The sequence below is a fragment of the Lygodium microphyllum genome, chromosome 8 (assembly GCF_053477565.2).
Source record: "Lygodium microphyllum isolate KBCC chromosome 8, Lygodium_microphyllum_v1.1.10, whole genome shotgun sequence".
NCBI lineage: Eukaryota > Viridiplantae > Streptophyta > Polypodiopsida > Schizaeales > Lygodiaceae > Lygodium > Lygodium microphyllum.
The window spans coordinates 70,101,212-70,173,300 of NC_141142.1; the positions used below are offsets into that span (position 1 = coordinate 70,101,212).

The window sequence follows — 72,089 nt, forward strand, 5'->3', positions numbered from 1 at the left end:
CCTTCTTCCCTCCCTCCTTCCCCTCCCTTCTCCTTCCGTCCCCTCCCTTCTTCCCTCCCTCCTTCTGCTTCCTCCTTCATCCTCCTTCCTTCCCCCGCCCCGCCTCCTCCCGTTCTCTCCCCCGTCTCCTGCCCGCCTCCTCCCCTTCTCTTCCTCCGCCTCCTCCCCTTCTCTCCCCTGCCTCTGCCTCCGCCTCCTGCAATCCCCCTCCTTCTCCCACGCCTCCGCCTCCTGCAATTCCCCCTCCTTCTCCCACGCCTCTGCCTCCTCCACTCCTACCCTCCCCCTCCTACCCTCCGCAACCGCCGCCGGACGAAGCCGAGCGCCGCCGACTCCGCCTGTATCACCGCCGGTCGCCCGCCGCCGGACGAAGCCGAGCGCCGCCGGCTCCGCCATTTTCGAAGCCGCCGCCGCCCCTCTCCTCCTCCCTCCTCCTCCTAGCTCCCTTCAGGTTAGTTACACTAACCTGCATGCAGTTTATTAACCTTAATTAGTTAAACCTAACCCCCACCCAACTAACCTAACCTAGGTTAGTTAATCCTAACCCCCCTCACCTAACTTAACCTAGGTTAGTCTACCCCCCCCTAAGTCAAACTAACCCACCCTAGGTTAGTCTAACCCAACCTAAGTTGACCTAACCCAACCTCGGTCAACCTAACCCCACTGTAGTTAGTTGAACCCCACCCCCTAGTTACACTAACCATAGCATAGTTAGACTAAACTCAGTTGAGTTAACCCTAACCCTAACCCTAACCCTAACCCTAACCCTACTTAGGTTACCTAACCCCCCTTAGGTTAGTCCCCACCTTACCCTAACTAACCCTAGGTCAGTTAGTCTACCCTAGGTTAGCTAGAATCTGACTTAGTCCCCCTAACTGACTTTGACTAACCCAGACTAACCTAGTTTCCTTTGACTAACCCAGACTAACCTAGTTTCCTTTGACTAACCCAGACTAACCTAGTTTCCTTTCACTAACCTGACTTGAGGTAGTTTGACTTACATGACTTACACAGACTAACATGACTTAGCTGACTTAATTTGACCTTACTTACCAAACTAAGCTGATTTAACTGATTTAATTAATTTATAAATTAATTTCCACTCAATAAAATTTCAGAAAAAATTCTAAAAATTCCCTTCGCTTTTTGCAAATTTTTGGAAATTTGTCAGCTGGAAATTTTCACCCCTCAAAATTTCTGAAAATTCAATATTTCCCAATTTATCCCAAAATTACCAATAAATATCAAAAATTCATTTAAAATTAGTAAACAATTCTAAAAAAAATCTCAAAAATTCTCAAAAATTCCACTCACACCCTTGACCTTTTTCCATTTATTTTTTCCTTTAAAAAATATTTTCATACATGGAACCTCTATTTTTTTTAAAAAACCAACACATAACAATTAACCATAAAAATCCCCATCTTATTTTCATACACTAAATTGTGGATATTTCCTCCATGGCTGAATTTTCATTTTTTCCCTACATCACATATTCATGTGCTATATATCTTGCTTTTATTATTATTATTATTATTAAAAAACAAAAACAAACACAAAACAACAACAAAACCAAACCATAAATAATAACACCTTTAAAAAAAAAACAAAACAAAACCAAAACAAATAAACGAAACCACACTATAAACCCACCACCACCACACCTAAAATGTAACCCCACTCCCATCCACAATAACACCTTAAAATTTCATTTCAAATCAACAATCCCACTAAGGTATTCTCTTTGTTGTTTCTTTAGTGGTCTTTACTTTTCTTTTACTGGATTCACTCCTTTTGGGGGACTCTTCCGTGCGCATTTAGGCCATTACATACACACCCCTTCTAGGTATTTATTTTATGTGCTTTATTTATTTTCATTTCCCCCTTAATCACAAATTAATTGTTAAAATGAACTATTTATTCACCCACAGTTTCCACGCGCATTCGCGCTACACACACATATTTTTTTAATTAAAATAAACCCGTCGTTCACTTAGCGCGCGCTACGAGCGCTACAGAGGCACTTTAATTTTTAATTAAAATGAACCAGCCGTCACAAGAGCACGCGCTGGCAAAAAAGCGCTCCACATCACCTTAATTTGTAATCAATGAACTTGCATTTAGAGACCCAGTCTGGGTATCGAAGTCCAGGATTCGAATTAAAGCACAGTTTTCACCTAATAATTGGTACTTAAATTTATAATACGGAACCGCCGTTTTCTTGCTAAGGTTTATCACTTAATAAAACTTCACCCATTTCTTAATAAACCCTTCATTAAATTACTTCCCCCTCACTGCACTTAATTCCCCTTTTTAACGAACCGTTTCGTGGGATGGGTATGCGCAGTCATTGGAGTTATTTCCATGGTCAAAAACTGGTTTATCAACGATGTAGTCTTGATATGTGTCGGATGTGGTATTGTTTTGGTTTACTGTCTTTAATACGGTTACGGGTACGGTGTGTAGTTTTTTCTTTTATTGCCTGATACGGGGTTCTGGGTGTTTGTCTGATGCATAGCATGAAGCTTTCGGTCGCATATGTCTCAAGGTCATGTCGAATTTTTTCTAGGATGTGGTTTGCTTGGGGTTAGTTGGTCGAGTCACGTTTTATTGTTGTGGTGGTTCTCTTATCCTTGGTTTTTTGTATGTTGCTTTGCAGGCATTCTCCTTGATTGTCTGTGTTTGTGGTGTGTGTCTAACCATCTGAATGGCGCCTTCTCACGCTCCTCCCCCTATCCAGTACGTCCCACTAGTTAGTAGGGATTACTCTTCCCTACTTACTTTTGAGCCTCTCACGAAGGCGGGACTCGCTGCTTTTGTGGCTACTTCCTTTCCATTGCTTCCAGAGGATCCGTTGTTAGGTGATGAGTTTCTGGCCTCTTACAGCAAGAAGACAGGACTAGTCCAGGGAATTTCTATGACTTTGACACCTCGAGGCTTAGGGAAGGCTCTGTCTCTACCCTCCAAAGGTGAACCTTTTGTTACCACTCGTCAGCTTTTCTCTAATGAAGAGATTCTGAAGCTGTTGCAAAAGCAGACACAGGAAATGCTGGATATTAAGAAGGTGATCAACTCTTCAGGAGTTTCCTTTTCCATGATCACTGATCCCGTATGGAAGATGGTCTGTCAGTTTCTCCAGGATAGGTTTATGCCTGCCAAAACGCCATCCCAGTATTTGTCCAAAGAACTTTTCACAGCTTCCAGGATGGTGTTGAAAGGAGTTGCTATTGATTGGAGCACTTACCTCCTCACTAAAATGGATCAACATTTCGTCAAAGTCACCAGGGGTAATGTTACCAATGTCACATATGGATCATATTTGTCTGCCTTCTTGACCTATTCAGGTTTACAGAAGAATGTGCCTCTACCTCCTCCATCAGATCCAGTTCCTCCTCCTCCACCTTCCGATGAGTCAGAACCTATTGACATAGAGGATGATGATTCTCCGCCTCCCTTGGTCATACAGCGCAAACGCTTGAAGCGGGTAGCGGATAAAGCTCCTTCCATACTTCCTTCAGTGCCCATCCCTGCTACCTCTGGCAGTGAACTCCCTGGGTATCTCACTTGTAATAACCTGTTCAGAGCACATCGAGAAGGATCCTTGGACATATCAGCTCCCTCATTGAACAGTCTCGTCTCAGGCGATGCAATTCCTTTCCTCTGTAAAGATATTCAAAGTTCCATTGAGTTGTCAGTGACCGCCTGTGTTCAACAGCTGTACGCGTCTTTTTATGAAGAACTCATGCAGTCTAAGGACTAGTTGCATCAGGCAACATCCGAGTTAGCTTCTGCTAAGGATACCCTAGCAGATTTGTTTAAGCAGATGAAACAACAAACCCAACTGGTTGCCACCCAAAGTGATGAGATCTCTTCTTTGAAGCTCCAGTTACTAGAGGCTCAATCCTAGGTTACTCGCCTTTCAGAGGAAAAGGAGAGGATGTCCAGAGAAGCGCAGGAGTTCCAAACTCTCTTAGATGACAAACTTTCAGCTTTACAGATTGCTAATGACACAATGGCATCCCAAGCCTCCCAAATCAAGCAGTTGCAAGATCAACTAGCAAAGTCACGGTCTGTTCCTCCAAGCCCTAATGTTCCCTTGATTCCTTCTCTTTCACAGCAGGACTTGGCTGCTCTTCAGAGACAGGCTACTTTGTGTCCTCTATTCCAAGATAAAGTGGAAAGATTGCAGTCCAGAATGGATTTTGTGAGAAATGCGGGATCTAGAGCATGGCAAAACCGGAAGCTATGGAGGATGAAATGAGAAGTGTGGACTCATGATGGAGAAGACAAAGACACTGTTTGTTACACAAGTGAATTAGGTTCCAAGATTGAGACTTGGACTCATAAACACAATCTTGTGTATGTGGACAATGACATTGACACTTCACTGAAAAGAAAAGAGTACAATCATTGCATTAAGAAAAGGAAGCAAGTACAATGCTTTATAGGAAAGTAGGAAACTGCAGTAGGCACCATTGTGCATATGGGATAAGTTAGCCTGCATATCCTTGACCCTGAAGCTCCATACAAAGAGGCTGTTTAGTGAGTGTGATTGCTGATTCTCAACATCCCTCCTCAATCACAACTAGAAAGGCACAAAGTGTGTAGAGGTTGTAATGAGAACCACCTGCAAAGTGTGGGCATACCACAAACATGGTAGACACCAGAGGCTGTTGCAGAAAAGGCTAAGTGTGGGCACCAAAAACATGATGGACATCCAGAGGCTGTAACAGGGGCCTCACAAAGTGTACATGGACTGTAATGCCAAGTTACATAAGGAGTTTACAAAGCTTATGGCAGGAAGCATTAGGGCAAGGAAGTACAAGGCTTTTAAAACAGTCTATCAGAATTATGACAGTACAAGGACTGATGAGTCTTGTCCTTCCGATCCTGGTGGTCTTCATCTTCATCTTCTTCTTCCTTTGCTCCATTTTCTTCTTCTTCTTTGACTGCGACTAGATAGGCCTTTTGGGATCTCTTTCTTGCGTGGCAGAACTTCTCGGTGTGTCCGGTCCTTTTGCAGAAGTCACAGAAGAGCTGATCCTTCTTGCCTTTGTACCTGTTGCCAACATATAGTGCATGCTCATCTCTAGAGGTACTTGGTCCTTCCTTAGTTTTTAGCTTCTTTTCCTCTTCTAACAGTGATGCCTGGATATCAACAAGTTCAGGATTTGGCATGTTGATTAAAGTTGTTGATACATTATTATATTCAGGAGGCAAACTCTTAAGTAGAACACCGATGCAAACATCTTCATCCATTTTAATGTTGATTCCTGCAAGTTGGGTTAGGAGTCCTTCCATGTAATTAAGATGTGTGGCAAGTGATGTGCTGGACTTCATTTCAAGCCTGAAGAACTCAATCAGAAGACCATACTTTGATGATTTAGATTGTGCACCGAACAGGGTGTCAAGTCTTTTCCATGTATCCTGTGAGGTCTCACAGTTATCCACATGGTGGATATAACTGTCGTCTAGCTCCAGTTTGATAATGGCCTGGGCTCTATCATCATTCTTTTGCCAAGTAGTTGCAAGGTCCACGTCCCGAGGTTTCTTCTCTTTGCCATTTGTGATGGCCCAGAGACCCTTTTTCATCAAGATGAGCTTGATGCGGGTTTGCCAGGTGTGAAACCCGACTCCTTTGAATCGAGCATTTGGAGAGTCTTTGCCCATGTTAGACTTACGGGAACAGTAGCAAATCAACTTCAGACTTATTAGATTTGAGCAGCAGAAGAGTTGGTTGAGAGACACAAGTGCTGAGTGTCAATGAATACCAAATCTGCAAAGTCCTTTACTCTTTTTAAATCCAAGTGTAATCTTCCCCTTCTTGATTTGATGCTGATACCTTCAAATCTGAGTGACAATACTTTAATGAACTTCAAAGAGTATTGCTCAGTGATTAAAATCACTGTTGATAACTTTAGTGAGAGAAACAGTGAAAAATGTCAGAATTTTGAAGCTTTGGCTATGGCTTTTGCATTAGGGTTTCTGGGGGCAGCCTGGTTTTTTGCTGATTGCAGGAGCTACAGTGGATCATTTTCAAAACTTTTTTTTATCAAAATGAAGCTTGAATGATGGGCTATCAATGCCCTATCATGGTCGTCAACATTGCGACCTGTAGCGATGGCGGCAGCAGCTCGAACGTTAGCAGGCGCAATTCTAACAGATTTTCGCGATTTCCGCAATGCTGGGGTCAGGGCGCAGTAATGTCGTCGATTCTCATGCCAGGTTGAAGCACCTTGAGTAGAGGAACAACTCCCTAGAAGAAATTGTGGGCTGAAATGGCCTGGTTGAGGAGTTATTGAAGCTCCAAGTAAGGTAGGTCCTGTCTGGCTATGGCAGACACAGAGCAGAGATTGAGGATTTTCACAATGCTGAGCTCCAGATGGTCCAATGTCCTGGATTCATGTGATACATGGAAGCTTTGTGAGTTGGGGAACCACGATGGATTTACCTCTTCCAGAGGATGGATGGAGTGGGGCTTGATCTGCTGAGTTGCTGACAGAGGTAGTAAGGATGGTGTTTGAAGATTCTGTCACGCCAGATACCATGTTGATGTCCTACATGTATCTACGAGAAGACTTGTTAATTCCAGATGAGGTGGATATGACATGGTATGTGGGGGGATGTGGTTCTAGAGGCTGTTTTGTATGTCAACCATTTGGAGTTGCGCATAGCTGACATGTTCCTGGGTTACTCCTCCAAAGTGGCTGATTGTCATGATAATTCCTGGCATCCCATGATTGATTCTGTGGTCCTGAATCAAAGACAAAACACAGCTCCTACCTCTGCCCAGAGTACTAATCAACTGAGGATGGATCTCTTAGCCTATCTTTCAAAACATAATCCGTTTGATGCTACCTTCTTTGATGCCTATCATAGACGATCTCTCTTAGGACCTTCTATTCCTACCCTCCTCTATTACCAACAAATGGCTTACCGATATGCTCTATATCTTTCCCTTTTTCAATCTAATTCCACAACTATTTTACCCCTTCTTTTCCAACCTTCATCTTTCCCTCAAATTCCCATTTTTACATATTGTTCCTTTATTGAGGATAGGGTATTTTCCCCTTCTCCACCATGTCCTTCTCCATCCATTCATGTACCCTCTACATTTCCTATTTATCAGTTAACACCCTTCCTTAGTGATTCCCTCCAAATTTCTGCCACTCCTTCTTTAAACATTTCTTCCTTTTATGATTTTTCCTATCCCTCACTTCATCCACTTTTCCTTATTCCACTACCCTCTCCTAACACTTCTATATCTCAACCACCTCAGTTGGTTAGTGACTATGACGGGTTTGATCATCAGATTTCTAGAAGAAGGGGATGGAGTTCGGATGATTCCCTTACAGGACCTCAGATCAATTGGCCAGTAATTCCAGGAGAATGGACAGCTGCCAGTCAAGCTTATCAGAACTATGTTCATTTTGCTCAGCAGTATTCACAGTCTGCAGATCCTTCAGTGAGATTAACTACTCACTTTGCTTGGTATTTGGCGTATATGCATAGGCACTCTCATAATGATTCCAAGCCTATTCCAAAGTTGTGCATGAATGTCAATGTGAGCATTGATTCCCAGCAGCTGGATATATTGTATTTTCATGCCCTTTGTTTGCCTAGCAGATACCTGGTCCTGTTGGAAAGGATGTGTTGTCTTCAGTTTTTTCAAAATCCTCCCAAAACCTTTGTAGATGAATCCTTGTCTATGGATCGTTTCCGAAATCATCAATCTTTTAAGAGGGATCATCTTCATTGATACATTTCCAATGTATGGTGGAAGATTTTTAATGAAAATCTCTCTTTTTGGAGGAGTCATTCAAATGGTTGTGTTGTATTAGTGTTTGTGTTGTGAGTTCATTTATGTAAAACGAACGTGGTGGTTTCCTATTGGATTTCGTGCGAGCTACATTTTGGAGAATTGTGGTGATGAGGTCGTGGATGGAGAGTTGAAGCTGATGCTGATGAAGAAGAAGAAAACTCTTATATCCTTTATACATTTGTTGTGATTTTTAGTTTGATAAGCGGTGTTAATGTATAAAGGGTTTTTCTTTCTTTGTATTTTTATATCAGAAACAGGTTATAAGTTGGGGTCGTGGTGGTGGATGGATTCTTTTTGAAGAGATATTGAAGATCAAAGTTGAGCTTTTCCCTGAACTTGTATTCCCTTTTTCCTGGGTCGCGAGGACACTTCCTTATTAAGTGGGGGGATATGTTGAGTGTTGAAATGACTTGTTTTTTGGCTGATTTTTGTTGTTTTTGAGAGCTGAATGGTTGATTTTATGAGATGATTGATTGGTTTGGAAGTGGTTTGAGAGTGTTTTGGATGATATTGATTGTGTTTTGGAAGTTCATGATGTTTATTAGTAGTTCCGTGATGTTCTGATAGGTTCTGATTGGTTCTGTATACCTTCTGTTTTGTTTTGTTTTGGTCTGTTTTGTTCTGATTGTCTTCTGTAAGGAGAGATGGAGTATTGATTGATGAAGATTGAGATCTTGTGAAAGCTTATTGAATGGTTTTTGAGAGTTTGGAATGGTTTGAGAATGAGTAATGTGGTTTTGATGACCTTCTGTAACCTTCTGTAGGTCTTCTGTAGAGCCTCTGTTTCTGTTCTGTTCTGTTCTGTACTATAGCTGTTCTGGTACTGTTCTGTAGACTGTTCTGTATGCTTCTGTATGTGTTCTGATGGATGAGAGTGTAGCTTGGGAAAGTTTTCTAGCCTTGGAAAGAGGTGAATACAAGTGCAAAAGAGCTGAAAGAAGTGAAAGAAGTAGCTGCTGAAGACTCAAGTGAAGACTAGAGTGAAGTGACAGTAGTGAGCTATGAAAGGACACTGTAGTGGCTCTGATGACCCTTCATATCAGACATACCTCTTGGGAGGGGTATCCACGACCTAAGAAGGATTATTGAGAGTGATTTTGAGATATTATAGTGAGGATATGATGTATTATTGATGGAGAGAGAGAGAGAGAGAGTCAGAGATAGCCCATTCTACTCAAACAAAGTGATTGTATATGAGAGATTGAGAGAGAAGACTATGAAGACATTGAAGTTGAATACTATGTGATGTATTTCCATTCAAAGATGGTGTATTCCTTTGCTTTCTTTGTTCTATTGATGGATTTTGTGAAGATATTGAAGAATATGGTTGATTCTATCAAATCCGTGGGAGATCTACATGATGATGTATGAAGATTTGTTGTACCTGGTGTTCTTTTCTTCATTGTGATCATATGAAACATAATAAACAAGCTTGTTGATGTTACAAGATAGATTTTCTTGCAAGAGAATTCCCTCTTACTTGGTGTTCCTCTTGGGGCTCCATGAATCTTCATCATCTTGACATTGTCATGCACTTTCACGTAAACTGAAAATCCTTAGAAAAACATTAGGCATGTAGGATTTTTGTAGCTTGCTCCTTTGTGTAACTATTTGTTTTGTTGTTTTGTAGCTAGATTTTTTGTGTTTGTCTAGAGTAGGAATTGTTTGTGTCATTTTATTTGGATTTGTCGAGCTTGGAAACTTGATAGCCTTGGTTGAGATTGGTATTTTTTCTGAACAGATTGGAGCTATACTTTGATGGTAGCATCTAAACATCCTGAAACAAGTATATTTTCTTGCAGATATCTCTGCACAACACAAGGATTATGGCTTTAGGAGCACTTCATGTTACACTTATAAGATACACTACACTCGAGGGTCTTCTCTTGCATTTTTTTCAATTATTTCCATACTATGGGGTAGGTTGATGCACTCTTTACACCATCATTGAGCACTAGTATGACATGATGCATGCCATAACTATATGTAGTAAATCTTAGATACACACACACTTGAGAGAGCACCTTCATTGTGCACACATGGTTCTTTGCATGTACTAGATTTGACATTTTCATCACCAAATTAGGAACCTCAAGATGAGTGGGAAAGGTGGTAGGGTGAGTTTGAGGGTCATAAAGGATGCCTTCACTTATCAGATGAGTTGTTTTATCTAGTCAACATCATGAGGACCATTATTTTCCTAAGAGATTGTGAGACTTGGGTGAGTGGAGCGAAGTACCATATATCTTCTTTGCTAAGAGTTGAGAGGTGACATTAAGGATTGGAAAATTAATCAAGGAACAATGTTTGCATTTGCATGATGCACGGGCACTTGTAGCTAGGCTGGGCACTATTCCTTTTGTGCATTCATCTTGTTACATCTTGCATCAGCTGCATGATTACATGGAATAGATTTTGGATTTGTACTTCTCTTCAAACCATGTGTGACTAAGCACGGAGTTCATCTTCAAAGCATGTTTTTGGATAGGACACATTGCATGGAATGGAAAGTAGGTATACCAAAATAATATTTTCTCTTTTGAATGCATTAATTTTTTGTTGGGGTTGGCTTAGTTTGACATGTCTTTAGGAAGGATGGATGGGCAATTAAGGAGGGTCGAAAGGCAATAGAGTTGAAACACAATTATTTTGAGACAGTCTACAAATTTACGTGCAACTGGGTTTTAGAAGAGATGATATTTTGTTCTTAAACATAGGAATGCCTTGTAAGAGCTGGAGAGATTGTAGTGTTTTGAATAGATGGCCTTTTTTATATATGTTATGGTAGTGGATGGCATTTTCTATCTCTTTGAAGGAAAATTTGGAGAAATTAATTAGCTTGAGAGTGGAGAGTAGCCTAGCTAAGAATGTCTCTAAGATGATGTTGATTATTGAAGCTTATGGTACCTTCCATGACAATGATCCCTTTCTAGCTAACAAAGTGGCCAAGAGTCTCAATGGGTAGTTTGTGTTCATCTTTATGATATTAGAAACAAAAAAAATTCATAATGAGATCAAATGTGAGTGTAAAGAGCTATACAAGATAGGATATATTGCAGCAATATATACAACTCATGAAAATCTTGAATCTATTGGATTTGTGCATGAGTTGACTATCGTATCAATTAAATGATATCATGGTGAGATGATAATACTACAAGGTTTTGCTTATGATTGACAAAGATGTTGTCAAGTAAATGTTTGTGATGAAGGCCAGAAAGGAAGTGGTTGTGGCATAATTTTCCAAGCATATTGGCTCAAGAGGCACTAGTTGGAGTAAAGATTGCATTCTAGATTATGGAGTGATGGGACATGTACATACTAAATCGTCATAAATACTAAATAGACATTGAATTTTGAGGCTAATGATGTGCTTCATTAAAGAGTTGTTATGCATATTCGAGGGGGGGGTTGACTTTGAGTTGAAATTGGGCTGGCTATGGAAGGAAATGAGGGTAGAAGTTGGCTCTTCAAGAGGAATTGAGGCGAGGTGCAAAAGTATTTGGTGGCTTTGCTTTGATGATTCATAGGGCTATGGAAGACACAACCTCATCACTTGTGACATATGATAAAGCTAAAGAGAGCCTCAACTAGCACCACAACATGAGAGACATAGTGGTTGCACATCTAGACTTGTTGTCACCAGTGTTCTGAATTTCATTGTTGTGATCAAAACTTGTAGCTGAAGTAATCTGTAGTATCGTTCTTCTAGAGAAGTGAGGAAGCAAGTTGATAGATTAAGACATCTCTACAATTTACAAACTGGAAGAAGACCAATTTACGTGATCTGTGTTGATCAAGGAGGGTTGGTTGGCATTATTATGACACCATTCAAGAGCTTGAGGAAAGACAAAAAGGCAAGTCCAAAGTTATGAGCATAAAAATCAATTCATTCAATTTCATCACAAAGTTGAGAAGCAAGCTAGAGAATAGCTCGATGAAGCTGAGGAAGTGCTAATACCTTTGAGCTCTTGGAATTTACTAATATAGGGTTTTTCTTATGGATGAGTATTGACCGAAGGATATCGTCAATTTTGTTCAAAGTAATTTTAAGAAAAAGTAATTAAAAATTGGTGAAAATATTTAAGGCTATGAAAGCTAAACATAAAAGAAAAGCTGAAAAGCCTTAAAAACACATATCGTGCTAAAGAGAGAGGTAAGTCATTTAAGCATGCGAGAATAGGAAGCAGCCCTTCTCTTGTTTTTGAAAAGAGACTTAATTCAGAGAAGAGGATGGTCATAACCAAGCTATTGGAGTAATTTGTGTAATTTTTTGCACTTCTACAAGCTTGATGCTAAAGGCTCGGTACATCACCACAACAAAAAATGAGGTATGAGATTTTGAGTGAGAATTGCTTCAAAAAATTATGTATTGCTTTTAAGGTTTTAGAAGCTCTACATTTTGTGTAAACTCAATGTGTTTCTGGTAATAAAAGGCTTTGTTGTTGGACTATGGATTGGGTATGCTGGTGTTTTGGCCATATATTGTTAACATTTTCCGTCAAGTTTAGTATTCAAACAAAGTCAATTACTTTTGCTAGCACTCTTTGTTGTCTCATTTTCGGGTTGTGTGAGAGGATTATCCTCAAACACTACTCATGAAACATCTTTTTTTTTTGTGCTCCCACGGGGGAGTGCCAAAAATTCACTTTGTTTGTGATTTGTGAATTGTTTTGCTTAAGACTGTGTTTTAATGGCTAGTTCTTTTTTGGAATTTCATGGTACAAAAGGAGAGGATCCTCATTGATTCCTAAAAAAATTGGAGCTTGGGTGTAATACTTGAGCAAGTAACTGATTTGACCCTAAAAATTTAAATTTTAAAAATTTAGTTATTGGATGAGGGTAGAAATTGGTTTGAGGATTATGAAAAAAGTCTAAGATTGAGGAATCCTCCTATTCATATGGAATATAAAGCGACCAAACGGGCATTTTTGATCGATTTAAAGAAACCAAAACTTCCCAAGATCTTTGGAAAAAAAAATAAAAACTTTTTCAAAAAAAGAAGACCAAACTTTAGAATTATTTACCCTAAAATACACCCGACTTTGGGATCGTTGGAACACATCCCTAGGCCCAATAGAGAGAGCACCTAAAATGTTGAAAATAAAACATTTTGTAGAAAATTTGCAGGGAGAGGTGAGAATTATATTAGAAAAATTAAGGAACCGGACACCTTTGAGGAAGTAACAATGATTGCCTTAGAAAAAGAAAGAAAATTCAAGAAAATAAAAAAGAGAGAACCATATAGAACATCTAACATTGAAAACAAAGAGCAAAACTGGTAAGGGGATGGACAAAAGTATCAAATTTTAGCAAGACAAAATGCTCAATTAGCTCTAGAGATTGACTATCAATTGTTTAGGCAAATGCAAAACATGAGGTTAGGAGCATTGAGAGGAAGACCTTGGGGAAGAGGAAGTGGGGGACCTATAGGATAGACTAGTCAAGAAGATTTAGGAGGTGGAAGAGGAGGAAATGGGAGAGGATATTTTTGAAGACCAATAACTTGTTTTTCTTGTAGAGAGATTGGTCATACAAGCACAAATTGTCATTATCCACCTAGAGTAGGAGGGGATATGTATTGTTTACCTCAAAACCTTCCAAACTGACAAAATGATTTTGGGATAGAAATAAAAGACCATACCACATCCCAAGCACCAAGGTCAATAGAAGAAGAGAAAGGGAAAAGTTCCATTAATTGTATTCTTTTGGAAAGATAGAGTGAGGAAAAAAAGATAGTAGATGTGATGCCTGGAATCAAAAGGAGGAGAGATGCAGAGAGAGATGAACCTAAGACTAGTAAGGCTAGTGAGGAAAGAGGAAGAAAGATAAAGAAAGGAGAGAATAAAGAAAATAGTAAATTGAGAGCACCCAAGAAACATTATCATGCTTCTAACATTCCATTTAGGGAAGGGAAAAATGATTATGGCCTTAAAAGAGATATGATGGGAAAGAAGGACGATATATCTTTTGCTCAGTTAATGGAGTTATGCCCTAGGATGAGAGGACAATAGAAGAAATTAGTGAGTCCAAAGTCCAAGGAAAGAAAGAGAGGAATAGTGAGAGTTTTAAGTGTAGAGGAGTTTCATGATATTTGTCTTATTGTGGTGCGCAGATCGGACGCAGGTAGCTCACGTAGTGAATTCCCAAAGGTCCCCAAGAACAAAGCACTCTACTTTTTAGCACAAAGACCAATGTAAAAACAAGCACGACATGAGACAAGAGACAAATTGGGTTGAATCTCCCCCATGCCTTGTGTGAGCGCTTCACAAAGCATGTATTTAATATATATTTTCAATCTTTTTGCTCAAAAATAGCCCAATTACAAAAATATACAAGCTTTTAGCTTTTGAGTTTGCTTTCTACCAAAAATAGGAAAATAAAGCTAATGGACGGTGCCCAAAGAGTCTGGCACGCCCAATCTCAATGTCCAAATAAAAATAACATATCCAGGCGCATAAGCGCATACAAAATAATAATAAATAGTCGATGTCTCTATAGACATAATCAAAATATAGGCGTGGCGCCTATCAAAATATATCCAAAAGTCGGAAACCCGCTAGACTCCAATGCTTTCCTCCGCCACTCCTGCTATCTCTACACATCAACTGAAGCATTCACAATCGTTAGTAAAATAACACAATTAAACCGACAAAAGTGAATACCTAGCAGTCTTCAGCTACATAAATAAATCAACTGGTTAGAAATAAATCCTAACCTTAATTTATTACGAGTGCGCACTCTAAACTCATAAACGTTTATTAATTTAATATGCATTTTGCGGAATCACCCGCTATGGAATCACCCATGTACACACTAAATTAATGAAACGCCCGAAAAGGACAGGCGTCCCCATCAACTTCTCGCACAAAGAATCCTCTTTGCGTATGAGCCCCGGTCATCTAAGTTTACGGAATCCACCGTAAAACCTCACGGAATCCACCGTGGAATATGCCTCCTGGCATCATACCCCCGGGGTGGGATAGCAATTGACCTCAATTGCTATTAGCTCAATGTGGAGCTAACAGAGTGGGGAAAGCATTTAGGTCTCTAGCGTGCATCCATTGTGCTTCCTGTACAGGATGGTTCTTAAATTTTACTAGATATCGAGAGTACCTTCGGCCAGTTCTAGTGGTCATGTAGTCAGTGTCTATGATGGCTTCTGGTTCAAGTATTTCAGTCTCTTCCTCTAGTAAAGGTGGGTTTTCATAGACAGGGTGGATAGGTAATTGTCCTCTAAATGGTCTCAATAAACTAATATGGAAGGTATTATGAATTTTCCAATGTGATGGGAGTTCTAACTTGAATGCATTGTCATTAATCTTATGAATGATTCTAAATGGTCCGTAGAATCTAGGGGCTAATTTAACAACTGGATGTCTATCTACACTTTGCAGTCTACGCTTTTCTATTCTAAGCCAAACATAATCATCAATTTTGAAATTCATGGCTTGTCTTTTCTTGTTGGCTTGTTTGGTATATGATTGTTGGGCTTTAGCAATCATATCCTTTACCTCATCAAAAATAGTATTATGCATAACAGCAATATCATCGGCACTTTGGATTCTATTAGACAAAGATGCAACAGGTGTAGATAATCTATGTCCATAAATAACTTCAAAAGGTGCTTTCTTTGTAGATGTGTGCGGTGTATTATTGTAAGCAAACTGTAATAAATGCAAATGAGTATCCCATGTCTGAGGTTTAGAGATAGTGTATGCACGTAAAAGATCTAAAATAGTGCTATTTGTGGCTTCTGTTTGTCCATTTGTTTCTGGATGAAATGCAGATGAGAAATCAATCTTTGTGCCTAGATTTGAAAACAGTGTAATCCAGAAATTATTACAAAATCTAGAATCTCTATCTGAAATAATCACTTTCGGCAATCCATGGTTAGTAAAAACAATTTTCAAAAATAACTGTGCTGCTTGTGATGCTGTTAAAGTTTTCTTACATGCAATGAAATATGCTTGCTTACTAAATCTATCTACAATTGTCCAAATCATGTCATGATTAGATTTAGTATTTGGTAAGCCAGTAATGAAATCCATAGATATATGTTCCCAAGGTTTAGATGGAATAGATAAAGGCATTAATAACCCATACTGTTTACCATGATGTCTTTTTATTCTTTGACAAATCAGACATTCAGAAACAAAATTAGACACATCTGCATCCATATGCGGCCAATAAAAATCTTCAGTTAACATGCGTAATGTAGAAATGATACCTCTATGACCTTGATATGGGGGACAATGAATTTCATTTAAAACAAAAGATCGGAATGGAATAGTAACACACAGTCTCTTTTCAAAGAACATGAATCCATCATTATATGACAATGAATCAACAGGAATGAAATTATTTTGAACTAATTTTTGCCAATCAGAATGAAAAGTAATATCCTGGTGATATGTGTCTTTCATAGCAATCAAAGAATCAAAAGATATGATAGAAATGTTATGAATTGCAGGTCTTCTACTCAATGCATCGGCAACTACATTTTCTTTTCCAGGTTGGTATTGAATGATAGGATGGAAACTTTGAATGAATGAAGCCCATTTGATATGACGGTCAGAAATTTGGGGTTGGCTAAGTAGATGTCTAATGCTTTGCTGGTCGGTCTTTATCATGAATTCTGAACCCATTAAATAATGCTTCCATTGTTTTAATGCTTGGACAACTGCTAAGAGTTCCTTGTCATAGGTGGAATATTTGAGCTCAGAGGGTTTCAGCTTAGAACTAGAATACGCTATTGGATGGTTATCTTGCATTAACACGGCTCCTATTCCTGATCCGCTAGCATCGGTCACAACTAGAAAGAATGGTCTGTTAAAGTCAGGCAATTGTAGGACAGGGGCATTGGTCAATGCACGTTTAAGTAAATCAAAGGATTTCTGCTGGTTTTCAGTCCATTGATAAACAATGCCTTTCTTAAGAAGTTTGGTCAGTGGTAAAGCAAGTAATGAGAAATTACGTACAAACTTCCTATAGAAACTAGCAAGACCAAGGAATGAACGTAATTCATGTACATTTTAAGGAATAGGCCAATGCAATATTGCGTCAATTTTCTTAGGATCAACTTTTATTCCTTCTTCTGATACAATATGACCTAGATATTCTATTTCTGTCTTAAAGAATTCACTCTTGTCAGGATTTGCAAACAATTGATTTTCTTTCAGTAATTGAAAAACTAATGATAAATGCTCATAATGCTCTTTTTCACTTTGACTGAATACTAAAATATCATCAAAGAAAACAATCACACAATACTGATATTTTAGAAAAATACGGTTCATCATTCTACTGAAAGTGGCAGGTGCATTAGTTAATCCGAATGGCATAACTAAGAATTCATAATGGCCAAACTGTGTCCTGAATGCAGTCTTAAATATGTCGGATCTATCTAACCTCACCTGATGATATCCAGATTTAAGGTCAATTTTACTAAATATAGAAGATCCTTGCAGTTTATCCATAAGGTCGTCAACTCTAGGTATAGGATACCTATTCTTTACAGTGATCTTGTTTAATGCTCGGTAGTCAATACACATCCGATAAGTATTATTCTTTTTCTTGACTAAGAGCACAAGTGCACCGAATGGAGAACTGCTAGGTCGAATCAAACCTCTATTTAGTAATTCTTCTACTTGAGTCTGGATTTCTTTTTGCTCTATTTGATTTTGCCTATATGGGGCTTTGCAAGGTGGTTGTGTGCCAGGTATTAGGTCAATTTTATGGTCTTCTGGACGTGATGGAGGTAAACCTGGTGGTAGGTCTTCTGCAAAACAATCCTTAAAATATGCAAGAAATTCCTTATGTCTAGGGTGCATATGAGTTTCTTTTGCGTGCAATTCATTCACCCAAATGAGATATGATTTAGTGTTCTTGCGTAGTGCACGTTTTGCTTGAGTATGCGAAAGCAGTGGAAACATATGAGATGCATGCATACCAAATAATGTAATAGATTTTCCTTGAAAATTTATATTCATTGTGTGTGTGGAATAATCTATATTGGGATTATGTTGGTGTCTCCATGGCATTCCTAGAATAATGTCGCTAGACTGTAATGGGACAACTAAGAAATTTCTTCGTTCAATATATGGACCAATTTGAATTTCTAAATTTTGAACTTCTTGTGTGCCATTGTACCTGGTACCTAAAAATGCAGCTTTTATGCGATAGTGCGTAGGTACAGTATGCAATTTCAATTCCTTTACCAATTTTGCTGAAATAAAATCATGCGTACTACCGTCATCATGCAATATAATTCTTTCTTTTCCATGCACCATACATTTCATAGTCAACAATGAATGTAAAGTAGGCATACCTGGTAAAGTGTCGGAAGTAATAGTAGGATCATCTTCTTCTTCAGTGAAATCCGGCATATCCTCATGCTCGTCCTCGTCCATAGCTCCAAGGTAGTTGATATGTGCTGATGGCTTCTTTGAATGACAATTTGCTGCGAGATGGCCTGGCTGGTGACACTTGTAACATACGATAGGCTTGGCTTTGGTCACATTATTTGCAATGGCTGGGAGTCTGGGTATATTTGGATTTGCTTGTTGGATAGGCTTAGGATTTGGATTGACAGTGGATGGTAATGCGGGTGGTTTAGGCCAATTCTTGCGGAAAGATGGTGATGAAAAACGACCTGGATTAAACCTTCTGAAATTTGAATTGAATTGTTTAGATCCATAATTACCGTTTGCTTGGAATGGCTGTGGTCGTCGATCTCTTCCACGTAACTTATCTTCAGTGTCGTGAGCTAAGGAGATGGCATCTTCAAGGGTAGCAGGCTTGAACATATTCACCTCAGCGTAGTAATGTCCAAGAAGTCCAGACATATACTTCCGCTTATGTGTCGTCTCTGGTACGTCTTCAAGCATACGTAGCTGTAGAAGTGCATTCCAAAAACGCTCTGTATACTGTGGAATAGGCTCACGATCTCGCTGTTGAAGTAGATCCCATTGCTTGATTGCCTTCTCATGAAATTGCGGTGGTAAGAAATTTTGCATGAACTTCTTCTTGAAATCTTCCCATGTAGCAGGACATTCTATGCTCTTGCGGACGACAGTCCACCAAAGTGAAGCTCTATCTATCAGATGATTAGTAACACACTTGATTTTATCTTTCTCAGGATAAGTTTCCTCATGGAAATAGTCATCAAACTGGCTAATGAATGATAAAACAGTCTTTCCTTCTCTTATGCCATTGAAAGTGCGAAACTTGAAACTTCGTTTACTTATCTTAGATTCCTTGCGAATGGTTTGTGCTTCAAGAGTGGCGTCGATGGTACGGCGTATCAAATCTTCAGCTTGAGGTTCTTCTTTATCAGTGGACGCTCCTTGTAGCTTTGTCAATTGCGCTTGCAAGGCTTGCCTAGCTCTTCGCTCTTCGTCTAATTGCAACATAATAAGATCCAGCTTTTGCTCCATGGTAGGCTCGGGTAGGTCGTCTTCAGCCATAGGATCATCCATGTGTGGGGAAGTCATCCTGTAAAACTCAACAAACCTTTCTCACTAAAAATCAGTTAGCGGGATGAGCGTAGCTCAAATTTGGGGTTACAAGGCTATGTATTTTTGGGGTATTTTCTTCTTCAATTTTCAGAAATTCTGCAATATTTCTGTCTCTGTTTGCTGAAAGTACTTCAACGAAGTTGCAGATAGGTAAAACAGCTTGCTGCGAACAACTTTCCAGTTCTGAGTTTTTGCAAATGAACAAGTCTTCTAGGAGTTTCGAGCGTTAGTCAGTTCTGATTTAGTCTGACTTGCAGAGTTGCAGACTTAACAGACTTGCAGGGTTGTAGACTTGCTGAACTTAGCTGATTTGCAGGACTTGCAGGACTTGATCAGAGTCGACTTGCGAAACTTGACTTCTGGAGTGCGTGACCCGGAGTATGTCGACTTTGTTGCTCTGTGTGACTTGCAGAAAGCTTAGAAGCTTTAATTGGCTTAATGGATTAAGAAGCTTAAGCTTCTTAATCCGTCGTGGATTTTGAGGACAAGAATATGTCCTTGACGGATTTGCGCCGCCCAGAACAGCCTCACGCCGCCGATAATCGATTCGTTGATTTTCAAGCTTTCTTAAGCTTATACTAAGCTTAGTAAGTGATAACTTTAAGCTTTGAAGCTTAATGAAGAGAAAGAATTACTCTTTTTGTCTGTTAACCACGATTTGATGAAGAGAATTGATGAGTGGTCCTCCGCCGACTGAGAGTGGTCCTTCGCGATCTGAGAGTGGAAACAGGGGTTCTTGATCGCCAGAAGTCTGCCTGTATCGACGGTTCGCGACGAGATTGACTGTAGAGGCCGTTTGTTCCTGGAGCTCCGCCTTCGCTCGAGATTGGTAGCGATTGGAAGCCCTTGATCTCTGCTCCGCTCTGATACCACTGGTGCGCAGATCGGACGCAGGTAGCTCACGTAGTGAATTCCCAAAGGTCCCCAAGAACAAAGCACTCTACTTTTTAGCACAAAGACCAATGTAAAAACAAGCACGACATGAGACAAGAGACAAATTGGGTTGAATCTCCCCCATGCCTTGTGTGAGCGCTTCACAAAGCATGTATTTAATATATATTTTCAATCTTTTTGCTCAAAAATAGCCCAATTACAAAAATATACAAGCTTTTAGCTTTTGAGTTTGCTTTCTACCAAAAATAGGAAAATAAAGCTAATGGACGGTGCCCAAAGAGTCTGGCACGCCCAATCTCAATGTCCAAATAAAAATAACATATCCAGGCGCATAAGCGCATACAAAATAATAATAAATAGTCGATGTCTCTATAGACATAATCAAAATATAGGCGTGGCGCCTATCAAAATATATCCAAAAGTCGGAAACCCGCTAGACTCCAATGCTTTCCTCCGCCACTCCTGCTATCTCTACACATCAACTGAAGCATTCACAATCGTTAGTAAAATAACACAATTAAACCGACAAAAGTGAATACCTAGCAGTCTTCAGCTACATAAATAAATCAACTGGTTAGAAATAAATCCTAACCTTAATTTATTACGAGTGCGCACTCTAAACTCATAAACGTTTATTAATTTAATATGCATTTTGCGGAATCACCCGCTATGGAATCACCCATGTACACACTAAATTAATGAAACGCCCGAAAAGGACAGGCGTCCCCATCAACTTCTCGCACAAAGAATCCTCTTTGCGTATGAGCCCCGGTCATCTAAGTTTACGGAATCCACCGTAAAACCTCACGGAATCCACCGTGGAATATGCCTCCTGGCATCATATTGTTGATGCTTGGTATAGGAATTGGAACATAGGAGAGGCATATATTGGAGGAGCACAACTTAGTGTGATTACTCGGGCTTGTATAAAGCAGTTTGGACTTCAAATTGTTGAGGGATCAAGGTTTCAAATCAAGCTTGCTAATCATGCTAAAGTGAGATCTCTAGGCATAATTCAAAATTTAGAGGTCAAGGTTTACGATGTGTCTATGAAGATCGGTTGTCATATTATACTAGCAAGGTTGGGAGCTTTTCTACTTATCCTTGGTAGATTGTGGCTTAGGAAGGTAGGTGCAATAGAAGATTGGGGAAAAGAAATTATAATGATTTATGATTGTAGATGAGTAGCAAAAAAAATTTATATGGCTTCGATAAAAGAATTGATGAATGAGAATGATAGTGAAGAAGAAGAGGGGGAGGAGGAGAGTGATAGTTCTAAGGAAGATGATAGCGAGAATGAGAGTTCTCAAAGTAATTTTGATTGAGAGGTGTCATCTATTGTAGTAGAGTTAGTAAATCTTGAGAGAGATGGGGAGATATAAGAGAGTTGAGAATTTCTTGATGGTGGTAGATGTGATTGTTTGAGAGATGAAGAGAGCATTGAGGAGGATTTTTTGATTTGTTTAGAAGTCCATGAGGGGGAGGGCTTAGAAATAAAAAGATTTAATGATGAAGTTGAGGATTTGGATTTTTTGCCAAAAGAGATTGATGTAATTGAGTGTGGATTTGAGCTTCCAGATATTGAGGTTATGGATTCTAACTCTTTTTGTGACCGTGTTGTTGTCTATGACTCCTGCGAGTCTAATAAGCTAGATGATGATGGTTTGAGTAGCCTTGGATAGGCTTATGTTTGTGAAGTTTTTGATGTTGCTTTGAGTAGACCTAACCTCATACTTCTTGATATTTGTGTGGATGATTGTATGATTGATTTGGGCAACAATGATGAAGAGAAGATTTCATTTGAGAGTCTTGCAGTTTCTTTAAGTTCTTCTAGAATTTTTGAAAATGATTGTGATGATTTGGATTGGGGTTTTGAGGATCTAAAGAGTGACACAGATGAAAACATGAAAGAAATTTTGAAAAAGGCTTTGAAAAGAATCGAAATATTGAGGGAAGAGAGATTTAAAACTAGAAAAAAGGAGATGGAAGGTAATTGTGAGGTGGAATTTGAAGAGGACTGGAGAGATGATAATTTAGATGAGGTCTATGGCCCTAATTTATTGCATGGTATTGAAGCTTCCTGTGAAGATTCTAGAGAGAATATTTGTGAGGATGTTATGGAAAGGGTTGGCCATTGTATTTGTGGAGTAAAAGAGTTGGATTCTTGTTTTGTTGAAGAGATGAGTAGTTTGAATGGTTGTCTTGGAGAGACAGTCCCTATATCTTAATGTTTTTTATTATGGTAGTGTTGAGAGTCAGGAGCAGACTCATTTTGATATATGAATGATAGTATGATTGGGTGTTTTATAGTAATGGGAGATTTTGTTTTACAATTTTTAAAGACTTTTGAATGCATGGATGTTTTTGCATATGGAATTGAATTTGGTAACATTGAAAGGGTTGAAACCTTGTTAAAAAATCCTAGAACTATCATGCTTTCTCTTAGGGTGGATGGGGGGGATATATGGATTGTTATAGATTATGTGTTTTTCATTGACAAAATGGGTTCTTTTCAAGGTTTTGAAATTGGAAATTTTACCGATTTTGAATAGAATTTTATGGATGGCTTTTGTTTTTACACTAGGGAGTTTCTTGAGAGATGTGACCACGATTTTGTTGGATTTTGGGTTTGATGAGGAGTTCCGGGATAGATTGTTGGACTAGATTTTTTATTGTCTTATAAATGTTTCATCATTTTATGCAAGCAACTACTACCCATAAATGCTTACAAACTAGGTAGAGGGCTAAATATGTCAAGTGCTTTCGTATAAGTTGAAAACCCTTAGAAAAAGATTAGATAGGTACAATTTTTGTAGTGTAGTCCTTTGTGTAACTATTTGTTTTGTTGTTTTATAGCTAGATTTTTTGTGTTTGTCTAGAGTAGGAATTGTTTTTTGTGTCGTTTTATTTCAAATTTTTGAGCTTGGAAACTTGATAGTCTTAGTCGAGATTGGTTTTTTTCTACACAGATTGGAGTAGCACTTTGATGGTACCTCGATGGTAGCCACTGAACATCTTGAAACATGTATGTTTTCTTGCCAATATCTTTGCACAACACAAAGATTATGGGTTCATGAGCACATCATATTGCACTTGTTGGATACATTGTACTTAGGGATTGTCTCTTGCAATTTTTCAATTATTTCCATGCCATGAGGTGGGTTGATGATTTCTTTACACCATCATAGAGCACTAGCATGGCATGATGCCTGCTGCAACTATATCCAGTAAATCTTAGATGCATGCACACTTGAGAGAGCACCTTCATTGTGCACGCATGGTTCTTTGCATGCACGAGAGTTGGGATATTTATCATTAAATTAGGAACTTCATGAGTTTGAGGGTCATGAAGGATGCCTTCAGTTGTGAGATGGGTTGTTTTATCTCATCAATGTTATGAGGGCCACTATTTTCCTGAGAGATAGTGAGAGAGGTGGATGGACTAGAGTATAACATTTCTTCTTTGCTGAGAGTTGAGAGGTGAGGTTAAGGATTGGAAAATTAATCAAGGAATAATATTTGCATTTCAAATGACACACGGGCACTTGTAGCTAGGCTAGGCGCGATTCCTTCAGTGCATTCATCTTCTTACGTCTTGTGTCAATTGTGTGATTGCATGGCATGGATTTCATCTTCAAGGCATGTTTTTTGAATAGGGCACATTGCATGGAATGAAAAGCAAGTACACCAAAATAATCATTTCTCTTTTGAATACATTAAGTTTTACTTGGGGTTGGCTTAGTCTTACATGCCTTTTGGAAGGAAAGACATGCAATTAAGGAGGGTTGAAATGCAATAGAGTTGAGACATGATTATTTTGAGATACTCTAAAAATTTGCATGGAACCAAGTTTTAGAAGAGATGATATTTTGTTCTTAAACATAGAATGCCTTGTAAGTGCTGGAGTGATTCTAGTGTTCTAAATAGATGGCCTATTCTAGATCTTTTGTGGTAATGGATGGCATTTTCTATCTCTTTGAAGGAAAAATTGGAGAAGTTAATTAGCTTGAGACTGGAGAGTGGTCTAGCTAAGAATGTCTATGAGGTGATGTTGATTATTAATGACAATGATCCCTTTCAAGCTAACAAAATGGTCAAGAGCCTCAATGGGCAGTTTCTGTTTGTCTTGTATGATAGTACAAAAAAAATAAAATTGTAATGAGATCAAATGTGAGTGTAAAGAGCTATACAGGACAATATATATAGTAGTATATGCAGCTCATGAAAATCTTGAATTTATTGGATTTGTACATGAGTTGATTGTCATATCAATTGGATGATATCATGGCTAGGTGATAATACTACATGTATTTGCTTATGCTTGGCAAAGATACTATTAAACAACTATCTATGATGACATCCAGAAAGCTGCATGCCAGATGCATGCTTTTGCAAGCATATTGGCTCAAGGCATTGGTTGAAGTAAAGACTACAGTGTAGATTATGGAGTGATGGGGCATCTATACACCAAATTTTCATAAATATTGAAGAGACATTCACTCCTAAGGCTAATGATATGCTTCATCAAAGAGTTGTTATCCATATTTGGGGGGATTGACTTTGAGTTGGAACTGGGCTAGCTATGGAAGGAAATGAGGGTAGAAGCTCGTTCTTAAAGAGGAATTGAGGGGAGGCATAGAAGTATTGAGTGGCTCTACTCTGTAGTATCATTCATCTAGAGAAGAGAGAAAGCAGGTTGACGGATTAATGGAGCACTACAATTTACAAATTGGAAGAAGATCAATTTATGTAATCTGAGTTGATCAAGGAGGGCTAGTTGGCATTATTACGAAACTATGCAAGAGCTTGACGGGAGACAAAAAGGCAAGTCCAAGGTTTTATTATGAGCATTAAAAACAATTCATTCAATTTCATCGCAAATTTGAGAACCAAGCTAAAGAAGCTCCTAGCCTTTACTAATATGAGGTTTTTGTTATGGATGAGTATTGACCAAATGATATCGTCAATTTTATTTGGAGTAATTTTAAGGAAAATAAAATAAAAAATTGATGAAAATCTTTAAGGCTATAAAATCTTAAACATAAAAGAAAAGTTGAAAAGCTTTAAAAACACATATTGTGCTGAAGAGAGAGGTAAGCAATTTAAGCATGAGAGAATAGGAAGCGTGGACCCTTCTCTTGTTTTTTAGAAGAGACTTATTTGAGAGAAGAGGAGGGTCACAACCATATTGGAGCAACTTGTGTATTTTTTCTCACTTCTACAAGCTTGATGTTAAAGGCTTAGTGCATCACCATAATCACAAATGAGATATGAGGTTTTGAGTGAGAATTCCTTCAAAAAACTTTGTGTATTTCTTTTAAGGTAGTAGAAGCTCTACATTTTGTGTGAACTCAATGTGTTGGTGATAATAAAAGGCTTCATTGTTGGACTATGGATTGGGTGTGCTAGTGTTTTGGCCATATATGGTCAACGTTTGTCGTCAAGTTGAGTATACAAACAAAGTCAATTACTTTATCGACACTCCTTGTCGTCTCGTTTTAGGTTGTGTGAGAGGACTATCCTCGAATACCACTCATGAAACAACATGCCTCAAGTATTTCCTCACATACTTCCCTAATTTGTTGCTGAACATCATTGTTAGTCTTGTTCTTTCCCTTGTTTCTATCCGATTCTACTCACTAGTACAATGCAGTCCTAGTAAACTCCTTATTTAAAAAATGACTATAACTCCTTGTCTTCTCATTTTAGGTTGTGTGAGAGGACTATCCTCAAATACCACTCATGAAACAACATGCCTCAATTATTTCCTCACATACTTCCCTAATTTGTTGCTAAACATCATTGTTAGTCTTGTTCTTTCCCTTGTTTCTATCCAATTCTGCTAACTAGTACAATGCAGTCCTGGCAGACCCCTTATTTTAAAAATGACTATAACTTTTGACCTCGATATCAAAATTAAGAAAAATTTTATGGAAATTGAAGCCCATGAATAGCTCTTCAAGATGAGCTACAACTCAAGTTTAGAATCAAATTAAAATATTATAGGAATATTCTTTTCATACTGTCCAAAACAGTCCTATGCCTTGTAAAAGTACCGTTTTAGTGTATCCACCTCCCCTATGTTGTCCAATATAAGGTTTTCCAACCCTATAGTACCTTGTGTATGACTTGTGTATGACTTATAGGAATTGAATACAACTTGCAATATCCTATAAAGGTCCTAGAAATTCTTTGAATTATTCTATAACACCTGTAACCAAGTAAAAAGCCTTCCAAGAGTGATCCCAATTCAGTGTTTGAGTGTAATACTCTATGTAAGACCTATAACCAATCTGGAATGACCTATGGCACCTCTTGATGACTAGAAATTCATCCAAATGAAGGCTCAATATCCCTACTTCTAATGAATACACATGACCCCTTCTCTAGGGAGTAGTTGACATTTTCTATGTTATAAACATGTAATAACTTGTATAATCCTTATAACTGATCTATGGAGCCCTAAATAATGTTATCCAGCTAAAATCTTTAGATATTCAATGACTCCACTCATGATACTTGTGGTGAGGGATATGAAGATATGATATGCTCTCTAGACTCTGAATCACTAGGAGGTAGGCAAAGTTCCCCTCAGGTTGATTAGTTGCACCCCTTCAAAATCTTTAATAGTCGGGGACGGTCACCTCTCTATTGTCCCACTATCTCCCCTAGCATCTATCTTTTTCCTCAATGGGAATATCAACATGGTAGGAGCATTCTAATTAATCAATCAAGGACAAAATGCATAATTGAAAATTTCTTTTAGCCTTCAATGATATGCACGATTGATCAATGAAAAATTGGAATGAAGAAAGAAGTAGTGGTTGAGGATCTTACCAATGCAATTCAGTCACTCACTGATTGCTAGTACTTATCCTTTACAATATTTTAGTCTTGGGTAAAGAAAATCATACAACCAAATCAAGGTTATACATCAAGACAATGTAAATGACACCCACGATGAAATAGGACTAAAATGAATATTGAAATTCAATGAAATAGGTTCTAATCAATGAGAAGAGCACTAATCTCTGATCTATTGATCAATTCAAAGAATTAATTGACCAATAATCTCCCATCAACAAGAGGAAAAGCTTAAAAGCAAGTGGATATTGAGAGATTGCAAAGATTAAGCAAGTGAAATACCTTGATCAAGCTTGAAGGAGATGATTGATGCAAGCTTCAATCCAATATTTGAAGAAACATCCATAATCCACCATGAATTCATCATGAAGCTCCAAGAATCCATATAATCAATCCATACATGCTTGAATAAGATTGAATTCATGAAGAATCAATGTCCCAAGCTTGCTTGAATATTTGAATGTTGAAGATTCAAGCTTCTTGAAAAAAAGTCCCAAAATATAACTCCAATATGAGCTTCAAGAGGCTCAATATGCTAAAATATTTGAAATGTCTTCAATCTTGAAGCCAATCTTGCTCCAAAATGATAGTAGAGAAGCCTTGAAGGTCAAAAAGATCCAAATATTGAAGAAATTGAAGCTTCTAAGTCTCTTGCTATGGCTACCTTGCTGTGTATTCAGGTTTTTAGCACAAAGGAAATGAAGATCAAAGACTTAAAAGAGTGTATCACTGCTAAGAATGACATAGGAAACAAAGAAATAGTAAAGAGGTTGATGACTATGGAGAAGAAGAGTAGGGGATTCAATACAAATTACGATGCAAATTTAGGGTGTATGTCTATTGCTCACTAGTTGCCCTACTTCACATTGGTAATGATCATGATCAGTAGAAAGTAGGGAATCAATGCTCTTAGGCACAACTCAAGTATAATGACTAAAGCTCTTAGGTGCAATGTTTGTTTGTGGCTTGTAACATTAGTCTTGTGATTTTCCATAAGAAGGTGCCTACAAGCCACATTAGTGGCTTAGGCCCTATTTGACTATATTGAATATTACACATACATATAATTCAAGCATATGAGGATAGGATACCAAAATTTGGTGGACATTGCCAATGTTGTTAAATGGTAGAATCAAAGTTGTTAAACAAGTTTGAGGTAAACTAAACTTCCTACTAAAATCCAACTTTTGAAAAGTATATGATCAAAATAGCATTCTTTAGCATAGTTTGGATTTATGTAAAATTCTAGCAACTTTTACCAAATGGTTATTCTCCTAATGAGAATGCATTGGTATATGTTAAATTATCTTTCATGAAAGTTTCAATGTGCTTTTTCTTTTAAATTTCAAATGGTTTTCATTAGGAAAACTAAAAATGTTTTATTTTTCATGAAAATGACCTCAAATGTGCCAATGACAATATGTAACTTTCAACTTATTTTGGCCTTTGTATTTTTTCAAGTACTACTTATTTTGGCCAAAATTCCCTAAAATAATTTCTTCTTATTCTTTACCATTGGGAAGAAAATGAATTTTCAATAGAAGGTCTAAATCGCCATGAAAGTAGCATCAATCTCGTACAAGTTTTTTAAGGCTTTTAATTATTTACATGACATAACATGTCAAGTTAAAATTACAATTTTATGAATATTTAAACATATAATATTTATTTTATACTCAATTTGATCTTGTTCGCAGGCTCTATGTGGTGATATTGATTGAATATTTGTGTTTTATGAGAGCCAGTGATACAATATTAGTTTGAAGCATCACATTATTAGCCTCTCTAGTGAGGGATAACAAATATCCATATAATATTTCTAAAGAGATGAGACATGATACATAGTGTAATATATTTGCTTTATGGTTGGTACTCGAATCAACAACTACCCAAATTGTAGTTGTTGAGACATTAAAGGAGCTACATCATTATCCAACTTCCAAGTGACCAAATTGTTTAATTTTGCATGACGCATTTATTATGTATTGCTATCCTCATTCATATTCAATAGAACTTACAAAAAGTGTTTACAATACAAAAAGCTTTGCTTTTCGGTGCGACAAAACTCATTTGTTTGTAGTGATACATTGAAATTTATTTACTTTTTCTTACTTGAGTTAATCATTTCTCATAAAGTATAAGTGTGCTCAACTTCTCCACTTGATTTGGTAAAGGGTCTGATGTGTTGAAGTAGGCCCCTTTTGTTGGTAAGAAAGTCTTCTTCTTAATAGTGCATTATTATGACACCATGGTGATGTTCTATTGTGATATTTTGGTACATTAGGGAGGGAAATGTGGGAAAATGTGTAGTTAAGAGACTTCGTTCTCTTTTCAAAGTACCATGTTGGAGAGACCTAGCATTGGCAAGTTGTCATATCTCTCAAGAAAGGGTCAATTTTGAAATAAAAGTCATGAGTATTGATCAAACCAATACTATTTAATAATTTAGATATTCTAGGTATGAGTCTTTGGTAAGGTCATGTTGGTTCTTTCAAGACCTTTCAAACAAAACACTAGAAAATAAGGGGAACAAACGCACTAAATGAAAAGAAAGAGAATATAGAATAACAATACCAATAGACACAATAGACTAGCCATGGGAGGCCAATATTAGAATAGGTTAATGGTAGTAGCAATATTCAGGAAAAGACAAGATCATCCCATCCCAAAGTTGTCTTTTGAAAATCCCTTTTCAAATTTGTGTGAAATGGAAAACAATTGACCCAAAAGTAGATAGTTCTAGTTATAATTTCTCAAAGTTGTGAAAACACATAGATTTAAAATTCCAAATTCTTCCCCAATATGGAACAAGAAAGATTTAGGAATGGCTCAAAAATGCATGAACATGCACTCAAACATGATTCCCATTTGTTTTTAGCATTCTTTCCTAAAAATAGCTCATTCAACTAAAGTGTTTGTAATGCATGTGATTTACATTATCCATATAATATTTGCATCTCCCAAATCTAGGTAAAACCAAGCTCAATTATCTTTAATCTTATTTTTAGGAATCTTGCAAATTGTCTTTAAAGTCTCATCTTTACTAGGCTTTTTAAACTAGCAAAACTTGAACTAAGAGAAAAACCTTCCTATTATATGACTAGACATTACTTATTTGATCTGCTTGGCTCTTCCATGGACAACTTCATTTTTGTATGGCCTAATGGCTTTAACTATGAGGGCTCTCAAAATGGACACACTTCATTCATGTTTTCTTTATCACCGAGCAACATTTGTTTCTAGTCAATGACATAATGGAGATTAATTTTTTTCATCCCACTTTTGATTTTTCTCAACAAAGCCTATGATTCTATGGAAATTCAAAATACATGCTTCATGTCCTCCTCATTTTTCCCACATAAAGAACAAAGCATGGTGTCATGTTTAAAGTTACTAACATGGTCTTTAGTTGCACATTTCTTGGTGCCACTAGCCTCCATAACATCTCATGTAGTCTATACAAGTTGGTAGAGTGAAGAGCCTTCTTAGGTCTTTTCTTCCATGTAAACATAGCTACCTATGGTTCCTCTTTCTTCCACGCATCAACCACCATAGCTAAAAACCATCGAGCATTGGGGTCCTTAAAGTCTTTCCTTTCCTTTGTGGCTATAGTAGGCTTTCCTTCCGCATTTTTCCAATGTTTTTGATAGATTTTACAACCTCAAATATTTCAAAGGTGGGCCATGCACCCTTCATCCCTAGATAGAGCTAGTTGCAACCAATCCTCTTCATCATCAGGATGACTAAACTAATTACCCATACGATCAATAGAGCTAAAGTTTCCTTCAACTGAATCTTGGATATCAAGCTAGTAGGATAGTCCTTTAGAGTAAATTCTATGAGAGGTCATAAGATTCGTAGATGCCAAAGTGAATTCCTCATATGCATAGTCATTAAGCCAAATACTAAGGTAAATAGAGAAATTACTTTTATCCCCTTTAGTATCTCCCCATTTCAGTTTGATAGTGACTTTCTTCCAAGCTTTTACCCCTTAGAGCACCTCTCCATTTTGGTTTGATAGTCACTTCCTTACAAACTTTGATCAATTACTAAGCACCTTATGATTATTTGATTTTAATGCTTGCTCAACCATGTAGCAAAAACAACAATGCAAGAAAGAATGAACTTGAGAAGCACAAGTCTACTAGCTAACAAGACCCAGAGCTAACCCCACATTTCTTGATTTTGGAAGCCATCTTATCCATAAACCAATCCAAGTACTATTTGATAGGAAAACTAACAATAATTGAAAAGCATAGACACATGATGACTTTCCCTTTATCAACTTCATTAAAACCAAATGTTAAAACCCAATAAGGACTCACTTTGCAAGAAAGAAGCAACGTCTTACGTTTGAGCTTGCTTACCTTGGGACAAAATAGCCTTGTGAATTCATCATAGATTTACAACAAGATTTTGACTCAACTTGATTTAACATTGGAGTTATCACTTGTAGACGTCTCACTACATAGATATTGACCATCAAGAGAAAAAAGAGGTTTGATTACACCCTTCCTTATAGTTGCATACACATTGCACAATGATGGGTGTGTGATTGAGAAAAAAAGCACTAAAGTAATGGGAAGCCTTGCTTGATACGATGCCTCAAATCAAATTTATTGGAGAAGTGCCCATTAATAGAAACATAGGGAAGAGCATTACACAATAAAAAATCAATCATTCTATAAAACATTTTTCCACATCCACATTTGTAGAGAGAGAGAGAGAGAGAGAGAGAGAGAGAGAGAGAGAGAGCATGGAAGAGAGAGAAAAGATAGACATGAGAAAGAAAGATAAACAATGGAGAGAAGAGAGAAGAGAGAAGAGAGAACAAAGGAGAGAGAGAGAGAGAGAGAAGAGAGAATAAGAGAGTGAAATGATAGAGAGAGGAGAGAGAGAGAGAAGAGAGAGAAGAGAGAGAAGAGAGAGAAGAGAGGGAGGGAGGAAGGGAGGGAGAGATAGTATAGAGAGAGAGAGGGTGGGAGGAACAAAGAGAGGAGATACGAGAGAGAGAGAGAGAGAGGGTGGCTAAGCATATGCTATAACAAGGCTTAGCATAGTGTGCATGGCTAAGTATATGCTACACTAAGGCTCAGCATAGCATATGACATATATGCTAGGTATATGATTAGCATATCCTTAGCCAATGTTTCCATATGCCAAGCTAAGGGTTCGCTAAGCATACAATATGCTAAGTCTTAGCCTATGGACGCTTGTGTATCCTTAGCATAGCATATGTTTAGTGTATGTGTGGCATAAATCTAAAATATACTAAGTGCAACATACTCTTAGTGTAGCATGTGCCTAGCCTACACATAGCACACACTTACTCAACCTAGCATATGTTTGGTCTATGCCTGGCATATACTTACCCTTTTTCTGTGTATGCTTATCATAAATCCTTTTATTATTTATTAAAGATTGCTAGGACGTCACATGTGTATTATTTAATGTCTTCTATAGATGCTAGTCTGTAACATGCTCACCTATTGGTGATCCATGCACGTTTTTACCGCTCCCTCGAGAGACAAGTCTAAGCAACGTCGCCCGGCACTCCCATGGAATGTCACGGGGTTTGTCGCCTAGGGTTTCCTGAGTACACCTCGCAACAGAACATCCATGGTCGGAACCCACTAGGATCGACCTGAAATTTGGGTTCCTAGTAGGCAAGGTCTCGTGATAGCATCCTAGCGTCGGATTCTAAACATCCTACTTTAAGTAGAGATACCAAATCTGAAACAGATCCATACCACACTTGGTTAAAAAAGAATGGGAAATGAGAGGGATGCGCCACTCATCCTCTCTGCCCATAGGGCATAGTCCCATTCTGGTCCCCTAAAACGGCATGAATCAAGTTCTAACTTAGCACTGCCCAAAGGTAGACGATAGTAAAACCTTGTGAGAAGCCTCCCAATTCTCTGGGACCACCTTGCCATCCTACGGTGGACCCGTTGCGGTTCTGCCCACCCGCTTCCCTCAATAGGAATTCTTTAGTTATCTAATTAGGTCCTATCATATTTATGTGTGACATTTAAAATTGGCTTCCTTAATTAAACCTTTTAAAGAACATGGTTCATTCGCGTAATTTACGGCACATACACAAATACAGAGCAAGCAATCCTCTTGACAAACAGTTCATTAACTTATTTTCTAGTTAATCTTTGTCTCCTGCCCATACAGGAGAAATTATGTTTCCCTTCTGTCCAACAAAAGTACTCGATCCAAGTCACATGGCACCATAGTTTCCATCCAGTATCTAGAATAGGATCTTCTAACGTCGTAGACATTGGGCTCACGGCAATCTACAACTCCATTCTGGACTAAGCAAGGGGTGTCCAGAGTTCCACTGACCCCAAGCAACCTAGGAGTGAGACACAACTTTCTATCATTGGCCTTTTCACCACTCGAGCTTTGGCCCGTGAATCGAGTAGTGCCCTCTCGGGCAATCCGCATAGCAATCTTGGAGATGATTCACCTATGCAAATATACTTCCTTAATTAATCCAAATAAGAATCAAGCACAATCATGGCAATTAGCCTAATATCATCTTCCAAGGAAACATTCCTTTATTTCCCATGGCAACTTGTCATCACAGACCCCTGCCATGTATTTACCATCAAGCACAAGCACTTGAAATAATAATCTAAATCACATTCCAACAATCAATTTAATGCAAAAAGCATTTAGGACGATGTTAGATCAATCAACAAAATGGTGATATCTTTTTCAAGGTTTCAGGAATAATCGCGATAACATTGCCATCGCATATTTGCTCTCCCCCTTGGGATCAAAAAGTGATTCTATGTAAAATTTACCTAACACTCTTTTCTTCGACTAAGGCATATGTTAGGGGTTTAAACACTGTACACAATATAAGTTCACTTGCATTGTTCGATAACCTAACCTTCTTCTCAGTAAGTACAAAGGCATCGGTCTTCCCTTTGCCTCGTGTTTCCCTAACCCCTTGAGCTCTCTACTTTCCTTTGAGGGCTGGAGTTGTCTGTATCTAGCCCAACCCCAAATAGGATTTATATATATAGTGGCCATTGGATGGGTCTCAAGGCATCGTAGTTTTAATACTAATGATTGTTGTCTGTACTAGCTGCACACAACTTCAAGATCGCAATGAATTAATAGTTTGTGACATTAGCAAGACTTTAGATATTTGAGATTGAGTTTCCCCTAGCCTAGATTACTTACCGTGCGATCCATCAAGTGTGCAAGCTACGACATATGTTCAGTGTGGGGAAATACATATCTATTATTTTCACGAAAAGGAGAGTCGACACTACCTTGGAATGCTATTATGCTATGTACAAATTTGTCGCATAGCATCTAGATGTCATTTGCTTCTCTTGATGCAAGCACTTTGCAAACTCCACCTTTCGAAAGTTTGCGATGAATTTATCATTTTCAATAAACCATTCTCGTGTGGGTCTAATGCATCTTATGCATGAATCAAATCAAACATTCATCAATCTGGAAATACGTTACTTACGATTGGTACCGCAGTTGGATTGGCAGTGATGCCCTCGCCCGGAGCTCCATTGCTCATTGAGGGAATTCCATCTGCGCGCGGCAATTTTCACTACTGGGGGCCATTCTCGGTCTTCGCCTCCCTTAGGCACGAGTCGCATAAGATTTTGGCACCTTGTGCTCGATTGGTGGGGCCAATTGGAGGAAAGAATTAGGCTTGCGGGTGGACAATAATCTTGCAAAAAAAGGTATAGTGATTCACGGGCAAAGGGAAAAAAGGATGCCCACCCTCTTAGGAGGGGAAGAGTAATGGGATCCCTTGGAGAGTCTCTCTTTTTCCTCTGTCTCTCCCTCTTCTTCTTCTTCTTCTTCTTCTTCTTCTTCTCTCTCTCTCTCTCTCTTCTTCTTCTCTTCTTCTTCTTCTTCTTCTTCTTCTTCTTCTCTCTCTCTCTCTCTTCTTCTTCTTCTTCTTCTTCTCTTCTTCTTCTTCTTCTTCTTCTTCTTCTCTCTCTCTCTCTCCCTCTCTCTTCACACTGGCAAAAGGGTGCAAGACTAGGGTTGTAATTCCTCCTCCAAGGCTTCCTTCAGTGTGTCGTGCCTCATTTTTCACTACAATGGGGGAGGGGGGGTTTATGGTGGGAAGGGGGTATTATTAGGGGGGGAAAGAGATAGTGGGGGGGAGTGAGGTGGCACACGTGTGCCCCTCCCCCCATTGAATCCGTTGTCATCCTTGTCTTCATCAATGTCCCCATTGTACTTGTTGGCCTTGCTGCGATCGTCTCCAGCTCCTCGCCAGTCATCATCTTCTTCCTTTTCCCCTCGCAATCATCGTCACAATCTTCTCCCGGTGACAGCAGGGGGGAAGGAATTAAAAAATTTTCTTACTTAGAAAGGGGGGGTTTTATGGGTTGTGTAGGGGATGTTACATAGTCTAGCTCTTAGCATATATAAGATTGCTAGGATGACACATGTGTATTATTTAATGTCTTCTATAGATGCTAGTCTAGCTCTTAGCATATATAGTCATTGGAGTGATTCTCCTTTGAGGAGTTATAACTTATCTTGTTAACCAAGTTTTATGAGTATAGATGGGAGAAGATCTTGAGTTTGGGGGTGCTCCTCTCATTCCATGTACTACACATATATATTTGCAAGTGGATCCTACTCCACAATCTTCTTTTCTAGGAGAGCAAGCCCCACATGTACCTTGTAAGCTCACACAATATTAGTAATATGTAAGCTACCTATTTTGTAGAGTCAACAAACTCGGACAATGGATTTTAAACTTGTATATATTGTACAATTATCATCTTTGCATATTCTCTCTTCTCATATAGATAAAGCATTTTTGTGCAGTTTTAAGATATATACCAAGTAAAGAGGTGGTTCATATCTGACAAGATAATAGACATGGACAACAAGGATTTGGCTTTGCAAGGGGCCAGGTTCTTGCTAAATGTTTTCCCCCTTGCATGCATGCAACGGTATACGTGTTGGTATGATTTTTTGCATACGTTAGAATATCTATTGAAAAATGCCCTAGAAAACATGCTCGTTTTGATGCATATGCCTACATATAGAGATAGAAGCTCATATTGACATTGATTCCGATAGTGGGGTTTGGCATTTTGAAAGAGAGCCTTGGCACCTAACTTAGTTTCCTAAAATCCAGCCACACTGACATCTTCTAATGAGAGGGTCAACATCTAATAGTGTTCCTTTGGAAGACATTATTTTTTAGAGTTACCTAAAATTAACAAGAGGCGATTTTTCAAATAAGAATCACATTATGACTTTCCATTATAAAAATACAGACATGCCATAGTGGCAATTGACATGCGACAGGCGCTCAAAGTGGGTTACAATCGGTACGTACGACAGTGAGGGAGGTGAGGGGTGACTCGAAGATGGGTAAAAGGTGATGGACCGTGGGTTACAATCTGTACGTACGATAGTGAGGGAGGTGAGGGGTGACTCGAAGATGGGTAACAGGTGGTGGACCGTGGGGAGAGAGAGAGAGAGAGAGAGCTCTTACTGTCATCCTGCTTTGCGCGCACATACCTACAAAGACAAACACGCACAGACAGACAGACACAGAGAGAGAGAGAGAGAGAGAGAGAGAGAGAGAGGCTTCGGGCAGCCCGGACTTCTTCTATAAGGAGGAAGAGTTCTCCATCTTCTTTATAGTCCAGCGCAGTCTCGAATCCCGACTCTCGCCACAGACACAGACACAGAGACAGAGAGAGAGAGAGAGAGAGAGGGAGGGTGGGTGGGGCGAGAAGGGCCGCAGGATAAGTATCGATGGATAGCCGTGAGCGTGTGCTTGTGGTGGGCGCGACTGGGTACATCGGGAAGCACATAGCGGCAGCTTGCGTGGAATGTGGGCTGTATCGGACCTTCCTTCTGGTCCGCCCCGACGTAGCCTCCAACGCCGCCAAGGTCCAACACTTCATGGCCCTCAAGCGATCCGGCGCAACCCTCCTCAAGGCACACACCCGCCTCCCCTCCCGAGTCCTATATATATATATAGTATATTTAGAAGTATATAAGATGCATATCTGAGTTCCTCTCTTCATGTTTCCTCTTTACAACAAAGCTCCAACCCCACGCAAAGAGACACACACACACACATACCCGTGAGCATGCCCCCTCACACACACACACACACACACACACACACACACACACACACGCACACGCACGCGCGCGCGCACATCATGATACACATGCACATAACATGCATCTAATACTCTCTACAATTTCCACTCTACATGAAAATTCCTTGCCCCAACCTCTCCTCCCAAAAGTCATGTCAAAAACAGCTTAAGTGTCATGACCTGCATACAGACTCTCCCTCATTCCCTTCCTCCCTCTCTCCCTCCGCGTGCAAGTGTGTGTGTGTGTGTGTGTGTGTGTGTGTGTGTGTGTAGAGACAAACATAAATACACCTAGCCCTATATATATATCTATCTAGCTACCTAACTAGCTAGGAGCTAATGTGCATATAGCACATTTAGTCTTATTCATTTACATTTACATTCACATTAGAATCTTAAGAATCGTGATTGCTTATACTATCCCCATTGAGACTGGTTTTTGGCCTTCAAGTCTATTAAGTGAAAATACTTCAGTTGTTCAATTTATGGTTGTTAAACTGATGCCACATTGAATTGGGCATGATAGAACTACTCGCCTTTTATTACACCACTCACTAAAGTAGATCCATTGTAATGATTTTAGGGCTCTCTTGATGACTTTGACAACATAGTAGCAATATTGAAACAAGTGGATATTGTCATCTCAAGTATTGCTGAGGACAAGCTACTTGAACAACTAAAGTTGATTGAAGCAATGAAACAAGCAGGAAATATAAAGGTTGATATCTTTCCTCAATGCTTTCTATTTTGCTAAATAGATTTGTCATCTTCAAAGTTACAAATCTAGAATATAAATGCTTCTAGATCTAGTTATAAATCAACTTTTGTAATAACACTTATATTTATACATTGCACTTATCTAACTTCATTGTCTCCATGATGCCAATTTAGATGAATCTTCTTTTTTTCTTTTGCATCTAGATGTGTGTCTATATGTGTGCATCCATTAATTAATAATGAAAAAGTGAAGTCAATGATTGTATCCAATAAAGCAACACAATTGTCTTACAAAGGCTTCCGACCCCTTTTTTGACGTGAATAGATTAATCTACAAATTGTTGTACAACTCGCAAAGATTGGCAACTAGATGATAGTAGAAGTTGTGAGTAGCCACCATTTGAAAAAGGGTCATTCATCAAGTGAAGAATATCCACTCCCATTGCTAGACTATGCACTCAATGGTGACTACAAGTGTCTCAAAGAAATCAACCTTACAAAAGGGTTAGGTGCAATTTTGTAGGGGAAAGATATGAAAAATTCAAACAACTTAGACAAAAGCTATTGAACATAGGTTTTAGAAAATGTTGGTAAGTGACTGAGACAAAAGTGACACAAATTTTGTAGTATCAAACTTGTTTGTATGATTTCACTCATACCTTGTTGAAGCTTGTGCTTATATCTTTTCCCTTCATGTAGAGATTCTTGCCCTCTGAGTTTGGCATGGACCCAGATCATCTCGTAGATTGCCCTCCTCCAGGTGGTGATGTCTTTGTTGCAAAAAGAGAAGTGCGACGTGCAATAGAGAAATCTAGAATCCCTTACACATTTGTCTCTGCAAATTGTTTCAATGGGTACTTCTTATCAGGACTTGCCCAAATCAATCAATTTCTACCACCTTCAGATAATGTATTGATATATGGGGATGGAAACCAAAAGGGTAAGCATGTTGGATTGACTTAATTGAACATGTTACATTTTCATGTTTTTAGAAGCATAGAAGAATCTATTTGCATTTATGAAATGTCTAAGTTTGTCATATCTATGAGAAATTCCAAAGGTATTCATTATTTTTTAACTAAAAGCTATATTTTATAGTTATATGGAATCTAGAGAAAGATATCGGTCATTATGTGGTCAAAGCCATGGTGGATCCTCGAGTCATTAACACTACTATTTACATTCGTCCACCTGCAAACATACTTTCCTTAAATGAGGTAGTCAATATTTGGGAAGCGAAATTAGGAAAAGTACTCAAAAAGACTTTTGTTAGTGAAGCTACATGGTTGAAGCAAATTGAAGGTACAGAAACTCTACCACCTTATGCCAAGTAATTTGACTCTTTTCTTCCCATCAACTTTTTGTTATAGTGGTAATCCTTTCTAATTTGTCGACTATCATGATTAGGAATAACTCCAATGAACATAAATAAACACTTTATTTGTTGTGAGAACACTGAACCAAGTACCAAAATGCAATCAAATTTTTGTAGCATGAATGAGTGCATAAAGAAACCATATGAGCAAGTGTTTGCATATAACCTAGTGCTATATGTATGAAACAATTCCAAATGTTATTAAATATGCATAGATTATTTCACAATTCCTTTTGATAGGAGCTATTTAGCACATCGTATGCCATGTTGAAAGATAACTTCAAACACTTTACTTTGCAGATTGCCCAACGTTATGGCTCAAAATAGTAATGCAACACTTTTATCAAATTTACTACTTGGGAAAGCTCTATGACTTCAATGTGCCAAGTGATCGTGAAGCCTCACAACTATACCCAGAGATTAAATATACAACACCTGATCAATACTTGCAAGATTTCTTAGACTAATGAAGCAAAATAATTTGGCAAGGCATTAGTAAACTAATCTGTATGTGAAATTGGCACATTGAGGTTAAATAAAATTAAGAGGCTATGAGCCTTGGTTTCTTTATGTTATGTATTTTGTGAAACCATGAATTGTTGAGACTACAAGCATTTAATAATCCTAAAGAAGGTTCACATCAACTCTAAAGACCCTTGGGTTAATATGGAAAACATGAAAATCTTGCTATAGATTATAGTACTTGAACTATGGTTAATACTTGATTCATTTATCTATTGAGAAAAATTTTTCTTTTATAAATTTTTAATTTAATGGTACTAGTTTTTTCATGACTAGAAGGTTTTCCTAGTTATAAGTTATCTCAAAATACTTAAGGATTTGGAAGCTCTTCATGAATCTCTATAAGTGAAGCATGATTTTACCTTTAAATAATGCAATGTATTCTCCAAGTTGTCAAAAAGAACTCAATATCTTAGACTTACTTGAAAATCTTGGGCCTTTTAAGGAATGCTAAATCATCAATTCCAACAAAAAGTGAACAATTCAATGACTCTATCAATCTTACATTGAGGCCCTATCGTGTATCCATCATGTAACATACCAATAGATAGATTATCTTTCATCATCATGACAACATTCTTTGGTGCTGCTCCAACAACTTGTATGTGAAACTTTTGGACTTGCTCTTTTGATAGCATATAGAATCTTCATGATTTGTCATGTCTTTCCATAATGGTTTCATGAAACTTGTGGTTCTTTGGCCATTGACCTTTAGTTGTGTAAGATAGCATCATCACTTTTAAAACTATTGATGTAGTGATAATCTTCAATACTTTAAGGGGAGAGCTAACACAATGTTCAAGTTAACATTCTCCATATCTTCGAAGGAATCCTTGGTGGAAGAATATTCTTTGGAAAGATTTACAAGTAACATGGCTAGTCTATCTTTTTATTGTATCTTGGTACAATATCATCAAGTTGTGATATGATACTCTTAAGCATGTTTATATGTTGCATGAAAGAAATATCTTTAGCACTAGTCTTGTAGTAAAAAAACTACTTTTGTAAGTATTTGGATCTCCACCAAAAATTGAATTTCTCCTCAATGGTAAAGATAAAGAATAGGTTAAGGAAATGTGACCAACATTAGATACTAAGTTTCAAAAAATATAGGGGGTCAACATAAGTGAAAAAGCATATAGTTTCATGGTCACTTTTGAGTAGAAACTTGAAACACTTAGTGCTCCCAATTGGAACCGTCTTGATTTTTTTCTCAATGTGAAATTTTTGTGAAATAGTTTGAATACTTCATGCATTCTCATTAAGAGAGTTTCACTTTGATCCAAATTGTCAACTTTCTTAGTATCTTTAAATAGTGTTGCTAAGTGTAGTTTTAAGCATTTTTTTCGCACTTATGGAAATCAAATATTTGTTAAACTAAAGCTTTGAACCATAAAACTCCACTTTGAGGGTGTAGCTAGAGGTTTTGGCTTTGCAAGCATGTTAACCAAGCTTGCCTAGTTGTTCCTTGTATATTAATGTGGCGATCCAAGTGCAAGAAGCAAACCAATTTGTGACAATAGTTGCATCACACTAACTATTGTAGATCACATTGATCCAAAGATTTACTACATTGGCAACTACAAAGAGATAGGGCTAGTTACCTCTATGTTTGCAAAGGGTTGGTTATATAGCCCAAGAATGTCAAAGTGGAATTTTGTTTCTTCTCCTTTATGCAATTGCCTTCTTTGTAATCTTCAACTTGGATGTTGTGTCTTCTTGTTCTCTTCACTTCACATTTTTGTATGCTTCTATGGGTGTTGGCCTATCAATTAATTTAACACTTGCTTATGTATTAGAAGTAGAAAATGTGATTATGATGATAATGGAAGCCTGTTCACTTCACATATCTTCATCAAGTGATACATGTTTTATAATCAATTATAAATGTAAGTGGTCAAAGTAACTAGGGGTGTGTGTGGAGGAGAGAACTCATAGATATGTAAGTCTATCATGGCATTTCAATAGAAGGGACATTAAAAAACCCCTTGTTAAATCTTTTCTTATACACATAAGGGCATCATTTAATGGGTACATTCACAAGTAACAGTGTGCTTTGCTCATTATAAATTTGTAAATAAGGGGTTTTTAAAATAGGCCTCGAAACACATGATACTAAGGGTTTATATGTAATGAATCCCTTGAGATTTGAGAAAGTAACCAAACAAGGATTATGAGAGCTTTGCTATGGCTTAATTCTATCTATGCGATAGGCCCTTAGTAGAGGCCTATTAACTGCTTTCATAGTGGGTTTCTAGGCTTGACACTTCATTAAAAAAATCACTCTACTCGAAGCCCTTTGGAAAATGTGCCAACCATAAGAAATTATTTCCATAGCATTTGTTTCATCCTTACATTTTCCCCTCACTCTAATAGTAGCCCTTCAACTTCAAGGCATCAACTCGGGGAAGTTACTATATTAGGTACATCCTCTACATCACGTGTGTTCAAGGCCTTTTTATAAATACCCTTATCTATGAATTTTTTCTTAATAAAACATAACCCTTTTCTATTCAATCTATAATAACCCCTTTATATTATACCCTTGTATATGTAAAAAATATATAAAATTTATATTTTTAAAATACCTTATTTTGAACCCACATGATGCACACATATATTCATGAGTAAGTTACTTGAGGGCATCAATGGGACTATAGTTTTCACAACATTTGTTTCATCCCTTTAGTTGCACCTCACTCTAATAGCAGCCCTTCAACTTCAAGGCATCAATGGAGCTAGCACATGTGTTGTCGAGATATCATCTTTGATATCTGTGAGATGAGCTACATAGCTCTCAGAATAATGCCTTCTAGTATCTAGAACATTTAAAAATCCAAGGTAGAGAAAACTTACACACATTGACCAAACAAACTATGTTGACTTTAAGAATATGAATGATGCCCAACTATTCAAAGAGGCCATAAAACTAGGACAATTAAGCTTACATGAATGATTGCAACAAATGTAAAAGTTCTACAACCATGCTCTTGGGTTGTATCCCTAATTCTAATGACATTGAAAGATATGTTTGTTTCTCACAAGTTTGTTGTTGATAATAGTCTCAAACAAGGATGATTTTGGTGTCTAATATTTACCTAGTTGACAATAGAAAATAAGGTTTGAAACTTTACCAAGTTGAGTAATAACTTTGTTGAAAGAAGATTTGGCAGAGTTTGAAAGTTCTTTAAGGGCATGTACATAGGACTCACCAAAAATTTCAATAATGTTCCACACCTAAAATATGTTATGGTGTATGTTTCAAAATAACCTATGATACAAAGTTAATATATTGTTCCTAAAGCCAATAGGGATCTACCAAATAGAATTTATAAGCTTAAAACATGGAGGTTTCTTCAAGCCATCCCTAAGATTGAATACATGTGAAATAGGAACTAACTTTTATGTGTAAGTCATGATAATTATTGTGTGAAACATTTGAGATTCAAAGCATGTTAGCTCTTCTATAGAGGTGTTATTATTAAACTAACATGCTTTGTGTCATCAAGTATATGTATTGCCCAAAGTTTTAGGCCCAATTATCATGAATTTTCAAGCAATGTATAAACTTGTTCTTGGATACTTTTATGTGTTGTTCATTTATCAAATTCTTAGAATTTATATTGTATGCATTTATGTCTTGTTCATAGCCTCTATGTGCTATTAGGGATTAAGCATGAGAGTTCTATGGGAGCTAAACATTTGCATAATGGCAATTTGAAGCCCCACTTTTCTAAGTGGTATATCAAAATCCATAGTGGCATGAATGTGTGGGATAGATGTCATTCTAGTTAACTAGAGATCTAAAATATTCTCATATTGGTCTCTAATAAAATATCACATCTCCACTTTTATATAATACTTTCATTATGTATTAGCATTCCTCTCAATCATGCCCAAAAAGGCAACTATATCGCTAAAAAAATTAGGCATTACCATAGTAAAAACTCGTTCTCCTACCAAATGATATCTCATTTCTAGCGTGCCATATCCCTCTCATGAATATGGCTTTGAATATAGCCCAAATCGAGCATGAGGCTTCATTGAGGTTCCCCCATCACCAAGCAAGGCTTGTTTCCAATTCAACCTATTATCTACTCTTATTTTTTCTATAGCTTTAGAAAGGCTATTCTAACATCCTTTAACCTCTAGAAAATCCCACAACACATCCTTAACTATCTCATCAACTCTCTTATCACTACAAGGATTTGAGCTAGTAGCGACGTCGATTAGTGACGGCGGCTATTGGCATCGCTATTGGCATCGCTATTGGCGTCGCTAATAGCGTCGCTATTTGCGTCGCATTTGCGAAGCAAATAGCGACGCTCCACAGGGAAAAAAAGCGGGCCAAAATCGAGCACGGTTTTCATTTCGCATTTGCGGCTTGTGTGTTTTGAGAGCGAGAGCGAGGGAGAGAGCGACCGTCGTGAGAGAAGGAGAGGAAGAAGACTTGCCGCCGCCGCCGCTGCCGCCGTTGTTCGCAAAGGAGAGGAAGAGCCTTCATCGCAAAGAGGAGCCGCCCCACACTCGCCATATCTCATCGGTGAGTCTCCCTCTCTCTTTCTTTTCCTTGTTTAAGGTTTAAATCACTTTCTCTTTTGCTTGTTTAGGAGAGGTGTTGAGGCAAATGCACCAACAGTCGGGACTTTGGACGGACTTCTATTCTTTCAGAAGCTGCAACTCACGTTGGCGACAATCTCTCACCTTGTCTCTCACGCTCCGCTCTAACTAACCAAGCATTCTCCTCTCCAACCCAAGGAAGCAAGAACACAAGACTAGCTGGAGTTGTAGTGAACTCACCTAACTTACCTTTCAAAGGCTCGAAGATAGTTCCACGACCACGATCAACACGATCTGATGCCGTCGCTCCTTCGCATCCACCACCAAGCACACCAACGAGTCGAAGAGCTAGTAGAGATGACGAGAAAAGCAAGAAGACGACGAAGAGCTTCACCTTCCCTCAGTCCCTCGCTCAACACACCTCTCACTCTCTCCCTCTCAGTCACTCTCAACACAATGGAAGCAAGATGATAGAATAGAAAGATTGAATGGTTGCACTGACAGAGCTTCCGCAGCATGAATGTGCCAAAGGGGGTGAATACAACTGAGACCTCCCACCCTTATATAGACATAGAATTAGGGTTAGGGTTTGCGCCCCTTTTGCGTTTAGGGTTAGGGTTAGGGTTTGCGCCCCTTTTGCGTTTAGGGTTTTCACAACTGTGAATTAGGGTTTGCACCCTCTTTGGGCATCCTACCCACATAGTGGGCTTTAGGCCGGTCAATCCTTGAAACATGCTTGAACCTTAGCCTAAATAGACCAAGCCTACACTATTCTAATCACAATTACATGTGTGCAACCCACGCAACACATGCGGGTGCGACAAATACAACTACGGGTGATAAATACAATGTGCACGTGAGTGAGCCCGGCTCTCACAAAATAATACAATCATGATAGTCTGATGATGTCCATGAGTAAAAAGTAATACACAAGTGCCCAAAGTAATACAATGAAGCTCCACAAAATAGTAATCCACTAAAAAATAGTATCCAGCACTTGCGCTTTCTGCAGCCTTCTCAAAATACCGTTAACAAGAGGAAATGAGAGAGAAAGAGAGGGAGAGGGAGAGAGAGGGAGAGAAAGAGAAAGAGAGGGAGAGGGAGAGAGAGGGAGAGAAAGAGAAAGAGAGGGAGAGGGAGAGGGAGAGGGAGAGGGAATGAGAGAGGGAGAGAAAGAGAAAGAGAGGGAGAGGGAGAGGGAGAGGGAGAGGGAGAGGGAGAGGGAGGGAGAGTGCATTCTCTCTCTCCCTCTCCCTTTTGCTTGTTTAATGTTTAAATCACTTTATTTTTTGCTTGTTTAGGAGAGGAAATGAGAGAGAAAGAGAGAAAGAGAGGGAGAGAAAGAGAGGGAGAGGGAGAGGGAGAGGGAGGGAGAGTGCATTCTCTCTCTCCCTCTCCCTTTTGCTTGTTTAATGTTTGAATCACTTTCTTTTTTGCTTGTTTAGGAGAGGAAATGAGAGAGAAAGAGAGAAAGAGAGGGAGAGGGAGAGAGAGGGAGAGAGAGAGAAAGAGAGGGAGAGGGAGAGGGAGAGGGAGAGGGAGAGGGAGGAAATGAGAGAGGGAGAGAAAGAGAAAGAGAGGGAGAGGGAGAGGGAGAGGGAGAGGGAGAGGGAGAGGGAGAGGGAGGGAGAGTGCATTCTCTCTCTCCCTCTCCCTTTTGCTTTTGGAGAGTGTTAAGATATATTGTGAGAGGGAGAGGAAATGCGAGAGAAAGAGAAAGAGAGGGAGGGAGAGAAAGAGAAAGAGAAAGATAACATATATTGGAATGATACCATATCCATGATTATGGTAATGGTATCCACTATTTTTTTTATGGGTACCATTACATCGACTCCTTAAGAGGGCTAAAAATTAGTCATACACTTTATAAAGTCTAATTAGGAGATTTAAGATGCACGATAATAGACTTATCGATAATGGTATGCAATGTGCTTTGCCATGGGCCACGTACATTGGTGACTCTTTAAGATGGTTTAAAATTGGTCATGTCCTTCATAATGTCCAAGTAGGGATCTAATTGTGATATGCATAATTCATTGTTTTTGTATTAACTTTATAGGCATAACAAATTAGAAATCATGCCAACTAGTCAACGAAAGGACTAAAAGAAAATGATACCCTAGCTAATGGTCATTACGGTACTTCATCAAAATGAACCCAAAAGTATTGTTATAGAAGAAGAATCCCTTAAATTGAGTATAGGATATTTTCTCTCAGGTCTTATGACTATGAGTAGAATTGATTGAAATAAATTTTATTACTATAGTTGATAAATTTCATAGATGGCATTAATTTTAATACGCGATCCTAGGACAAAAAAACCACATTTCTAATATGCTTTTTGTTGAGACTGATTTATTATTAGACTAAGAGATCCTCAATGATGCTCATAAATGGATTACTTATACTCAAAGCCCTCTAGTGCAGTTTTTTACAATAACGAATAATTATCTACCGGGACAAACAAATCCTTGAGCATGATACAGGGCCAAGATATAACATCAATAAATCTCTCAACTACTATGTACAATGCAAGATTTATGGTCAACTTGCAACTTGACATACATCTCCATAAAGCTATCCATTTAAGCCTCGTTTGCTGTAATGTAGATAAGATGGAAAACGAAGACATTGCTTGCACTCTTAAGTGTGCAAGCAAAATACGGGTGGAGCGATACGAGTGTGACCGAGTTATTCAGGTACCTTGCACATAGGCTTCATTGATTTTTTTTTTTGACACTATTATTGCAAACATGTGTGCTTTTTCAAGGTGTTTTATGATTTTTTTCAGGTTATTGAAATATCATATATTACCACCTGCAAATACCATGCCTGAGTCTCGTGATGATGCACGACATGTTTTACGGAAGCTTGGCATGGACTACAATAACATCCATGCATGTATCAACGACTGCATACTGTTTCGAGATGAATACGAGACTATGGAGACATGTCCAAAGTGTGGTGCTCATAGGTATCGACAGGACTTGCAAGGGCAAACCATCCCTCAAAAAGTTCCCAGACACTTTCTGCTCATCCCCCGCATAAACCACATGTTTCACACGTCCGGCATGGCAAGCTTGACAACGTGGCATGTGCAAAATAGGTCCACGGATGGAGTTCAACGAATATCAGCGGATTCACACGCATGGAGCCACATTGACTCTACCTTCCTAGGCTTTGCGCGAGAGCCAAGGAATCTTCGGCTCGGTCTCGCAATGGATGGTGTGAACCCATTCGGTCTATGCTCAACTTCTTACAGTGTGTGGCCTATAGTGCTTGTCAACTACAACATCCCTCCATGGCTTTCTACGAAGAAAGGACATCTCATCCTTAGCTTGCTTGTCCCAAGCTGCTACAAAGTAAAAAATATGGACGTGTATCTTCGTCCATTAGTCGATGAGCTTAAGATTTTGTGGGAGGAGGGGGTCACTGTGCAAGATATGAGCAGGCGCGATGGTCAGCGGTCAGCCAACATTCGAGCCATTCTCATGTGGACGATGCATGGCTTTCCGAGATTGGGAGAGTGCTCAGGTGAGCAGACCTCTGTTCTCGCTGGTAATATCTATATTTTATCTCATTCAATCAAGTATTCACTAGGTCGTGGCTCACCTTACAGGTCTGGTTACCTCAGGTTATCATGCATGTCCATTGTGTGGACCACAGTTAGACTCCCGAAGGTCACGAACCATGAAGAAGATGGTATATCAAGGGCACGCCGCTTTCTTGCCAAAGTTGCCATATTGGACCCACTTACAAGTCAACCACTTGTTGGATCCCATGCATATTTTCTAAAGATGACCAATTGTCGGGGCTAAAATCCCATGATTGGCATAAGATATGTCAGGTTTGTGAACAGAATGGATTGTAATTAGCGTGGGCATTTTGCAATTTGAAAAGTGGCCATTATTCATAATGCTTTCTCATTTGTGGCAGTTTGTCCTACTGATCGCGATCGCAGGATGCCTTACTCCAGAAATTCGTGGGGCCATTTACAAGTTGTCGACTTTGCTGCAATGGATCTCACAGAAAGAGATTAAGACGTCCTCTATTGAATCCGCGAGGCAAGGAGCAGTGGAGACGGTCTGTCTCTTTGAGAAATACCTACCCACTAGCATGCTCACGATACAAGTCCACCTTCTTGTGCATCTTGTGGACGAAGTGGAAATTGCTGGACCTGTCCATACGCGATGGATGTTCTTCCTAGAGCGCTTCATGAAAACCCTAAAAGGCTTTGTGCGACAACGAGCTCGACTAGAAGGTAGCATGGCCGAAGGTTGGTTGGTGTCAGAGGCATTAGTCCCTATCTCACAATGGCTACCAACGGTGGAACCAGACAATGAAATGCTATGGACGCTGAAGGACGATGATAGACTGACTGGAGATGTGGTGGTTGGAAATGGGGTAGAAAAAAGAATGGATGCCTCAATGGAAGAGAAGGTGAATCGCTTTTGTATGTTGCACCATGCCTCCATGGAGACGTGGCTTGCCAAGTACCAGATTGCAAGGCAAGATCGAGAGAAAGCGCATTCGATATCCCGAAGGCATGGAGGAGATGCCGCAGTTTATGTCAACACGATGGTTGCATGGAGCCTTGACCGCAGCATCCAGCGAAGGGACAGAGGTCTCAATGGAGGAGTGGGAGTTCTCGAGGGAATGTAGTCCAAAGGTGATGAGGGGTTTAGAATATGTCGTATCTAAATTTTATATGTGATATCTAATTTGAGTGTTTCAATGTACAGTACAAAATATATAGTGCAGCGTGGTCGCGCGGACGACATTTTCGCGTGGAGCGTATTGACAAAATGCGCTCCACAATGGACTGTGGTGTCATGGCAAGGTTTGAGCAAGAGAGCCGGCGACGAGCAACGGATCCGAACACGGTTGTGGATGAGATGGAGTATTTTGGGAACTGGCAAAGTATTATTACGGTGGATTACCGTAGCTTCTCCATGATACTATTCGATGTGCAGTGGTTCAAAGTGGTACTTGGAGGAGCTGGAGCAACAGTTCGACGAGGTCCATCTGGATTTCTCGAAATAGATTCCGAAAAAAAATGGACGGATTTGCGCGACACCTTTGTGTTGCCGGCCCATTGTGAACAGGTGCATAGAGTCATTTGCTTGCTAATTGTAATACTACATGGTTTATGTCACAATGGTTTAAACTCGCTTTGTACGTGTTTGTGAACAGGTAATCTTCTATCCAAACCCCCGACAACCTTGATGGTGGTATGTTATACCTTCAACTCCTCGAAGTGCGAGAGTATATGATCAAAGCGATGTTCCGGGCATAGATGAAGATAATATGCAAATAGAGGGGTCGATATTACAAGGGGTGGAGGCCGCCGCAAGCTTGGAGCCCGCATCGGCTAACAATGATGGAAATACAGGAGTCCAAGAATTTTTTGAGAATGAGGCAGACTCATTCTTTTGTGGTGACATGTCTATCGACCTTCCAGCGTATGCAGAGTTGTGTCAGGAGATTAACATGGGACCATAGGATACTTCATTCTTGGAGAATTGTATTACTCAATTCGTTGTTTAGATCGCGTCATAAAGGTACATAAGATATGCATTTTAAGAGGGATTTTTTAAAAATGATTTATATTACTGTGCTTTGTATAGTTTAAATTGATTATTCTAACACCATTTTTTATCTGTGCAGGTGACATTTTCAGGATGAGTCGAGGGATGAGCGATGAGGAGTTTCAGGACATGATGGCACGCATGTCTCCAGACCAACTCGCGAGATTCAGAGAGATGGCAGACCAGGAGCTGTCTCGTTCTTCGTCAGGGCGCTTTGCTAGATCTGCATCAACGCGATCAGATGCTTCACCTTCGAGCAGACGATCTCGATGCTCACGACTTGGGCCAGAGGGAGGGACTGCATCGGGATCAGGGGGATGTTGTTGTGGAGACACGGATGTGGTGTCTCCATCTCGTCGTTCAGCTGGCGCTGCATCACCTCCAGGATTTGTCACACCTGTGGGGACGTCTACTCCAGTTACTTCGGCTTTTGCGCAGCCGTCAGCAGGTGGCACCCCTTTGAGTGCCACTCCGAGAGAGGTTACCCCCGTCGGTACATCGGATGTAGAGGGGTCTCCTGGATATGCCCAGGAGCGTAGACGGAGATGGGAGAGGACCCATCTTAGGCTGACTCCTAGGGGTTATGGATATCTGGTTGATAGTAGGTCAGGAGCCATCATCATGAATGATGAGGGGAGGAGGGTGATGGCTCGCATGAGAGAGTTGTGCCAACAAGTTTTTTGGCACAACGTCATGGATCATTGAAAGAACATACCGGAGGGGAGCAAGGACTACATAGTAGCATCCTTGCACAAGGAGTTTCCGGTGCCAGCCGCAGTAGATAGATTCTCTACGGGTTGGATGATGGATTGCATGCGTGCATACATGTCACATAGACGATCCGATGCATGCAATGCAATCAAGAGTGGGGCTGCAAAGCCCGAGTGGTTAGATGCAGACGACTGGCACCGACTGAGGGAGGAGGCTACAGATTCGTCAGGACGTTGGAGTCAGCAGCGGGAGGCGACGAGGGCACAACTCGAGGCCGGAGTGGTCCATCATCTTGGGAGTGGCGGCCACAGGACATATTTGGAGGACTTTGTAAGTTTCTCTTTTGTTTTGCTTGTTTGTTTTTTTGAAATATTCTTTGTACTGACAATCATGTTTCTAACATTTAGCATTTTGTTTTCTTTGCAGCACTCCATTACAAATCGCGATCCGCAAGGCCTTGAGAGTTGATATGCAGAGAGGCACGGTCTCAATGCATTGATCGACCGATTGTATAGACGCGGCGGTCCTGTAAGTCACTCATATTTCTTGTCCGTAGTTACCATGAGATATTTGAATGCATTATTGTATGGTGGATTGATGTGTTGTTTCTTTTTCTACAGAATTTGTTCGATGCTCCTTTGTGGCGGGACGAGCTTTCGGGGGACGAGGATTTGTAGCTCGCCCTTGGATCCTTGGAGCTCACACCTTTATTTTTTAGTCACCTGATCTATGTATACATTTTCTATGTATTAGTGATATCCTGTCATGATTGTACCAATCGCATTTTATGCGATCATGTATTTATTTCATGTATCAGTTTTATGATTTCAGTATACATTCTTTTTGTTTGCAAGCGCTTTGTATACAGTAGTGCAGAAACTATTTTGTATGGCTCTCATACAGCACACAGTGCTATATGTGGCAGGGCAGCTTGCTGCCCTGCCATTAAAAAAAAATTCCATGTTACCGTCACTATTTGCGTCGCAAATTTTCTGCTCGCGTCGCTATTGGCGTCGCAAATTTAACTAGTTGCGTCGCTATATGCGTCGCTTTGCAACGCATATAGCGACGCCAATAGCGACGTTTCTATGGCGTCGTCAATAACGACGCTTTTTGCGACGACGGGGGCAAATTTTGTTGTTTGTATTTTCGTCGCTTTAAACGTCGATATAAGGTCTATATCTTGTAGTGTGTAGAGCACACAAAGAAGGGATTCACCCAGAAACTTAAGCTTCTCCTCAGTTTGCAAGTTATATGCCACTACTCTCCACAATGAGATATTAACTTGTAGCAAGGTGTTTCTTTCCATCGACGAAGTAATCTCCTTTTCCATGTCAAGGCTATCCCTCTTCTCTCTTCTTTTCTCCATTCCTTTTGCACTTTGAGTATACAAGAGATGTCAAAAATTTTGACATATTTCCTTTGCTTAAGCCAACTTGACTCTTTTGCCTTATCATTTTGCCATCTTGTTAAGTTCAATCATCCTCTTCTGAGGCAAGAGGTAGACCAAGAATCCTTCTCCTTTATGAAAGCTTGCATCAACTAATTATATATTGCATTAGTGAGGTTGTGACTTGGTGTCATGAGCTACTTCCATAGTATTGCTACCATACCCTTTCTACCTCCAAAAGACCAATACAAGGCTATGAATAAAGACTCAAGCTTCTTCCATGAACTCTTGATGAAGGGGAGGATAGTTGTGTTAAATATCATAATGGGAGTCATACATAGTTTGAGGGTTGTCACCCTGCTAGCAATCCCTAGTGATAAGTTTCCATACTTGCTTATCTTTTGGTTGAAATTACCCATCAACCACTCAAACTTCTATGCATTAGTAACCATTAAGCCAATTGGTGCACCCAAATACCTGAAACTTTTCCCCTTCTTCATGATTTGAACTCCCAAGTGTTGAAATCTATCCCATCATCCTCCCAATCTAGCATCTGGAACATCTGGAATGTGGTTTTTGTTTTGCTAATCATTGAACACAAAAGAGTAGAAAACTCTTCATTAAGTTCCATTGGACCATTTATAGATTCTTCTTCAGTCTTGGAATATATTGGAATTTTCATGTGTCAACATTTCTAATGCAAACATGCTCCCATCAAGGAGAGGCAACCCTTTTATGGACCCACATTGCATCTTAGAATTGATATGGTCCAAGCATGGCTAAATAGTCCAAGAACATAACAATTGAGATAGAGGACTTCCTTACCATATTGATCTTTTTCGATCAAAGGGTTGGGAATAGTAACTATTAATGTTCATAATAGCAAAATCTTTTGAAAAGAGTGTTGCCACTGTAGAGTAGAAGGTTGGGCCAAAGCCACTCCAAGAGAGAACCTTCAAGATGAATTCCTAAGGGACTCTATCATAAGCAAATCTAGATCCATGTTTAGAAGGCAATACCAATCACCAAGTTCCATAGACTTACTCATACCAAAGATGATGTCTAAGGTTGCATCATGTATCCTTCTTGAATATACACAAATCACTATTGTGGTTTGGAGAGAATTCTTATCAACAAGAGCTTCACTCTAATTTCCAAGGGCTTCAACATTAATTTATAAGGAAGATTGAGCATTGTCAAGGGTCTAACGTGGCTTCGTTTTCTCCCGACCTCATTCTTAGGAACAAAATTAATTAAGAATCGATTATGTTGTGCTAACATAATGTCCCTTTCTCTACATGCATTGATTAGATTTACACAAATCTTTGCCACATGTCCCCCACAACACCTAATAGAAATTAGTAAGGAATCCATCTAGTCTTGGTGATCTCCCCTTCTTCATTTTACTAAGAGATATTAAAGCTCACACTCTATGAATGGCCTCTCTAGAATGGCTTATGTGGCAGGGTCCACCTGCTCTTTCATTGTCCCCAAAAAGGTTACCAATCAAGCTTCATAATTCTGTACTATAATAGGGCTACTACCCACAATAGAAGAGACAAGACTTAAAAATATATCCTAGATGGCTTTATCATCTTTCACATGATTCTCATTCTCATTCTCAATAGCAGTAATGGTATCCCATGTTAGTTTCTTCTTTAACACTTAAAATAAAGATGTGTCAAATGACTCACCAAAAAGGTTTCCTTTAGCTTGCAATTGAATCTGGGAAACTAAAATAGGTTTAGCTTCCCAAACTTGTAACTAGCTCTTAGCACTTTGTAGAAGATGAAGAAGAATACTATCTCCAGGGTCATGAAGGAGACACAATTAAGTAAATTGCATTGTACCAATCTTGCAGTGCTAATGCTCCTCCTATGAGCTTCTGCTCCATTTTCCTTACATTGACAAAGGCAAGCAAGCTACCTAGCTATGGTGCCACATTTTAAGCATTTCCCCCCAAAACCACTTGAGAGTTAGTTACTCGTGACATATTCTAGAAGGTAGCTTAGTTTTGATATCCTCACATATCTCTACTTGAAATATGTATATCTTATTCCATAAGACATGAATGTGTAAGGTGGATGACGTTGTGATTAGGGGCTTAAAATATACCCATATCTTCTCTCTAGTAAGGAATACCATAGTAGTAGATGACAAAATAATTGTGTATGTTGTAAAATGCATCATATTTGCATATTAGCTTACCAAATTGTATTTTTATACGAACTTGTTTTCTTTCTTATTCATCTACCATTCACATCTTCCTTTTATCATAAATCTAAAACACACATACATTTGATTTTTGGAAACTTTCAAACAAATGAAATATATTTCTTTTGGATAAGTATCCTCAATAAATAGTAATACTTGAAGAATTATCTAAAAGTGACTCTCAAATACAATAAATAGATAGTTCTATAAGAATACATTAAAGTTTTGAAGTGGCTAGGATAAGTATTAATGTAGGATAGAGTTTCAAGAAGAATTAATCAAACAATGTACAAAGACTTTGTTACCAAATCTCAAGACTTAATATTACAAATATGTTTTCTTTGTATAGTTGTTGAGTCCTTAAAAGGATTTATATTTAATCATCACACATTAACCAAGAAATCACATTTTTTGATTTGGCATGACACATTCTTATGTATGTCCAACCTCATGCACATTCAACAAAAGTATAAAGTGTTTGCTATACAAAAAGCTTCACTTTTTAGAGCTACAAACTCATTTATATGGTAATGATATATGGAAATACATATGCTTTTTCTTCCATTACTTGCAAATCCTTTCTCATGAAGTATACATGTTTCAAACTCCACTTTGTTAGGTGAGAGTGTATGATGTGCTCAAGTAATCCACTTCTATTAGCTAAGAGTGTAGTTCTCTTTTGTAGTGCATTGTTAAGATGTTATATTGGTATACAATTATGATGGTATGGTGCATGGGAAGGAAAAACCATCACTATGTGGATCTTCTTCCTTCTACATCGAAGCTCTATCCTACTCTATATCATTACCAGAAGCTCCATCTACCTCATCACTACCTCGATTTCTGTCATTGATCTCTCAAGTCCACCAAATCTAAGGATCAAAATTACTCATAGTACTTTTTGATTTCAAATGGGGAATATTACTTGCTAATCTCATTTGATTGTAGGTTTCTTATTACTTGCAAAAGGAGTAGTTTTTAAAGCTCCTTAGAAACATATTTTCTTCTTGGGTAAAACAACATAATAAATTCTTTGTCAAGATTATGGTCTCATGGTTTACAAAATAATGAATATTCTTGTCTAATAAATAACATATTAAAATATTCTCTAATTGAAGTATAAACTATTCATGCATTCCATCCTTTCTCTATGAACTTGTCATTTTCAATGTCCTAAAACTTACAATCCACAATGTGCCATTTTGATGTGAAGTATGGCATGCCATTAGTTTTTCTTAATATAACTATGAAGTGTGTGTTGTCCACCCTATGAGTTGCAAATATTTTTTATTTATATAGTCTAATTTGCACCCTCTAAATTGACAAACTTTGAACAAAAGGACTGCTATCCATCTAACCCTGATACCATATTAATCTAGCATGTAAGAACAAGATCTAATTCGATACTCATACCATGATCTCTATATTGTACATTACCATGAGATGTGTGCTCTATTGTATATAAAATGTCAAAGCTGAATAGCTAAGATTTTATCCATACTAGCTTGGGTTTCCTAATCTCTAATATCATGGGGATTGGGTCCCATAAGAACCAAATCGTATTGAAGTTCTAGTCTAGTTGATTGAGAAGTGAGCTTGTAGCTAGCTATATCTATCCATTTTTTTCCTACAAACTTGCATTACCTATGCTAATAGACGTATATAATGAATAAAATACCCTTTAACTTACTCCATAAATTTTATAGGAAATTGGCTCATTAGGAGAGCATTATATGATAATAAATGGATATATAGTATAAATGATTATATCTTCAAATACTTATGCTTATAGTTGATAATAATCAAGGAATGTTCCTAATAATTAGTAATTGGACATGACGTTTTTGGGTATAAAGAAAGTCCTCTCTATAAGATTGCTATTTTATTAAGCATCTTTGAAGTAGTTAAAACCTACATGCTAACATTTATAATCTTATTTGATCTATAGTCTTCACTATATAACTAGTGATTTGTAGCTATTCAAGATTATTGATCCTTCTCAAAAACTTAATCATACAAATATTAGTTGCTTACTCTACATAAACTATAAATATATCAATTTCCTAAACTAGATTATGATATATTTCTTTATGTGTTGTTTTTTGATCTACATGTATTGAGTAGATGATAGAATGAATGTATTGTAGAAATAGTTGTAGCATTCTTGAAAACCATGCTTTAGGATTTCACATCCAAATGTTAGCAAATTTAATGCTCGAGTTTCAATATCAAGTATAATTACTTATTACAAGGAGTTAATGAAGGTTTTTAAAAGGTAATGGTAGTTTCCTAATGTATGTATGAATAAACAACTATTAAAAATGTAGAGCACTTATTTAGCATGTTTTTAGTAATGAACTCCATTAACATGATGAGATGAATATCCTACTACACCACATATTCTACTCCCCTATTTATTTAAAAGCAGTTGGTATGGGTTCACTAGTGCTCTCATTTACTATAGAATACTTATCTTCTAATTAATGTACAAAGTTATGTACATAAAAAGGGACTCTTGATGCAAGGGAGAAGATAAAAGTCAAAATAAGCTTTACATTTCTTGTGTGTTCACCTTGACTATCCATAAAAATACTCTCAAAATGAGAAAATTTTGACTATGTTTGGTCCCTTTCATATTGATCTTTGCATCTTTAGATCCTTAGTAACTTTTTAACTTCTTAATCCATGAACATTAGCAGTACTACATAACATGTACTATATTTTTTTGCTAGGTATGTGGGTATCTTATGAATAAATAAAATTGTTTCTTTGGCATACTACTTGTTTTTTATTGTCTACATGCTCTTACTACCTTAAAACTATAGATTTAGCTTGCCTTTTAACCTTAGTTTCACTTAGGTAATGCTATTTATCTAATCTTGAGAAAACCTATCAATCTTCTGGAAGTGGTCCTTAATTACTCAAGGATAACAAGTATCTTTAGCTACCCACTATACTAGAGAAAACATATGCCTAGCATCCCACTATGATAGGAGCTTTTTCTTACATTCTCCCTTTAAAGTTATTATTGAGAAAATGCTTTAATAGTAGCTATGATATCATGATTGTATTTTCAATCTATATTGACAAAAAATAGCATATTATTGTAATCTACTAATTGCGATAAATAGAAAAAGTAGGATGCTGGAAAAAATTTGATGAAATGTTTTTAGTGAGCCAATACAAAACATGTACTCTCTAGCTCATACTAGAATAAATTTACAATTCATGGATTGGAGAAAAACTACCAATACCCACCATACTTGGGTCAAATGAGATTTACTTATTGAGCTATAATTAAATTATTTTAGTAGCCTAACTAAATGGCTTTAAATAATATCAACCATCATAAACACTTGTCACTATAGAATAATTCTACATAAATTTTATCCTAACATTAGCTAATCGCACCTTGCTTTGATTGTAGGAACTTGCTCTTGATGAAGTATTAAAGAATAAATCCAAAATTTTTGTGTTGTGAGTTTGAAAATATGATAAGAAATCCGTGCCAAACTCCTTAAAAGTAAAATTAAGCCTTATCCACCAAGAAATACTAAAGACAAACAATTGAATGGTTGTGAATTATCTCTTTGAAACTATTATTTGGTGAAATTGATTTTGGTCTAGGATCTATTGGCATGCGGATAGCATTAGTAATTGTTTTTGTCATTGACAATGATAACAAGAGTTCAGAGTTATTAACATGTGTTGTCCCACAGGTGGGGTCTACATTCCCATATAATGATTTTGTGTGGATGGACATAGGTATAGACCTTGAAGTTGTGGTATGAGTAATTGCTACTTGTAGTAGTGTAAGACTATCTTCAGAGATTGGAGAAAATTATTTTTCTTCATAGATGCTCATCTTTGGTAGATTTTCATTACCATAAAATATTATTTTCTATGAACATATGTGTTAGTCAAAGATAGATCTTTGGATTTGGAATAAAATTTTCTTTCGATTCTTCAATTATGTTGTTACGATTTTTTTGAAATACATATGTCTTTTTGGGGATTTTTATATTAAACACATACACACACCCACTATCCATATCAGATCTTGGTTGGGCTAACACCATATGAAAAAATATGTAAACAATCTTCTTTTTCTAATCAAGAGCTCTCTATTTTTCAAAATGCATGGATACCATCATTAGTCAAATTGGGGTGTAGAACTACATTGATTGATTTGCAGCCACCTCTAATTAGCATTCAATCCATTCTCACGTGCTTTAAAGGCCTTTACTTTCACAAAAGACTCGACTTTGAAACCTAGACCTTGGAAAGTTAATCCTTATTCACTCTCAAGGTTACTTTAATCAATGATTGGGTTGCTCTCTTGGTCAAAGCCAAAAAGGAACCTAAATCTCTTGGAGATCATCTTTCAATATTACTTGTTTCCCTTCGAAACATTAATTGTGAAGACACTTGTGACCTTGAATGATGTGTCTTCTTTGCTTAACATAGTTAATAAACTATATTAGGTCCATTCTCTTCTTTTAATCACATTGCAACAACTTCCATTGAGAATAATTTTTTTTTCCCTTATTGATGTAGACTTTCTAGATTCAAAAGAAGAAAAGAATATTTCCTCCCTTGTGAGGAAATTATCTTAGAAATATATTAATCAAATTGTACCCCTTGTTTGCTAGGATTGTCCCACTTTTACCCCCTAGATAACTAGAGCTACACTCTATGAAACTTGGCTATTAGTTTTGAGTCTTTGAGGTCATAAATCAATATAGCCTTTTCTCAATTGAATCTATATCCCTCATATATAGTTTGTCTCAACAAGTAATATAGTAATGTAAATCTTTAGCGATACAAGCTAGGCAACTTCTCTTAGCGTATCTTTTTACCATTATCTAGTTAGACTCTTTGAATTGGACCACATTAAATGCATCATCCAACATTCTATTGCTTGAAGAACTAGGGCGCATTAAATTCTTTATAAAATATACAAGCCTAAAAATTTCTTGAAAACTTGCTAGAATTCATCTAGATTTTTCATCAAATATCAATGGAGGGCCACTAATAATACTTGTTCTTCATCTATCATTTGAATTGGTAATATTCTATGGTATGTCTTTCAAAATATTCCAATATTATTCCCTTATCCTTTAGCCCTATCCAAGTATTTGCATTTATAAGATGGGTCTCCACCATACATCTAGAAGTTAGATCAACCTGCATCACATAATATTTCATTCATTCCTTAAAGTTTGAAGTCATGAAAAATCTCTGCTAATACAATCGATATGATACTACTGTTTACCGTAGCACAGAGGAGCGGGAAATGGAAAAAAGGAAATAGCAAAAGGCGCAAGACAAAAGGAAGAAAAAGGTGCCTTAACCGGTAACCAGACCTTGAAAAAATTAAAAGCACAGGCACGACCCTCAAAATGTCTTAGAGTCGCCCAAGGAAAGTAAAAGAGTAAAAAGCGCACCATTAAGTGTGAAAGCGCTCCCAAATCCTTCTAAAAGAGCGCCAGGCTCACTCCTGTGCAAATTGTATGCATTAGTTGGGAATAGGATAGATTAGAACGGTGGGAAATGAGAGATGGGCCTAGGCTAATGGCCGGCCATGTAAAAAAGAGGAAAAGGGGATGACCGCCCAAAAGGGATTTAGGGTTTTGTATATAAAGTTGAAAAGTGAATGAGAAGCTTATTCTTGTGTGTGGCCAAAGCTTCTTCTTCTTCTTCTCTTGTTTCTTGCCTTCTTGCTTGTGCTTGAAAGAGGGATTGAGAGAGTGTGAGGGAGTGAGGGAGTGATTGTGTGAGAGTGAGGGATCTTGGAGAAGAAGCTCTCCATCTTCTCTCTTCATCTTCCCCTCCTCTCTTCTCTTCTCTTGTTTCGCGCATGGCTATGGAGGATGAAGCTCATGGGAGAGGGATTGAGGTTGCTTGAGCTTACCTCAAGGATCGTGGAGCTACCGGTGTGCAAGAAAGAGGAGGGTACTCGATCGAGCATCAAGGTAAGCTCACTACACCCATAAGGTAGGCATTGCACGTCGGCTATGTGAGAGGTAGCCATGGTCACTCGGTTCGAAACACTTGAGCAATAAGTGGTCCGTAGGTCTCGGGGTAGAGCTTGTAGCTCCCCTACATTTTGGTTCCGTTGCCAGGACCGACAGAATCGAGCCGTGACCGCCGCGCGCATCAAATCGAGCATAGAAATAGGGTTTGCAGCCCGAACCAGTGCTCGAGATAGCTAGGAGATTTAGGAGGTTTTAATCCGTAAAACAAGTAAGTGTTTTGGTTTATTGGAAGCATTAGTCTAGGACTACCATTTTGCATCTCTGTTTTGCATTTTGGTTGCACTAGATTAAGGTTAGATTAGGTTAAGAAAAGAGAAAACAGAAGGTTTTGGCTGCTGCTGGAAACAGGGAAACAGGGGACCAGATTCAAATTTCTGGGTAAAACAGGGAAAGGGAACTGGCTTTAAGGTTTTGCAGTGCTAGGAAAGGACCTTAAGAGGCTTGGGAGACCAGGGCAAACCTCATTTCACTGGTTAGCTTTGTGAGAGAGATTGAGAGAGAGCTTCTGGTTGCCAGAAAGAGGGAGCACTATCACGATTCTGGGTGCCATCGATTTGTGCTACTCCAGGTGAGTCTGGTGCTTCTTAGTAGTGCCCTAATCATATCTGGAAAGTCTCTTGTGATTGTGTGTAGCAGGCGTCAAGTGGGATCGAAACGCGTCAAAATCGCACCTACCGCCAGACGTAGTCGAACCAGGTCTCAGTGGTCCGATTCCCAGAATTGGACCACCCGAGTCCTGGAGTCGGACCGTCCGATTCCAAGAATCGGACTGTCCGACTGAGGGAGTCGGACCAGCCCTGTCCGATTCCCAGAATCGAACAATCCGATCGGAAATGAGAGATGGACCTAGGCTAATGGCCGGCCATGTAAAAAAAAGGAAAAGGGGATGACCGCCCAAAAGGGATTTAGGGTTTTGTATATAAAGTTGAAAAGTGAATGAGAAGCTCATTCTTGTGTGTGGCCAAAGCTTCTTCTTCTTCTTCTCTTGTTTCTTGCCTTCTTGCTTGTGCTTGAGAGAGGGATTGAGGGAGTGTGAGGGAGTGAGGGAGTGATTGTGTGAGAGTGAGGGATCTTGGAGAAGAAGCTCTCCATCTTCTCTCTTCATCTTCCCCTCGTCTCTTCTCTTCTCTTGTCTCGCGCGTGGCTATGGAGGATGAAGCTCATGGGAGAGGGATTGAGGTTGCTTGAGCTTGCCTCAAGGATCATGAAGCTACCAGTGTGCAAGAAAGAGGAGGGTACTTGATCGAGCATCAAGGTAAGCTCACTACACCCGTAAGGTAGGCATTTCGCATCGGCTATGTGAGAGGTAGCCATGGCCGCTCGATTCGAAACACTTGAGTAATAAGTGGTCCATAGGTCTCGGGGTAGAGCTTGTAGCTCCCCTACAACTACAACCACAAAAAGATGAAAACAAAAATAAGAGAAGATTCTTAACAATATATTCCACTAGACGATCATAATAAAGTAAAAGACCAAGATAATATTGAGGGACTTTCAAAGTTCAAGATATGGCGAAGCATTATACTACACCAAGAATACTGGTCAAGTAAGATTTGTCACTACAAAAGCAACAAAAACAACCAAAGAAAAGTAAAGGCTTTCATATCATCACACCAAAAGATTTTTTTCTTGAAAACACTATATTAGGGAATTCGAAAATTTCCATGCACTTTGGGAACCCCTAATACCTTTATTATTTGACCACATGGTCAAATCTTGTTATCTTACTTAAAGGTGGAGTCTATCCTAAATGATATATAAGCTACATTCCCAAATTCCACTTTCAAATATGGATCAAGATTTAGCCACATGGTCAAATATTTATCACTTATTTAAATTTGGGACTTGAGAAATTCCCAAATTCTTTAATGTAGTGTTTGAAGTCAATTTCAATCTATGAATAGGTTCTACTCAATGGTAGAATGACATTTGGCTTGAAATATACAAGCAAAATTAGTAACATAGCATATAAACCCAAAGAAGTATTTGAGGAACCATTCAACATTAACTATGAATGTATTTATGCTTTTTCAAAAAGGTTTAAATCTTTTTGTAGAGAAATTGATGACCTCAAAACACACATCATTGTCAATTATGTGCAATTCTTCCATCATCCCTTCTGAGAGAAAATTTTTGCAAAGATCTAAATCATATGGCTTTTGTCCCACTAAACCCTTTCAACTTTGTAAAGAAACTTTAGGTTGAATGGAAAACCTTATGTCAACTATCAAACATTCAAATATATGAGGAATAGAGAAGTTCTTTAAAGAGTACAATTTTCAATAGATTCAACAAAAATTTCCCTCGACATAGGCAGAATCAAAGACCCTAGTTTCTTGATGAAAGGATACTTGATGAATTACAATGTGTTACTTAGCATGTTTCTATCTCTCGAGTGGAAAACTTCATTTAAAGTGATTAAATGGCATCCAATTCATTGGAACAGATCTTGATGAGGTGGATATTTTTACTCATTGGCTACCGACTTCTCAATGAATTGAAAATGCCTACTCCAATAGTCTCCTCTATCTTGATAATAATGAGAATTTACAAGATTCATAGAAGGTCATTAAGATGGATCACCCATGCCAAACAACTACCTATTTTCATATGTGACACCTCTATTAGCAACAAAAGTCCTACAGGGTTTAGACATAATCATTCAAAACTTTACTCATTATTTACTTAAAGATAAAATTTATTTGAATGCCTATTGGATCATACAAAACTAGTATGACTTCCTTATGAATTTACTAAGTCAAAGTTATACTATCCATACTTTCAATATAACCTCATGTTATGAAGCCATTGTTCATGAAGGCCCCTTTAATGGAATTAATTATTGGCCTCATGGACTTTACTAGAAAATTTGGGTTTTTTAAAACTCTCAAAAGGATATGAAAATGGTCAAGAAAGCCAAAGATATCTAGACAATATTTGATAGTTTTATTGAACTTAACTAAGAGGTCCTTGTTGATTGCTATATAAAGGTCAAAAATACAATCAAACAACATATTAAAGGTATTCCTATGGGTATTCATGTTCTCTGCTCTTTGGTGTAATCTATACCTTTACTTTTTTTAATCAAGTTTATTTTAAAAAAATCCTTTTTTAAATCACGTTTATTAAAAAGTTTTCTAGAATGGAAAATTTTTATATGATGAATTCATTTAAACTATCTTTTAGATATATGATGACCTTTATTTGATCAATAATATGTTTATTACTAAATACCTTAGAATTAATCTATAGTTGTAGACAATGATCCCAAACAATATGTCCCTTATCATATTTTCAAAAAAAAATTGGAACCACATATTTAAAAACAAATATCAACTTATTAGGCCATATATTGTTGAATTTGTCACTTGCATGGCTTGGAAGATAGACAGGCTACCTTGTTAAAGTATAAGTTGCATTCATGTTTTTAGTAATAGACCTAACTACATGGCCCAAAAAGTATGTATTTCTCAAAATTTTACCTCTTTTCTATAATAGATCATCGACAAATATTGCTTATCAAAATTTGTTGCACTTCGCATAGCGCATTATCACAATTTTCAAGCAACAAACAACACTCCGAAACAAGAGGAGAGAAGAAGGAGCAATCTAGGAGAATTCTGATTAGATGTCCTAGAGTTTTACCCCCCCCTTTTGAAGCCAATGGAACCATCCGATTTGTCATCTTAGCAATAGAGAAGAAGCTAGTGTTTGGTGCATGTTTTTGGTATAATAGGGAGCTCTAAGAGATCTAATACTTGGAGATTGCTTACTAGTAGTAGTAGACATTGTCTAGTGATCCAAGAACTATTTGTCTTGGAGTTTAGCCATCAAATGATCAGCTTATGACTATTGTAATAACCAAGAATATACAGGGCTAAAGTGTACTAGAATTCCATACAAGGATCTTGTTTACCTTCTAAGTTTCTATCAATACATAGTTCTTTTGGGAGAAGTACTTGTAAGCATCTAAATTTATTGAATATTTGAGTATTTGGACTCTTTGTCTTGGATGTACAAAAAAAATTACATGTAATACATGCAGAGTCTAAATCATTGAGCTTTGTCTTTATATTCTATAAAGGATTTGTAGACTTGTAAAGGCTTGGCAAACTTGGCAGAAGGTTTTATGATTGATTCATGATGTATGGACATGTCTCGAAGAGAACTTGATTTCTAGCATTCTTGGGATTCATTTGAATCTCTTGCCTGTTCTTTTTCTTCTCTTCTATCTCTTATTCTCTACTTTCTTCTCTCTTTGATCCCAGTGGATATGAAAACTTTTGTTTAGACTAGTGCTTGCTTTGGAATCATTTCCACATCATCAAGGGATCATTTGAATAATGATGATGTGGGTTTATAAGCTCTATTTTAGTGCAGTTTATCATAGGACTACTTTTTGTTTTGGACTAGAGTTGATGCTAGTTAATGATGGAGGGGCATAAGCTATATAGCCTTAAAGTGGTTAAAAAGAGCCTTTTTTGGACCTATCATATACTCTGATTGGATTAGCTTATCAAGAGATATGATTAATTTAGTACATTAGGGTCTATAGTTGATAGCACAGTCACTGCCCATTAGAAGAGCTCCTACTTGATTACTTGGTGAGACCAAAGCCTTGCCTTTATGGCTTATCCCAGATATATATATACATGGCATTTGGTCCTCAATTTGTTATTCTTTAACTTTCATGTACACCCTTCCCCTTTTCACCACTTGGAAACACATTGCAATAAGTCCCATCTTTGTTTCTTAAGACAAAAACATCTGAGTGGGGATGGAATGTAAGGAGCTTAATAGGTACCAACATGTGGGTGTCTTGGCCAATGTGATTCTTTATTTATGTTGTTATTGCCCATAGGATTTTACCCTTGGTTTGTTGCCCTCATGGATGAGTTAATCTCTGCATGGTAGTAGTCAATTGAATCCTCATTCATGTTCTTAGGCACTTGCTCCTTCTTGTTTCTTGACATGGAAATAAGTGTAGTAGTAAAGGACTACATGTCTCAGTAAATAGGTGGTATCTTGAGCCTTACTCCAACTTCTTTGTTTATTGGCTCTAAAAAAATATTATAATATGGGGGTAAGGTGGATTTACTAAAATAACAAGTTGTCCTTTCATGGCTTCCATCCATCTCTCTCTCCTTTCCCAATAATCTCTCTCTCGTTTTCTACTCTTTCTCTCACTTTTGCATTTCTCTCTCCTCTACTCTCACTTCTACAATCTTCTCTCCTCTTAGGTCCCTTCATTACACAAAGGTTTCAAATTTATAGTTTGGTTATTTGACACTTATAAAAGTGTTTGATGAAACAATTTGTGTCTTTGAAAAGAGTTCGCCACTACAACCGAGAGTGTAGGTCCTTCCTGGCACTTGTGCACAATGTTTGATGAAAGAGGCTACATCTTAGAAAAGATTTGGCCACCACAACTAGGAGTACTAGGGAACTCTTGGCTAAGGTGTTTGCATCAAAATCACCACATAAAGCCCCTCCCATGGTTCTTGTAACACATACTCATTTTCATGCTCACATATACATTTGGTACAATTGGGTCTTGATCAAGAGACAAGTGAGCCACACCTTTCCAATAGGTTGGTCTTGGCATACCATTTTCTATAATGTAAATACTTTCTTTCACCCAATGGGATGTGAGGTCTCTCTTAAATAGCTAGGCTTCATCTTGTATTTTGAATAGATGAGTATTGGGGAGATCATCATCAATCTCATTTGCTTTCTTTACACTCTTTACTTGTGGCTTGTGATTGGCAAAACAATGAAGCCTTGTTTTCCCTTCTACAATACCACAATAAATTAGAATTTCAACAAGAATAGAATCCATTGAGTGATGCGACTTGAAACGTACGATTTACTCACCAACTAGAGAAGCACCTTCTGATGATCTTAAAAAAGGTGAATGGTGAGACCAAAGTGTAAAAATTACATGTTGTAATGAATACAAATAGAGCAAGGAGTAGAAAAAATACATTAAATATGAGAAGGATTGAAACTTCTTTCATTTTCGATAAAACTAATACAAAGATGGCTTTGTCCACCCATGCACTTCCATTATGAAGCTTAGATGGTGATCTACATAGATCATATAAGTGAAAAGCTTAAGGCTAGCTAAAAGAAGTCTAACACATTCATTATAGGTGATCTACATAGATGATGTAGGTGAAGAGCTTAAGGTGCTAGCTAAAAGAAGTCTAACACATTCATTATGGTTTTTGGAGGGTTGTTGTATTATAGCCAAGGAAGGTAGTCTATTCGATATATCTGACCATAATATGACTTTTTCTTGGTTGGCCAGGGAATATTTTATGGAATGTTCTCTTTATTATGATACTGAATGGGTTTCCCTTAGACCCCTATAAGAGAAGCCACAAGCCCCCCCAAGACCTCCCAAGCAAGGACTACTTCTACCGTCCCTAGATATAAGATATGGGTCCTTGATCATAACTCCCACAACCTGCAACTCAATGTAGTGTACCTCGACTTGCTACCAACTTAACTACTCTATCTAGTCCAAAGGCTATAAATCCAAAAAGGTTACATTTTGCCATCCAATGACATAGATATCATCTAATGTACAAATCAGGACCCAACCAATTTTTGGGCTCACATATGGCTTCTTTTTTTAATGGAGACCTTACAACTTTGAGCACCATGGATCATTCCTGGCACCTTAGAGCAATGGGATATTGAGCATAGCTACCCTTCCTTACCAATGTCCACCCTAGGTGAATTATATCCTCAGCCCAATGTTGAGTCTTTGAAGATGAACTCTAAGAAATCCTTCATAAGAGATTTGGTGAAGATATCTTCTTCACTCTCCTCTCTTCTTGAACAATAGACAAGCTCTACTATCGCATCCTCAATCAAATCATGTACATAATGATACTAAATCTCAATATGTTTAGTATATGTATTAAATACTAGATTTTTGGCAATAGTAATGTAACTTTGATTGTCATATATTGGTACTATTGGACCTTCACCATATACTCCCATATGCCCTAGGGTTTGTCATTTTAAACTCAGAGCTCAAAGTCTTTGGAGCTTGAAGGATTGTATATTTATAGTCACATATAATAAGAAGGTCATCCACTTATAAGATAATCACTACATATTATTTACCACCCCTATAAATATAGAAGTTAGTATCTGAGGAAGATATAAATTTTAAGCTTAAAAGGAACTTATCGATTTATTGGTATCATGCTCTAGGATCTTTTTTCAATCCATAAAATGCCTTCTTTAGTTTACAAACTTTGTTCTCAAAATGGGGTTCCTCAAACACTAGTGGTTGAGCAACATACATTTCCTCCTTGAGATCACTATTCAAAAATGCTAACTTAATATCTATCTAGTAAATGGGCCACTTCTTGTAAGAAGTAACCATTGCAAATAATGTGCAGACAATGGTCATCCTAGTATTTGGATTAAATGATTTTTTAAAATCGGACCCTTTAGCTTATGAAAATCCCTATGTAACGAATCTGGCTTTATAGCTTGCTAAGCTACCATCAAGCTTGTTATTTACCTTCCAAACCCACTTGATGCCAATAACCTTTCTCTTTTTTGAGTGATCTACAAGATCCAAGTATCATTATCCATTATGCTATCATAGTCAACTTGCATAGTTGCTCTCCATGCTAGATCAATAGTGCTTGTCCTAATATGATGGCTTCTTTAGTTCTTTCACTATCTTAACCTTCAAGGCCATATATTGGCTATGTGAATAGTGGTCTTTCTTTGCTCCCCTATTGTTTAGGACCTCCTTGGTCCATCCACCTTTATCTTAGTAGTTGTAGACATATGATTATTGCAATCATAAAGTTACTTTACCCATCGTAGTAATGGCTTTTTTAGTGGCGTGATTACAATTTGGTAAACTTTATCCTCATCATTCCACAAATGATACTTCCTCCTCCTTGAGAATAGGGATAGATATTGGGATAGGTTTATGTTATACTAGACTATTTCTTTATTTGATGATGAAGCAAAGAACTTACCTTTCTCTCCTCCACTTATGGGGTTGCTATGATCTTTCTTTGTCTTTTGGTCATACAATTTATAAGCCTTTTTCTCATCACTACAATCCAAGAAGATACACTTGGTGATCTTCGATTTTAATTATTTCTCTTATCCTTTGGAATATGTGTATAACATTCACATCCAAAGGTGTTGATATGTGAGATATATGGTTTCTTATGAGTATAGATCTTATGAGGATTTTTTCCTTTGTATAACTCTGATTGAGTGTGTAGACTGCAATATTAAGAGCTTTGGCCCACTAGAACTAGTTAGACAATTCCTTGCTCTTAAGCATGAACCTTACTATTTCCACAATGGTGAGATATTGATGTTCAACAATGTCATTTTATTAAGGTTATGAGCTTAGGGAAGTTACTATATGTATATCCTCTACATCACGTGCTTTCAATGCCTATTTATATATATCTTTATCTGTGAATCTTTCATGAATAAAACATAAGCTTTTTCTATTCTATTTGTAAATAACCCCTTTATATTACACCTTTCTGTATGTAAAAATGTATAAAAATGGTAATTTAAAATACCTTATTTTGAACCCACGTGATAAACACATACATTCATGAGTAACTTACCCGAGGATATGAGATATCATCAATTAGTCCATAATCCCTATTAACAAAAGATAGCAAGACAACGAGAAAAAAGACAAGAAGATCGAGCAAGACAAAGAAAACCAAGCCCTATAAATTTTGATACAAAATTTGGAATACATTAGTTATTTTTTACAAATTTTTAATCATATTAGTTGCTTTTGCAACACTTTGTGTTATTTTATGTGAGCTGACCTCCCTCCTATGCAATGTGTGCTTGACAGCTACCACTCCATGTCCAATTTATTCTTTGGACAAGGCAAGAGCCTTGTGTATTTATTGCTATGACACAAAGCAAGAACCTATTCTCCCCTTGTTGGAAATATTATCTACCTACTAGTATTTCCTTTATTTTATTTAAAAAATGCTTACCTTTGGTGGAAGGGAGGCCTAGGGCTACTCAAGGCCCCTATGCGCATTGTGAGAGGTAGATCGCATCATGCCCTATCGACGTCCCGTGCCACCTTGCACCAAGATCGTCGCACTCTACCTTGTCGCCAATGCCATGCAATCCACTGTGTGTCGAGAGCTCACCGCCAACGTGCTACAAAGGGCTGAGGATAAATATCAGTATGGACCCCGCCATGGGCCCATACTTTTCGATTGGTATAACCGGAAGCGCCGGTTTTAGGTGCGCGTGTCTCTTTTTTCAACATTAAAGGATCTAATAAAATAAAAAACCTTCAGCTTCCTCTTCCACCATGCCCAATGCCTGCATGCACTTGGCCAGCCTTCGGGGCATCTTGCACACCGCCATCGTGAACTGCTAAAGCTGCATGAGTATTGCGTCTTCTCAGCACATTGGCTAGTGATGCATCTGCCTCCTCCTCCTCCATGCACCCCTTCTTCCATTCATTGTCAATCGCTCCTAGTACAAAGAGAGAAGAGAGGTGAGAAAGCTCTCTCTCTCTCTCTAAGATAGGATAGGATAGGTGAGAAAGTACCAGCGCTTGGGCTCTCCCCCTTTCTCTTTTTACAAGATAGGATAGGACTTGCATTGTTAATCACTCTACTCTTAAGAATGGTCCAACTAGAGAGAACCTATAGATCATCTCAAAGAATGTAACATTAATGTTCTCTCTCTCTCTCTCTCTCTCTCTCTCTCTCTCTCTCTCTCTCGCGAAGCTAAGTAGTAAATTGAACTAAAAATAAGGAAACGGAGACTGAGTGGTGCATTAAATTGCCTTCACTCATGAGTTGAAAGTAAGAAGCTCACCTAGATGTTCAAATGTAAGTCTAAATGCATTACATTGTGACATTCCATGGTGATAACAATCTATCCGCTAATAACTACTACATTGGGTCAATCCATGATGGCTGTGGATATATATCAGCAAGGGCCCCACGGTTTTTCAGGGGTTTACCTGATCATTGGGTGACCGTGGGGCCCACGAATTAAAGCCCCCTAAAAGGGGCATTGGTCTCGCCCGGATGATCCATCCAAGGAATTGAACCCTGAACCCCCCATCCCTCACAGTGTTGCTTTAAACCACACGCCCGCAAATCACATTGATGAAGGAATATGGGCTCGTTTTAAATTAATTTTTAAAAAATAAAAAGGTTGCACAACCAGCAAGCAACCAGGAGTTACCAGCACATCCCCATAAAAGCGAGACCCATACTAAAATCTATCCTCGGCCGTCCATGATCATCACATGGTTGCTCTATATATCAACATTCCAAGTATAGCCGATACTATATATTTCTTCCTGATCAGCCTCAATTGGCTATATGTAGCTAGGTCATAGGCATTTATCATGTTTTTCTAATATGAAAACAATATTAATTCAATTATTATCAATTAATCCATTAAGTTTTGGCCTTCTAATCATGACTAGTTTCCTTTATAATCGTGGACGAAACACAATCTTTACTCTACTAAGCATCAAGTTTGATCTTCAAAAATCTAAAGGCATGGACAACTATCCATATTTTGAGCATGATGTTCTTAATACATTTTGAATTTGAATAGTTGTTAAGAAAGTATCTTCTCAATGCATTTTGGGCAAATGCAAAACTATTGCCTTGATGTGGTACAATATAGGGTAGTCTCCTATGCCTCCATTCTTAGAAGCATTAATGCTTGGGAAGAACGTCATGTTATTAAACTCCTACGAGTAATGCCAATACATCTGAGAAGTATGTGTAAGAGTCTATATGAAAGTGTCTGTAGTAGTAGAGAAGCATGAAGCTTGCTAAAAGCTTGGCAAAGTAGGAGTACATTCTCTTGATTGAGTTGTGATATGAAATATGGATGTCATGGTCAAGGGCCTCTTGCAAGTTTTGGCATAGCTCTTGGCTTGTTGCACCTATTGGATGAGCTTGGATATCTTTTGAGGATGAGGTTAGGTTACTAGTCTTTTTCATATGGGACGCAAAATGGACTAGACTCTATAAATGATTCTAACTCTATCTTTGTTCCTTTCTTATCCTTCAGGTTTTAACCATATATGAGAGAGAGAGAGAGAGAGAGAGAGAGAGAGAGAGAGAGAGAGAGAGAGAGAGAGAGTAGTTCCATTATCCAAGGTCTAAAAGGTATTGGTTGAGGGGGTTGAAGGACCCTAGACCATTATATTTATTGGATGTTTTGTGTGCCTTAATTGGTTGTTTGTATAGATATGATACTCGTGCACATTGTTTGCATTAGGAAAAAAATGAACTCACAAATGGGCCCTTAAAAATAATATAGTTTAAGATGTGGGCCTTTTGGATTGTCCAATAGGAATGCTAAATGTTGACATCTATGGAGGGTGAATCTTCTCTCTCCAAATCTTGGGTTTTCTATTAAAAAAAGGGGTAGTGGGGGATTAAAAAAAGGGAGAATGAATAGTACATAAAATTTGAGTTTCTCTCACCTTGTATTTCTCCCCTTTTTTTTGAAGAATTTTCAATTTCTGTTTTTTTCCCTCTCACGAAATCAGTTTGACCCAAAAGTTGAGCAATAGACCACTTTCCCTCTCTTCTCTATACTCGTGAATTTTCATCTCCATTGAAGCTCCTTGCTAAGAGTAATTAAGGTTTGAGCGTTCTGCTTACCTCTGCACTTTCTTCTCCACGCAACTCCAGATTTTGGACAAAACACAGGTGCCCATCT

At 38.1% G+C, this 72,089-nt stretch overlaps 2 protein-coding genes across 11 annotated transcripts; both read left to right on the forward strand.

Annotated features, from left to right (window-relative positions):
* Nucleotides 1-36,605: 36,605 nt before the first annotated feature.
* LOC148032434 (bifunctional pinoresinol-lariciresinol reductase 1-like) lies at nt 36,606-39,942 on the forward strand. 2 transcript variants are annotated; one of them, XM_087683104.1, is made up of 5 exons: nt 36,614-37,062; nt 37,816-37,950; nt 38,649-38,889; nt 39,048-39,251; nt 39,625-39,942. In XM_087683104.1, exons 1-5 carry the CDS (start codon nt 36,877-36,879, stop codon nt 39,789-39,791), a joined length of 933 nt encoding a protein of 310 aa, XP_087539230.1. In that variant the 5' UTR covers nt 36,614-36,876; the 3' UTR covers nt 39,792-39,942. The 2 variants fall into 2 exon arrangements, with proteins under 2 accessions (XP_087539231.1, XP_087539230.1); XM_087683105.1 differs by lacking the exon at nt 39,048-39,251 and having other exon boundaries at nt 36,606-37,062.
* Nucleotides 39,943-44,264: 4,322 nt separating this feature from the next.
* On the forward strand, nt 44,265-51,483 carry LOC148032435 (uncharacterized). 9 transcript variants are annotated; one of them, XM_087683103.1, is made up of 10 exons: nt 44,265-44,389; nt 47,017-47,105; nt 47,198-47,940; nt 48,026-48,253; nt 48,343-49,075; nt 49,149-49,511; nt 49,600-49,967; nt 50,074-51,035; nt 51,132-51,233; nt 51,326-51,483. In XM_087683103.1, exons 5-7 carry the CDS (start codon nt 48,872-48,874, stop codon nt 49,630-49,632), a joined length of 600 nt encoding a protein of 199 aa, XP_087539229.1. In that variant the 5' UTR covers nt 44,265-44,389; nt 47,017-47,105; nt 47,198-47,940; nt 48,026-48,253; nt 48,343-48,871; the 3' UTR covers nt 49,633-49,967; nt 50,074-51,035; nt 51,132-51,233; nt 51,326-51,483. The 9 variants fall into 9 exon arrangements, with proteins under 9 accessions (XP_087539229.1, XP_087539228.1, XP_087539227.1 ...); XM_087683102.1 differs by lacking the exons at nt 49,600-49,967; nt 50,074-51,035; nt 51,132-51,233; nt 51,326-51,483 and having other exon boundaries at nt 48,368-49,281; XM_087683101.1 differs by lacking the exons at nt 49,600-49,967; nt 50,074-51,035; nt 51,132-51,233; nt 51,326-51,483 and having other exon boundaries at nt 48,026-49,075; nt 49,149-49,259.
* The last annotated feature ends 20,606 nt before the right edge of the window (nt 51,484-72,089 follow it).

Excerpts from the sequence above, each read along its gene's own strand:
- LOC148032435 (XM_087683095.1), top strand. The coding sequence starts at position 47,160 with ATGTGTGCTTTTTCAAGGTGTTTTATGATTTTTTTCAGGTTATTGAAA.
- LOC148032434 (XM_087683104.1), top strand. The coding sequence starts at position 36,877 with ATGGATAGCCGTGAGCGTGTGCTTGTGGTGGGCGCGACTGGGTACATC. Across the intron at positions 37,951-38,648 it reads AACAAGCAGGAAATATAAAG|AGATTCTTGCCCTCTGAGTT; the intron begins GTTGATATCTTT and ends CCCTTCATGTAG. Across the intron at positions 38,890-39,047 it reads TGGGGATGGAAACCAAAAGG|TTATATGGAATCTAGAGAAA; the intron begins GTAAGCATGTTG and ends TATATTTTATAG.